This window comes from Ailuropoda melanoleuca, chromosome 1 (assembly GCF_002007445.2).
Source record: "Ailuropoda melanoleuca isolate Jingjing chromosome 1, ASM200744v2, whole genome shotgun sequence".
Taxonomy (NCBI): Eukaryota; Metazoa; Chordata; class Mammalia; order Carnivora; family Ursidae; genus Ailuropoda; species Ailuropoda melanoleuca.
Genome location: NC_048218.1, coordinates 70089845 through 70161605, shown reverse-complemented (window position 1 = coordinate 70161605; position 71761 = coordinate 70089845). Strand labels below are relative to the sequence as shown.

The following is a 71761-nucleotide window of genomic DNA, read 5'->3' as shown; positions in this document are numbered from 1 at the left end:
TTCCCTCTAAGTTTTTATAATCATCTATACTTACAGATGACTTATTTATGTTTCAAAAGCAAGCATTTATTGTTCTTGTTAGTACTGATCAATCACTTTTCAGTCCCTGTTTGGGTTGGGAAAAGGAAAGTTCTGAGACCACCACCCTCAGTATTCCATACACATTCGTTTCAAATAACCAACACCCTGCCAGTCATCTTTCTTCTTCTCTACTTATTACTTTTGTGATTTGTTTTATTCTTTGAGAATACCATATGGTAGAGGGAAGTAAAATTGAAAAAAGAGGCCAATAAAAAGACCAAAACCTCATGACTAAATTTTTAGTGATGCCTTTCAAGTATTCAAATGATATAAAAACCAATATTAAAAAACAAACAAACAAATGGTTTTCCACACTTTCAGTGACAAAATAAATAAGTCATGGAGATGTAAAGTACAACATAGGGAATACAATCAATAATACTGCAATACCACTGTATATGGCGATAGATGGTGACTATACTTATGATGAACACTGAGTAATGTACAGAATTGTTGAATCAATACGTTGTATATCTGAAACTAATGTTAACATCAATTGTACTTCAATAATGAATTTTAAAAAATGGTTCTGATTGCCTCCATTACCAGATCTATTTACTAAAAAGATAACACTTTTTATCATGACAAAGTAACACATGTTCATGGTAGAAACTTAAAAAAAATCATTCAATTTCCTCACTCAGAAATTACCATAAACATTTTATGACTTAAGAATTTTTTCTAGAAATTTTTCTAAAAATAACTCCTATATTTTTTATATGCTCTTTTTTCACTTACTATATAGTTACAATTACCATATGTCCTGCTTTGCCCAGGCAACATTCAGTTTATGCCTACCATCTGAGGAAGTATAATATGACCCTTTCTTTAACCCTAAAATGATGCGGAGTTTAGACAATTAGGTGTATGAAGATATAGTAAAAATTTACCACGTACATAACAGATTTATATAATTTTTAAATGGTTATAAAGTATTGAGCAAAGATTTTTAATTTCTATGTATTTTCAATGTTTTATAGTGTAATACACATACATTTTGTGCTTTCTCAATATGAATTAGTTTTTTTTTTCAAACCGTGCATCAGGATTCTTTATTGAGTCACAACCAGTATTTTTTTAAAAATGAAATGAAACAGAATAAACTGGAATGCATTACACATAGTAAAGGTGCGTACTGTTCTGTGAAATTTTTTTTTTTTTGGTAATTTATGCATACATGTATAACACGTAGGACTTAGTAAAAAATGTTTACCAAACATTGGAACAGACTCTGAAAAACTGAATTGCTAAATCAAAGAGTGTCATTTTCTTTTAAAGCTTTTGGGTCATATATTGCCATACTGCCCTCCAGAAAAGCTAAACCATTTTTCATGCCCACTGACAGTACAGGAGTAACTTATTTCTCCACATTCACACCCAAAGAGAAACTCATTCTTTTTAATCTTTGTTGATCTGTAAGGAAAGAAAGGGACCGTGATGCTGTGTGTTTATTATGTACTATGTATGTACATATGTACATATGTATGTATGTATGTAGGCTCCACACTGAGTGTGGAGCCCAACTCACAGCCCTGAGATCAAGACCTGAGCCGAGGGGCGCCTGGGTGGCACAGCGGTTAAGCGCCTGCCTTCGGCTCAGGGCGTGATCCTGGCGTTATGGGATCGAGCCCCACATCAGGCTCCTCCGCTATGAGCCTGCTTCTTCTTCTCCCACTCCCCCTGCTTGTGTTCCCTCTCTCACTGGCTGTCTCTATCTCTGTTGAATAAATAAATAAAATCTTTAAAAAAAAAAAAAAAAAAAAAAAGACCTGAGCCGAGATCAAGAGTCGGCTGCTAATCAACCTGAGCCACCCAGGCACCCCCATGACGCTGTTTTAATTTGCAATTTTTATTCTTAGGAGTTGACATATCAGTATTTTTCTCTTGTGAATACTATTTACAGTGTAAGAAAATTATTTCTTTTTAATTCTAAGAGATGCTGAACTTGGTTTTGCTTGTTACAGATACATTCTAATTTTAGAATACTCAAAATGCTTTATGTAAGTTTAAAATATATATTATTTTGTAGAAAGATGCTAATACAAGTGGTCTCAATCTTTTTTTACTATTTATGTTCATTTTACCTATAATCCTTGTGTGGCAGAGCAACATACTACAAAGAGTTTGAGAACGTTAAGATTTTAGGCCTGGCTCTAACAATAATTGACTCTCCATGTGAACTTCACAAGTGAATTACCTTTTTTACACTTTCGTTTACTATTCTATAAAATAATACAATGGAGAATACACCAATTATTTAAGTTATTAAAAATTATTATTTACTGAACACTTACAATATGACAGAATCAGTGTTAAGTGCTTTAAATTCTTTATCTCATTTAATACTCACAATACCTCTAAATATTTTTATAGATTCCAATTTGAAATGAAGCAACTGAAGCTCAGAGAAGTTACAAAATAGACAAGCGACATTCCTGGAGTACAAACTTCTATTTGTCTGACTCCATAGCCAATATCTTAATTGTTAGGCTATCAGTTACAGGATAATTTGTCTTAAGAATTTCTATCAATAAACAAGGACTTTCAGATCTGTAATTTGTTTAAAAGCTATAAACACCTATGGGAGTCAGCAACTCTACTAGTAGGAACGGAACTTTTGAACTTGTAACCAAATTGTTCCCCCTGCTGGCTAATTCATGGAACTACAATTTGAGTGGGGGCAAATCCCTTAATGAAAACTGACAATATAGGCTAATAATAAATTTCTGTTCTCAACAGATGATGTTTTTAAGAGAATAATGAAGAAACCAGCTCCAGAAACATATCTGAAACTGTTTTCAAGAGTTTTTGGAGTATATTTTTGGATAATAAGTTAGGAAGTCACTGAGGGTACAAGACCTATAACACAACTAGGGATTAGGCTATATGTAAAATTTTTTTTCTCTTGTACAACAATTAGGCTCAGACCATCACAGTTTGTTGAATAAGCTATATCCTGAAGATGACACACAGGAGTAGCAAGTTATATACCTTAGGAGCTACCCATGACAAAGATCCTGACAATTAACTAGCAAATATTCAGAATCTCAGTTCTAAAGTTTCTGAACTTCTTTACAGTACAGGCAATATCCACATTTCAAGGCTCTAAGTACACCACTAACTCTTCTCTTTTTCTTTTTTGTGAGGGTGTGTTTGTGTTTTTCTTGCATCTTTTTCCCTATATAAAGTCTTGGTTTTTCCTTTTTAAAATCGTTTAAAAAAACTATATAAACAATTTTAATTCTTGAAAAGACTATATTCACAAGGTTCAAAGAGTGTAAAAAGCAAGATGAAATATCTGCCTTTTCTTCTCACCTCCACAGATAACCACTATACTTGTAAAAACAGAAACGACGAATAGGTAGCAATGCCTGAACTGTGTATGTACTGTATGGGATACAAGAGCCTCTTCCAACACTGCTGAGAAAGCTCTTTTATCTCCTTGCCTATAGTATTACTGTTCTTTTTCTTTTCAGTGGGACCTAAAAAAGATCTTCACTCTACATCTGACCATCTTGGTTCATATGGTAAGTTTCAGCACTGTTTTAAAACAGAAAAAGCACAAGCAATTGGGAAATCAGCTCTTACTGCTACCCATTTTAAGATCCAAACACTCGATGATTCTAAAAACATTAATAAATATTTACTGAGCATCTACTCTATATCAGAGTGTAAAAAAGAAAAAAGTACAAGGAAAGGAACACTTATAATTACTTAAAAGATGGTAATATTTTCCCAAATTCTTGAAACCAAGGGGGGTGGTGTGTGTGCAGGGGGGAGGGAAGCTGTTTCCAATAAGCCCACACAAGTAAAATCTGAATTATAAAAATGTTACTCCCTAACCTCCCACCATCCACTTCCCCAAAAGGAAAACCAGTGGACAACCTTCAAATAATGGATTTATTTTAACAAAAATTATTAGCACATTGCTGAGAGCAGTAAAGGAAATCAACTACCTTGTTCTTCAGGTGAGAGGTCACTATCCTCATCTTCACTGCTTGCTTGTTCATGAACCCGATACTTTGGCTCTGAGCCTTCAGCAGCAGCTAATCTACACAACAATCATTTACAAAGAAATCAACACTGTGATATTCTTTTATTGAGTGTCTCATTCATTCAACTCTTGTGTCTCATAAAAACATTTGAAGATCATTAATATGCCAGCTATAATCTCATGAGGAAAATAAAAAGCAAGAAAGTGGGAATGGGTACAGAAACCAGTAAGCAATAAGAACAGTGCGGGTGATGGAAATCAATGAACAGCAAAGAAAGAGATTTTTGTTTATAAACCCACTTATTTTTAAATAATCTCTGGTATAGACCCAATGTGGGGCTCAAACTCACAACCCCAAGATCAAGAGCCACATGCTCTTCTGACTGAGCCAGCCAGATGTACCATCTTACTTTGATCTTTAAAACATTGGATATTTAAAACAAAACAACAAAAACACAAAAGCATAGGAGATTGACACAAGGAATCTGTGTACCAGGCTCCAGTACTCTCATCTTTCTGCTACCTGTATACTCTGATTTTAATCTAGAAACAAGACTACAAAAGTTGCTATGAAAAATCCAAATAAACTTAGTTGATGCTTTTTATTTACACTTGTGCAAGTATAGTGAAATGTCTTTAACTCTGCACAATTAAAAACAAGTGAAAATGTGTAAGTGGAAATGCTTCATAGTCATCAGTACTTACTTCTTAGCTAAGATATCTGGGGTCAGGGCTTCAGTGGCTTCTGAATCACTCAATGCATCTTCATCATCACCTACCATACTAGAACGACAAGCACATTATAATTAATACCCAAACTGTAATTTTTCAAACAGAAAAACTAGGTAGAGAACCATAATTCTATTGATTTAGTTATAATATCAACATATTTATAGCTCTGTTGTCTGAGGCTTAATTTTATTGTATTACTTTAAAGACTATATTAATTTATTTGACAGAGAGAGCGAGCACAAACAGCGTGAGTGGCAGGCAGAGGGAGAGGGAGACGCAGGTTCCCTGCGGAGCAGGCCTGATGTAAAGCTTGATCCCAGAACCCCAGGATCATGACCCAAGCCAAAGGCAGATGCTTAACCCACTGAGCTACCCAGGTGCCCCCAGGATTAATTTAAATTATTTCTATTCCATGCAAATATTTGAAAATACAACAGCAATCAATAAAACCCTCCAAATGATTTTTAAAAATCACTACAGCAACCATGAAGATAAATATTAAGAACTCGAATCATTCGTAAAAAATAAAAAAACTTCAATTATTCCATCCAGTGAGAGGTAACAAATATGTAGGAAAACAAAACCACTGTCTGGTTTTAGAATATGTATTTGTACATCAACCTGAAGACAGAAACATGCAGGCTAGGTAAAATACTGTAAATAGATCTTAAAGACCTAATTCAGGGCATTTAAAAGCTATTAGCTTTCCCAATCTATCCTCTAATAAAAAATTTTCTCCCCACTTAACTGCAAACATGGGCATATTTAATTCTCAAGCCACTGAAAGGTGTGTAAAAGCAGAAGTCACCTGTATTAAAAAAATACTAATTCATATCTTTCCTGGTTAGTTGAGGAGACAAGTTAAATATTGCTATAGCTTAGATGATGCTCTTTTTTCCATGGGAAGTTGAAATAAAGTCAGAGTAGAAAAAAATAATCTACCAATTTGTAGGACTTTCACAGACAACTCTAGGTTATGTTATAAAATTTACAGACAAATTATATGTGTGTATTTGTGTGTGTATATACGTACACACAAACATATAAAAGCATGAATAACTTCTGTATACTAACTGTCAAATTCTTAGATAACATGATCTCTCTATAAAAAGCATCCTCTTCTATTAAACAAAAGTCTTTTAAAAAAGGGCCATTACGGGGCGCCTGGGTGGCACAGCGGTTAAGCGTCTGCCTTCAGCTCAGGGCGTGATCCTGGCGTTATGGGATCGAGCCCCACATCAGGCTCCTCCGCTATGAGCCTGCTTCTTCCTCTCCCACTCCCCCTGCTTGTGTTCCCTCTCTCGCTGGCTGTCTCTATCTCTGTCNGTGTCAAATAAATAAATAAAATCTTTAAAAAAAAAAAAAAGGGGGGCCATGAATGAAACTGGTAAAACTGAGCACTAAATCGATAAAAGCTGAGCACATATACCTTGTACATACATATAGCCTCAAGCACTTAGGAACCAAATAACTTTGGCAACTCCCAGAGGAAGGATATGGGTAAGGTAAAGGGGAGATTCAGATTTATTATATTTTAAATATAAACAATCTAAAAATAATGCCTACAACTATTTTTTCAGGCATGTTCAATTTTAATTCTTTTAGGATAGATATTTCCAACCAACACAGATAAGGACGGGGTTTATCTACTACCATTACTGAAAAGGAAGAAAGCCCTGACTGTGGCTTCAGGCACAATAAAAGCTTTAAGATATATTTTAAGGTATATTCTTTTTTTTTTTTTTTAAAGATTTTATTTATTTATTCGACAGAGACAGAGACAGCCAGCGAGAGAGGGAACACAAGCAGGGGGAGTGGGAGAGGAAGAAGCAGGCTCATAGCAGAGGAGCCTGATGTGGGGCTCGATCCCATAATGCCGGGATCACGCCCTGAGCTGAAGGCAGATGCTTAACCGCTGTGCCACCCAGGCGCCCCTAAGGTATATTCTTTTAATTAGAAGAAAAATAAGGGTATAAACTTTTCATAAATGATAGGTCTATTTCTTCCCTTAAGCTTTATTAGTATTGAGTTTTAGCATCTGTACCTATTTCATTATTTCTGCCTTTGTCAAAATCTTCATGTTTATTCTCGTTTTTACTGTTTTTGCTATCAAGTTGTGAGTTATCTCAACTTGTTTTCCAAAGTTTTCATCCACTGATTCAAAATACAGACTTCTTAAGCTCTATTTTAACAGTAACCCCTGCATTTATGTCACCTTCCTTCATAGACAAAGTATTTCATTCCTGGAAATCTTTTTCAATACAAATTAGGGCATGATCTGAATTAGGTATTTCTACTACTTAGAATCTCTATCTTCTCATAATGCTTACTGGTACTATTTTTGTCTTCATATTAATTATTGCCACACACTATAATTTTGTAATTCATTTAAAAAATTCTGGAAGACTCAAAACTGCCAATAATCACAATGTAATTATCTGAACTATAATATTACATAAGTTTAAAAATAAGGACATGGGGGCACCTGGGTGGCACAGCAGTTAAGCATCTGCCTTCGGCTCAGGGCGTGATCCCGGGGTTATGGGATCAAGCCCCACATCGGGCTCCTCCGCTATGAGCCTGCTTCTTCCTCTCCCACTCCCCCTGCTTGCGTTCCCTCTCTCGCTGGCTGTCTCTATCTCTGTCGAATAAATAAATTAAAAAATCTTTAAAAAAAAAAAATAAGGACATGGAACAATAGTAATGACCACTTGTCTTTGAATGGGTTAAAAAAAGCTGTGAGGTTATCCTTTTCTGCAGGGATTGAGTAAGCCCGATTTCTACTTAGAAAGCAAACAAGCCCAACCTTCATCTTCCTTTTTATAAAGAGATTATTTTAAGGAAGGCAAAAGTCACTAATCTGTGTGTATCATCAGTGGCTAGGGACCACTGAGTTACAACAAATAAACATTTACTACTACAATTATAATATACAAAATGGATTCCCAATTTTTTCTTAAGAGAGGGGGAGGTGGTGAAGAGGGGCAGAGTGAGAGGGAGAATTTTAAGGAAGCTCCATGCCCAGTGTAGAGCCTGATCTGATGACCCTGAGATCATGACCTGAGCCTAAATCAAGAGTTGAACGCTTAACCAACTGAGCTACCCAGGTGCCCCTAGATTCTCAAGTTTTAAAGTTACATATTACTGGGATGCCTGGGTGGCTCAGTCAGTTAAGCATCTGCCTTCGGATCAGTCATGATCCTGGGGTTCTGGGACTGAGTGCTGCATCGGGCTCCTTGCTCAGCGAGGAGCCTGCTTCTCCCTCTACCTGCTGCTCCCCCTGCTTGTGCATGCACTCGCTCCCTCTTTCTCTCACTCTCATAAATAAATAAAATCTTAAAAAAATAAAATAAAGTTACATATTACTTATACTATTATTCAAAAATTTGCAGTTGGGTTACTGATTAGTGCTCCAGTAACAAATATAAAATCAAACAGAAACTTAAATCAGCTATTATCCAGAAGCTCATATTGAATGCAAAATGGAAGTAAAAAAGGAATAAGTCTACGAAACATTACCTATGGTAAGGAGTGCTAGGTTCATCTATTTTCATTAAACCATAGTCTTTGTCTGCTGGATGATATGTCGCCAGGATGTTCATTTCGTCCCACTTCTGGGATTTTTTACTAAAATTAAAAAGAAAAAAAAATTCCTCAGTGAATTAAAAGATAAAAAAGTGCACACGTAAAATTGACAAACATCCAAATCCCACGTTTCAGCTTCTGTTTGATTGCTAGCTTCTATTTTTACATATACTTTCTTGGAATAGAAACTGATGTAGGGTAAAAGCCATAAGTAAGTACAATAACATAAGCATTTTATAGAATACTTAGTGCCCACATATTAAAAACACACTATTCAGAATCTTCACCAGTCAAGACAGTATTATATTATGACATGCTTAGTCTTCATCTGGCCTATAGAAGTAATAATAGGAAAAAATTGAAATGTACACACTGCATGATCTCAGTCATTGAGGATTTTTTATCTACTATATATTGTTAATAGTTTAATAAAAACAATGAGATTTTCCCTGACCCCTGGCTTGGGGTGCCTCCGTTCCCCATGGCAGGATGGTGGACTTCCAATCTGGCCTGCTCGCCCCTGCCTGGTGGTGGAGAGGATGGGCCTGGGGGGCCAGAGCCCAGCTAGATTGACCCTCCCGGTGGGTGAGGAATCGGGCTGGGCATTGGGCCAGGCACTGAGGTGTGGGGGATTCCCCCATGCCCTCCTGCAATATAAGTTCTGTGGGGGGGTTGCCTACTGTGGACCTCAGACTGGAGTAGGGCTGATACCCCAAGGCGGCCTGGAGACCTCCTGGCTGGAGGGCAAGCAGGAAGGTGAGTGGGGAGGTGGGCTGGAGAGCAACTCTGAGGAGGCCTCCTTTACCCCTGCCCAGCCCAGCCCAGCATTGCCCCACTTGGGGCTGTGAAGCAGACAAGAAGCTGGAGCAAAACCCCAAGTAGTCCCAGGACATCAAAGCTCTGCAAAAAGACCTGGAACAATCTGTCAAGCTCCTAAAGCAGAAGAGGATCACCCTGGGATATACTCAGGCCAATGTGGGGCTCACCCTGGGGGTTTCTCTTTGGGAAGATGTTTAGCCAAACCACCATCTGCTGTTCTAAGGCTCTGCAGCTCAGTTTCAAGAACATGTGTAAGCTGTGGCCCCTGCTGCAGAAGCGGGTGGGGAAACCCGACAACAATGAAAATGTACAGGAGATATGCAAAGCAGAGACCCTTGTGCAGACCCGAAAGAGAAAGTGAACAAGTACCAATAAGTATCAGTACGATACTTATCGTACGTATGTACTTTCTTGGAATAGAAACTGATGTAGGGTAAAAGCCATAAGCAAGTACAATAAAATAAGCATTTTATAGAATAAAATATATGTATATACGAAAGTATATACATGTATCGTATGTATCAGTACAAGTACAGTAAGTATCGAGAACCAAGTGAGAGGCAACCTGGAGAACATGCACCTGCAGTGCCAGAAACCCACCCTGCAGGTGAGCCGCCACACTGCACAGCAGCTTCCGCTTGAGAACGATGCGGCCCGAGCGTGGTTCAACAATCGTTGGCAGAAGGGCAAATGATCAAGCAGTGTCTATTAGCAATGAGAGGATTCTGAGGATACTGGGTTCCCTTTCTCAGGGCACAGAATATCCTTTCCTCTGGCACCAGGACCCCATTTTAGTACCCCAGGCTCTGGGGGCCCTCACTTCACTACATTGTACTCCTCAGTCCCTCCTCTCTGAGGGTGAAGCCTTCCCCTCTGTGTCTGTCACCACTCTGGGCTCTCCCATGCATTCAAACTGAGATGCCAGCCCTTCCCAGGAATGGAGGCCAGGGGAAGGGGGAGAGCTAGGGAAAGAGAACCTGGGGTTTATACCAGGGTTTAGGGATTAAGATCTTCATTAAGAAAGGACTTGGGAATGCAAAGGGTATGGGGCAGGGAATGTGGGGTGAACTGGTTGAAGGGAAGGTGAAGTTCAAGGATGCTCTTGTTTTTAATCCCCACATCACTCACCACTTTCTTAAATAAAGAAGCCTGGGACACACAAAAAAATAAATAAAACAATGAATACTTCCTTGGCCTAATTTTTTTAGAGATATCAAAAACAATCAAAAGAATTAGAACATAAAACTACAGGGAATACCTCGCTAAATTTAAATACCATTAATATTTAGGTTGCAAATAAAATTATAGTTCTTTTTTTAATATAGAAAAATAAGAGCTTAAGAAATGGTATATTCAGGATACTTGAGATAAATCTACTTAAGAAATAAAAATAAGTGTTTTATGAACATCCATATTAATATCAACAAAATATTTACAAAACTTTTAAGGTACTAAATAATTAGATGACTTAATTACAAACTCTTTGGATCTACTCATTACAGAGGACATCAAAGACCTCTCTGCCACCCAACAATATTTTGTTACAATTTGTGCCTTGATTATATACTTGAAAATAAAGCTTCTGTAAAATATCAATGTAGATTTTACAGATTCAAATCTTTTCTGCACTTGTACACATTGGTGAGGTTTTACTATAGATATTTTTAATTTTCCTAAATCTACAAACACCCAGATTCTGAAATGTTCTTGAAAAATGACATACTTAAACTTTAATATCATATTCCTTTCTCCATGTCCTAAGTCACCTTAAAATTATATGTGCCTACTCATGGTAGGTGAGCCTCACTTTCATGTTCTCTTGCTTTCTTCTCCAGAGCACCCACAGTGTCCCTATTTTGGACTAGGCACTTTTTTCTTCACATTTTATTGTAGTTAAATATGTATAACATAAAATTCACCATTTTAAACATTTTTAAGTGTACAGTAGTCCTGCAGCATTAAGTACATTCACATTGTTGTGAAACCACCATCATCCATCTTTAGAACTTTTTCATCTTCCCCAATGGAAACTCTACCCACTGAACACTAACTCCCCATCCTCCCCCCTCTCCCAGCCCCAGGCAACCACCATTCCATTTTGTCTCTATGAAGTTAACTACTCTGGGCACCTCATATAAATAAACTCATGCAGTATTTGTGCTTTTGTGACTGGTTTATTTCACTTAATGTCTTCAAGGTTCATCTATGTTGTGGCATGTATAAAAATTTTCTACCTTTTTAAAGCTGATTAATATTCCACTACAGACTACGTACTTCTACTGCAACTTCAAGTTACTTATCCTTTGTTTAATCAAGAGGCGAAGGTTGGGGGCGCCTGGGTGGCACAGCGGTTAAGCGTCTGCCTTCGGCTCAGGGCGTGATCCCAGCGTTATGGGATCGAGCCCCACATCAGGCTCTTCTGCTATGAGCCTGCTTCTTCCTCTCCCACTCCCCCTGCTTGTGTTCCCTCTCTCGCTGGCTGTCTCTATCTCTGTCAAATAAATAAATAAAATCTAAAAAAAAAAAAAAAAGAGGCGAAGGTTGGTCCAGACATACTCCACGAGTGACTGAAACTACAACTATTTCTCCCCAAAAAGCCGTCAGAAGTTACCTAATGCCTCCTCACCATGAAACAGTAAAATCTTAAAAGCTTGTTAAGAAGCTAAAACTTACGACATATTGGTCATTAACTGAAGCACAGAAACAAGATTTCTTCTTTAAAGAGTTGCGCTTTTTTTCTTTTTTTAATTCAGCATAGAATGTACCTAAACTTTCAACTAAGTTTAATCTCACTAGTATTAAAAAAAAAAAACAAAAAACACTTGAGTGAACTAAACTGGAAAAATAGACCCTGCTTTATAATACTGGATTTCTTTATATATCTAGCTGCTATCTAAGTAATACGTAATTGGTCTTGGGGCAGGGAAAAAAAAACAGCTTAACTGGGAGATAGATGTTTAAGGTTCAAGTTCCAGTTACCCTTCACTAGTCCTGTGGCTACAGGAAATCCAACAAACACCCCCTTTTGGGCTGTATTTACTCCACATGGAAATTATAATAAAATGGGGAATTTTAACAGGGTTGTCGAAAGAATCAACTGAAAAAATGTCTGTGAAATCAAATTATAAAAGTACCACACAAACATAAAGAGTTTTTATGACTTTAAAATCTACAAGTTTGGGGTTAAAAATCCTGAAACCATATCTCACTTAGAACTGGGTAGAAAATGGGTGGAGAAAGGTTATTCTGAAGAAATGTTTAAAATTGCTTTTGAATTGAATGCCTTCTGCCTTGCCCTGCAAGACTCAACATTTACATGATTTTGAAAAATTTTTATCTGCCACAGAGTGAATTTTTCTAAAAAGCAAACAGTTTCGTATTTGACTAAGTCTACAGTTTTCAGACATTTTGTTAAATAGTTCTTATTTACAAATTTCTGTGAACTTAGAAAGCAAATGACTAGGTTTACTCATGCTATATAAGGAAACTCACAGCAGACATGATCAAGCAGCTCTGATTAGAAGAATCATGAGAGAAACATACACAAGCTTTAAAATAAATAAAGAGAATTAGATAAAGTTTGTAAAGAAAGCAATCCAATTAATAAGCAAAGGGAGACTCAGGATAACATAACTAAATGTTTCCTCCTGAGAGAACAAATGCCTCTGAAATTACAGCTGAGGTTAAGTGCCAGGCAGAAACAAAATCACAGGTAAAAGTTTCATAAAACGTGTATAAATAGACAGTCCTATTAATATTTCCTACTAAAGATACTGTAAAAGAAAGCTAACACATCTCTATATATAGAGTTCACAAAGCTGGCAAAAAAAGTGTGTAGGGATGTATACTTACATGATTACCATAAAAGTCAGGAAAGTGGTTATGTTGGGAGCCAAGAGAGGAAAGACGGTGACTGGAAAGAGTAGGAGATATTCCTGAGGTGATGGAAACATTCTTTTTCTTGACCAGGATGGTGGTTACAGGGGTGTTTTATAATATATATAATAATTTTATAATATAAATATAATAATTTATAATTTCTTAAACTTTAAAGTTACATTTAACACATCTTTCTATATTTGTAGTACATTACAACAAAATACTTTAAAATAAACACATATTAATGACCTTGTTAGGTACTTCCTAACTTCAAAATAAAACAAGTTATTTCCTAAAATGTTAACAATGCTGAAATAAAAATGGTAACTTATCATCATTACTGCTTAGGATAGAAGAATGACAGACCATTAGGAGTTTAAAAGGTTTCTCTAATGTGTGGAAACCCAAACACCCTATATATCTATTTTGTGAGATAACAGGAAAAAAAAGAACTGCAGGATACAAGCAGAAATAATATTTTTTAAAAATTAAGGATAGGGGCGCCTGGGTGGCACAGCGGTTAAGCGTCTGCCTTCGGCTCAGGGCGTGATCCTGGCGTTATGGGATCGAGCCCCACATCAGGCTCCTCTGCTATGAGCCTGCTTCTTCCTCTCCCACTCCTGCTGCTTGTGTTCCCTCTCTCGCTGGCTGTCTCTATCTCTGTCGAATAAATAAATAAAATCTTAAAAAAAAAAAATAAAAAAAAATAAAAATTAAGGATAAAATTTAATAATGATAATTCCAGCACCCTAACCCACTAATGGTTTCAATTTCTGCAAATTCTATTATATAAAATAATATAGTATATAAAATATATAAGCTATCAGTATATACAAGAATATATTTACTGTGTACATATATATATAACAGTAGCTACAGTATATAAAAATACATATACTGATACGGAAGCTATTACTATATATATTTTATTATAATAAGCCGGTTGGATTTTCTAGTCTTTAGGTTTTAAATAACTGCATAATACTCAATAATAAACTACTCAGCCAAGGTTAGATATTTATATTGAACCCAAGTTTCTCCTATTTATAATAAAGCAGAAATGAACACATTTGTGCATATTCTGTTCAATGATATTTTCAGGATAACTTGCTAGGATAGGCATATCTGGGTTAAAATTCATCAAGAGCTTTACAGTTCACTCCAAGCTGCCATACAGTTTCAAAAGAGAGAATATGTAATGACCCCAGTGATTACCAAAACTTTGCCAAGATTGGGTATTTCTGTATGTATTATCTCCACCTGAGCAGTACAAATCATTATTTAAAAGCTATTTTATGTTTCTTGCTCATTACCTTATAAATATGAAGAAATGCTTTGTTATTTTACTTTCCTTTTATGAATTATGTGTACATCCTTTGCCTTTCTATTAGAAACCTCTTACAAATCTAAGTTTTTTACATTTAAATATGAGCAAGTTCTTGTGTGTGTATACATATATATATACTTACAACGATGTAATGATGACTTGTAATGATGAAAAACAGAACTCACTCAAATTTAAATGTAAAGATTTAAACCATGTTATATGTATATATATATAAACCAAAGATACATATACAAGGTATAAACCACATTATATATAATCACATTATATGTAACCCAAATTCTTCCTGGTTTGTCTTTTAGTTTACTTTCCACTTTTAAAAGGACTACATATTCGAAGCTTTACTCCACTTCCTCAACACAAAACTAAGAGCAAAAGAAATTCTTAGAATTATTCAGCTCCAAAGAAGAGAACAGTATCTTGCAAAAACATCAATTTAAATAAAGGCATAAAACAATAGGTTACAAAGCATGCCAGGAATTCTTAGGCGGAAAGTAGTGAAGTAGAAAGAACTGTCAGCAGAGGACACTAAATATGGAAATTCGCATCCCTAAAGTTTTGGCAGAATTAACATTAGTTATAGCGTAACAAAATCCAAAAAGCAAAAGGGAGTTTAATTCCAAGCTGCTTGTATGACCTTCTGTAGTTCATTATTTCTACCTAGAAAAAATAGGGGCACCACCACTTATATCTCAGATCCACTGGGAGGATGAAAGCACCTGCTAGCTTCATTTTCCCCCTCCCTCTTGGAACACTGGTTTTTCCTACAGCCTAAATCTGGTCCAGAAAAAGTCACCCCTTCTCACTTTCACTTTGATAGCTCATATGATACCACCTAAAAGACCTACCCGTACTTCTTGTTGCTTGTGATTTGCTCATTTGCTAAGTTTTAGCCACGCTTGGGAGTAGGAAGCAGGATTTTGCTTCAAGGTGTTTAATTGCACACTTCAAGAAATGGTTCTTTCTTTAAATAAAGATTCCATTTACATAGGTTGACAAAGTATAAGACTTTGAAGCTTGACACAATTTCTGAACAATTAAAGTAAGAGTTGCCAATAAAAGCCATCAGTAATCAAAAAGTCACTTTGGGGAAACTTTACTCAGTGGGGCTCTATAGTCCATATTCCTTTACAGGCAGAAAAAGATGAAGCTGAAGCATGTTTACATAAAATTATATTAAAGAAAATTAATTCAAGTGCATGTGCCTACATTACCTAAGAGTACTACTCAATCTGAATGGAACACAGTGACTTCAGAGCATACTGTGTAAAACAATCTGAGATGTGTGAAAAATTAGATTCATATAGTTACTTTTACTTGAATAAGACTAACATTTGAGGGTGAGATACTGAGCTAACCTAACTTTACATTTATTAACTAATGTATTTTATTTACTTTTCTAAAGCAGGGGCATGGGACAGAAGAAGAGAGACAAGCAGACTCCCCACTGAGCAGGGAGCCTGATGCAGGGCTTGATCCCAGGACCCCGGGATCATGACCTGAGCCCAAGGCAGACACTTAACCGACTGAGCCACCCAGGCGCCCCTTACTAACTCATTTAATATAATTAAACTACACATGGATATAATGAATAACTCATGAAGTCACAGAGCTAATAAGTAGTAGACAGGATCCAAACCCAGGCAATCTAGCCCTAGATTAATCACTAACCTCTAACACTTCTCATAACATTAGTTTTAGTAACATTTCTTATTTTCACCAATTCAAAATGCACAGTCTCGTTTTAATCTCTCTGAAAACAGTATATCTTAAAATGGATGGCATCTTATAATTGACAGTATTTTCTTCTTTCTTGGCGGTACATAAAATCACCTACATCTCAGAATCAATGGTTTCTTGTTTTTGATGAAATGCACATAGCTACTCACTAGATCTGTTATTTTAGACCTTTACAAGTTGTACACTATATTCCAGGTACCCTGATAGAATGGGAATCCCAAAATCACAGGATATGACAGTGATGCTCTAACTGAATAGTGTGATACCACATACTGAGATTTATCTATGCCGATTATGTGGATTTACAGATTCTATCCAGTTGTAATTGAACTAACCCTCAGAAAATGGTATCTGACGCATGGTAACTAAAGGAACCATTCATTGAAGATAACAGTACCAACGCAAAGCATAAAGAGAATAAGAAAATAGCACTGAGGGGCGCCTGGGTGGCACAGCGGTTAAGCATCTGCCTTCGGCTCAGGGCGTGATCCCGGCGTTATGGGATCGAGCCCCACATCAGGCTCCTCTGCTATGAGCCTGCTTCTTCCTCTCCCACTCCCCCTGCTTGTTCCCCCTCTCACTGGCTGTCTCTATCTCTGTCAAATAAATAAATAAAATCTTTAAAAAAAAAAAAAAAGAAAAGAAAAGAAAAGAAAATAGCACTGAGACAAAAAAAAAAGTTTGACAAGAACTGTGTTAAAAAAAAAAACTAAGACCATTTGAAATATGGCATTATACGAATCTCACTTTAGGTGTATACTGAGCCCTAAAATATTATCTAATGATAGTAATATATGAGATAAATTATAAACAAACATACCTGAAGCATATTTGAATTTTTTCTCACTAAAAAGATGCATAATAAAAAAGTTCAGAGACACCTGAAACAAGACAACTCAACTTCTGGCCTTAAAAGAAAAAAATTCCTTGGTAACATCTCTTCATGTTGAATAAAACGTTAAACAATATCCTCACATATAATGAGGGGGTGAAGTGGTGTGTGCAGAAAAAGGAAACCACCACCGCATTTTACTTGATAAAGCCACCAATAAAAGATAGTTATTTGCGGATTCTGTATTTGCAAATTTGCCAACTTGATGAAAGTTATTTGTAACTCCAAAATCTTACGTGAGGGAGGTGCTTTCTCCATCTCTCACAGACACGCACAGAACAGCAACAATTCTGAGTTGCTCCATGCACATCTTCCCAGCTGTTAAACGAGGTGATGGATACTTTACCTTGTTTCAGCTCTCAAACTGTAAATAAGTGTCTCTTTTGTGTCCATTTAGTAACATATTTTTTACTTTTTTTGTTTTTTTGTTTTTTTAAATTGAATCCATTGTTTTAAATGGCTCCCAAGTGTAGTGCTGGAGTGCTGTCCAGTGTTCTAAGCATAAGGGGGAACCTTGCTGGAACTGAACTCTGTATTTCCCCTAGGAGCAATGGTTCAGTATTCACTAATTCAGAGTTTGTGGTGATTATGTAGAACAGAACTACCAAGAATAACAAGAATTGACTTAGATTTTGGGTCATTTCCACATTAATATGAGATTCTTTTGTCTTATACTGTTTCAACATTTAAGTTAAACTATTACACTACACTTAACCAGTTTCTGAATTTTAAGTGCATTAATAAAGTGTATTTAATTAAATAATATTTTTATTTTCAGTCCTTTTTATAGCAAAAGGGGAATACTGCTTGTAATTAAATGACAAACATTACAAAGAGAGTTCAACTATACTTTTATCGTTTCTGTTCAAAAGGCTCTCATAAAGTTGCTAATAATGTTTGCATAAGCTGTGACATAAACAATGTGTATTGTATTACCAACAGAATTTTCTTTGCTTTACAGTCATATAACATGGATAATGAAAAAGCCCATCTCCTTTTACTATTTGTTTACTACAAACATGATGAACCTCGATGAATTAGAGCTTGGTAGTTCCCTTTGAAGACTTAAGTGCTGTCTAACCCTCTAAACAAGTCAATGAAAAATCATCCACCTTGGAACCTTATAAACGGCCCCTTTTAAGTGAATCTGTCCTGGTAGCAGCCTAGGATAGTGGCTTTCAAGGCAGAAATACCTGGAAGTAAACCCCAGCCAATTACAGAAAGAGGTTAACCCACTGAGTAAGACCACAGGAAATTATGGCAGATCCAAGATGAGAATAAGCAGAAGATAAGGAAGCAGAGAAAGATCAGGGAAAACAATAAGCCACTTGGTAGCCAAACAAAAAGAAGCTCACACTAAGAATAACTAAATAACAGAAATAAATGCCAGTGAGAATGATACTCTTGCTGTTGAATACCCTGAAACTTCCTAAGAGCTTTCTACAGTTTGTTAACTATCTTGGTCTTCCTGCTATAGCTATGCTCCAGTAAGATACTGTTTTCTTAATTCAGTAACCTACAACCATCATTCCCCACCAATTCCCATTTGAAGCAGTTTACCCAAAATAGAGGTTGGAAAATTTCCTGTTACAGAATGTAAATCAAGCATCCAAAAGAGAGTGGGAGTGTAGAAGTTGTGAGACAAATTAAGGTCCTTTCCAATCCCAAAAGGCCATGATTCTAAACTGTCATCCTACTTAATGTTTTCTTCAAGGTAACACACATTTCTGTGAATTTACCACCACCAATTAGTAGTTCCTTTTATAGTCCTAAACTGATATCTAAACAGGTATGCTCTAGTTGTAATAAGTTTTTACAAACGCCTCATTTTAGCTCTATGACTTTACAGATTGTAATAACTTCTCTTAAGCTTTATTTCTAGAATACAGTCTTTATATTTTTAGTATCTTGTAACACCCAAGACCCCAGCACATCTAATCCAGTGGTATATTTTACATTATATGTATGGTACTACTTTCCTTTCATTGAGCATTGCACCTTGGGTATCTTCCTCTGTGCATAAACATCTTTCTCCTTCTTTTTAAAAGGATGGTATGTTGTTTCATTACACAAATGTACCATAAATAATATTTTACCAGTCCTTTTAATATACCTTGGGTTGTTTCCAATTATTTACTATTACACACAATGCTATGGGGCAACATCTTTATACATGTGTACCTGTGAATATGTACCACTAAAATATCGCTGGATCATTTTAAGTTGCTATTCTCTGAACTGCTGAGCTTAGTTATGTCTTTCAAGAGGAACAAAGACTAGAAAGCACTCCAAATTCTTGTTGCAGATGCAAAAAATAATTAGCAATAGATTTCCATTAAATATAGACCAAAGACTCGGAAAATTTTGGTTTCTCTTAGTGTAGAGATAATGACAAAGAGACTGAGTGTGGCATGATGCTTCTAACAATGTTCACCTAAAAAGGAATGGCTGTGGAAGCTCGATTAGAAAAATGGGAAAAGGGTCTTTTTTATGGAGAGCTCTCATATTGGCTTGAGACTGGATGTTAAAGGGATCCCAAGCCAAGAAAAGATTTTTATTATTGAAGAATTTTAGATATCTCAGATACGAGGTTAAGAAATAATAAAAGCTTAACAGGTGAATCTTTGAAACTTCTACTTGATTCTTTAACGTTCCCAATTTCCCAAAGTTCAAAGATCAGATGTTTGTTTTAAAAATGTTACATATGCGCGTATACTTTAAAAGAAGGAAAAAAACGATTAACGTCATAGCTCCTGCTTTCTTTAAAATCACTCTATCCGGCAGCCAGGCTGGAGGAGCGAGACCCGAGCGGTGCCGAAGCCGCATCCACGCAGCCGCCCCAGCCACCGGTCAGCGCTCGGGGTCGGGGTCGGGGCCGGGGACAGTAACGGCGGCGGCGGGGAAGGCGAGGCCGCCCGGGCAGGAAGGAAGAGCTTCCTAGGCCCACCCGCGGCCGTCGCTCCCGGCTCTCACCTCAGCTCTTCGTCGACACTCCTGCCGGGCTGCTCGGCCGAGGCCACCACAGAGGAAGTCGTAGAACTCTTGTTTTTCAGGATCCCCTTGATGGGCCGATGCGAGGCCGTCGAGGCCGCCATTGCCCGCCGCTCCGCCGGTCGGCTCAGCGTCGCTGCTTGGCGCTGGGTCCAGGAAGGAAAGGGCTGGGCGCGAGCACAGACTCGCCAGGCAGCCGCTGAGCCCGCCTGGGGCTAAAGCGGCCGCACGTGCTGTCGCGGAGACGGCTACGGGAGTCGTTGTCACGACACAACGACCCCGACGCCACGGCCGACGCCGCGCGGCTGGCGGCCCTTCGCGCGCCCCTCGCCGCCGACACTTAACTGCGGCCCGCGGAGAAAAGCCGGCCTAGCGCCCCAGCGCGGGAGCGACGCTGACGCTGAAGCCAAGCGGACCCGCCCTCTCGCGATATCTAGGGAGGGGCGGGGGCGGGGCGAGGAGGTTGGCTTTGTTCTCGCCCCGCCCCCTCCCGGCCCTTCGGTCCGCTCGCCCCTACCCAGGCTCGGGCAGGGTCCAGGAGCTGTTTCAGAGAACGTTCGGAGAGGTTCCTGGTTTGCCTCCGCATAGTTACAGATCTTTCCAGGCACGCTCACTCCCACCACCTCATGAGGTCCATGTTGTTATTTTTGTGTTTTATAGATCGGAAAACTGAGGCTCACGGTGACATCATTCCACAAAGATGTTGGCTGATTTTCAGAGAAATGATGTATCTGTCACCCCTTTCCTTCCATTTAACCGCATTAAAAGTTTTAGCTGTTATGAATTCATGGAATATCAGCATTAGAGTGGTCCTTAGAGACCTATTATGAAATCACAGAATACTGGCTTTTATGAAATCAGAATAACCAGCATTGAAATAGTCTAACTTATTTTACCATTGGAGTAGCTGAAGTACAGAGAAGGGTGACCTGACCACCACTGTCACACAACCATAGTGTGTGGTCATAGAACTTGAGACTTCTGACCTCTGCTGTCTCTAAGTCAGCTCTGTCCCCATTTTACCACATTCTCCCTGTGTTTGTAATCCCATGGAAGGTATTGCTGGCATAAATTTCTAGAATTGTGATTTATAATCTATCTCCTTAAAAAATCTAGGAAATTTACTTAAGGTAGCCAGTTGTCCAACACTGGATGAAATAGGCCAGAAATCTTGGGTGCTGTTTAAGTAGTTGTAAGAAGAATCCCAAAGGAGAAAAGCAAAAACCAAAAACCTCACACACAGACACACACACACACACCCTCCTCAAGTCCAAGTTCCTCTGTGCCTGGGTGTGAAGGGAAGATCTCAGAGAGGACTTTGATGAGAGGAGAGAGCTTGGGTGTCAGGCTAAGTGGGTGTCCAGGTTGGGAGTGCTGTGGATGTTGTGAGGAGATAGGGATTCCGTGAAGTACAGGAAAGGGCAGAAGTTTGAAGCCCTGGGAACAATCTCAGAACTATGCTGTATATAAGTCAAGCTACAGCTAGCAGAAGGAGTGGTGTCCACTCCAGCCACCCAGCCTCTCTCCATGCAGTGCCAGCACCGGGAGTTGTACAGATGGGAAAAGTTGAGGTCTCAGAGATTAAGCAAGTTGCTTCCTGTTATGGATGACTTGTATCTCCCCTAAAAATAAGATATGTTGAAGTACCTCAGAGTGTAAACTTATTTGGAAATAGGGTAAGTGCCGATCTAATTAGTTAATATGATGTCATACTGGATTAGGGTGGGCCCCTAACCCAATATGACTCTTGTCCCTGTAGGAAGCTGGCTGTGTGAAGACAAGGATGACACCCTGTGACAGAAGATTGGAGGGATGCATCTGTAAGCCAGGGAAAAGCAGGGGTTATCCAAAGCTGGGAGAAGGGTGGAACGGATTCTCCTTCAGAGCTCTCAAAAGGAACCAGCCCTGCTGACACCTTGATTTTGGGCTTCTAGTTTCAGAACTGTGAGACTCTAAATCTCTGATGAAAGGTGCCCAGTTTGTAGTACTTTGTTGTGGCAGCCCTGTACACCCGCTTCATTCCCACTCCTCACCCCGGTTCCCAACTCCTTCCTCACCAGGCTTTCTCCTGCCCCCCTTTCCTGATTCGGCCTCATCATCCTCATGACCAGCTAGAGCAGAGCGGACTAGTTCACCCAGAACTGTCATCTCCAGGAAACCAGCCCCTTGGGGATTCATAGACCACAGGTCTGGAAGGGATCTTGTCAATCCCACCAGTAGCCATCCAGCATCTTCTCCAGTAACCCCAATGGTCAGGAGCTTGCCACCCCCACAATGCAGTTTATTTTATCTTTGGACAGTTATGACTCAGAAAGTTCTTCCTCAGGTTGAGCTGACACCTGGTTCCCAGCAACATGGGTCCATTGGGGTAGGGAGTGGGGGGAGAGACTGTGGCAGGGGGTAAGGGCTGCACTCTACCTTAGCCCAATGGCAGCCAGCTCCCTCATCTCCTACCTCTGGGCCCCACATCCCATTCTGTCTCCCTTAATACAGGCTCTGCGCCGTAAGGAGCAACACAATTCATGTCCTTAGAACTCTGCTCCTCAGAAATGACTTCAGTGTTCTGGAAAACGATTCTGCTTTTATTGTCTGTACACCACCTCCCCACCAATCTTGCTGAGATCCTGGCATGGAACAGGGCCTCAGAAAGGAATGACTGCTGAATGAAGATAACGTAGGGGAAGTGAGCAGTAAGGGCAGAAAGGCAACAGCTTTGCAGTCAGGGTCCCCTGTGTTTCCCAGGGATTTCCCCAGGTGGGGCCCTCCACAGTCACTCTTGGCACCTCCCTTTCCTGGCCCCACCTCTGTTCCAAGCCACAGGTTCCCAGCTGCCCTCCTCCCTCACCACCATTGGATCTGACCTCACACCCTGACAGCCCTGCCCAGCCCCTGCGGCAGAGAGAAGGTTCTCATTAAAGGGGAAGCAGGATGGCCACCTCCCTTCCTGAGTCTTTTCCACTGCATTTTCTCACACCTGCATTGCCTCTCTTGCCCTGTCAGCCAGAGCCCAGGTCAGCAGTGGTAATCATGTTTTCAAGGGAATACACGAAACTTCCCATCATATTGTAAATTATTGGGCGGATTCGCTTTGTTCCTGCTTGGGCCCACAGTCACCTCCCTGAACCTGTGACTGGGCCCCTAATTAAGCAATGCCTAGCTTTGAGACCCTCTAATGAAAAGGCCTACCATAGTATGACCTATTGTGTTTTATTACAGTTAATAAAATAAGATACATTGGAACAGGAAGTAACGAGGAGTTCTCTGAAGAGCATTGAAAAAATGTTTCCCTCATCAAAATTCAAACTTTGCCTCGTGTATTATTTCTTCCACCCCCAACCCCACTAAAAGTGAGTGCAAAGAGGACTTTCTTAATATTTAAAAAAATAATAATAAGGGGCACCTGGGTGGCACAGCGGTTAGGCATCTGCCTTCAGCTCAGGGCGTGATCCCGGCATTATGGGATCAAGCCCCATATCAGGCTCCTCCGCTATGAGCCTGCTTCTTCCTCTCCCACTCCCCCTGCTTGTGTTTCCTCTCTCACTGGCTGTCTCTATCTCTGTAAAATAAATAAATAAAATCTTTAAAAATAATAATAATAATAATAAAGTGTTAGTTTGCAAGACTGTGAGTTTCAGTACAGCTTTTCCTTATATTTTAGAATAATTGAACCACTTGATTCCTCAATGTGGCCCAAAGAAGATTTCCAAATGCCTCTAAATATAGCTCTCCTTCTATGCCTTGCCGAGATCCACTTTTACAGGAAGTCATCTGGACAAAAGAGCCCAAACACTAAATTTGACTGTGTTGGTATTATTTCCTGACTGTTGAGGGTTTGGCTGCCAAGAGATGGATTGTGGATGTAATCTTCCATTGTGGATCCAATTTCTGGAGGTAGCTATTGAGCTCAAGGCAAATCGTATATTTAAAAATATATTCATGTTTAAGGATTATCTCACAATTATTCCTGCTTTCTTTTTGTAGACTTCCTATGGTTGCCTGATTCAATGCTACATACAGAGAGGAGGACAGGAGATACTTCGACTGTACACCTTTATGTGGCTCAGCGACCTAGTTCTCTGCTCATTGAACTTGGCTAACTGAGGCCGATGCCACTTGGTTTCTCACTGAGAACAGGATTTCAAACCTAGCAAGGGCTTCAGTGGCTGGCTCTACCCAGCCTGCCTAAGTCATCAACCAGGGTTCACTGAGCAGAGAAATGATAGTACCTGCCTTCCAACCTCTGGAACAGTACCCAAAGGTTGTGACTTAATGACCACTGGTCAGCAACAGCTCTTTCCCTGCTAAGAATAGCACATTGTTCATTTCCTTTTCAAGTAACCCCCCCACAAGACAAGAAAATCACAGATTTTGTAGTACATGTGGTAGAAATTCGTGGTAGCAGGGGCAAGATTATTTAAACCAAATACAAAAAGTATTCAAAAAAAGAGAAAGCCAAGGACAGAGATGAATCATTTTCTGCTTTAAAAAAATGACCTTGTTTTGCAACTTTGAGCTGTTGCCTTCAAAGATACCTCCCAAAAGGATTCCTTAACCTTACCACAAAAGCCCCCGGTGTGCCAAAATACTTCTCTGGGAAGACTCACAGAACATAGACAGACCTGTCAGGTATACAAAGGTTTTGCTAGTTTCTAAATGTTTCCTGATCCTTTAAAAACTAGTTAAATTGAGGGAATCTCAGAAAGCACTTACTTTTTTCAAAATCTTTCAGAAGAAAGAAAGAAGAAAGAAAGAAAGAAAGAAAGAAAGAAAGAAAGAAAGAAAGAAAGAAAAAGAAAGGAAAGAAAGAAAAAGAAAGAAAGAAAAAAGAAGGCAGGATAAGTAGTATGAAGAGCCTTGGAATGGTAAGTAGGAAATGTGAATTATTTTCTTGGCTAAGCCACAAATTTATCTTGTGCCTTCCAGAAATCACTCAGTTTTTTGTGACTGTAAATTTTCCATACATGTCAACTGGTCTGTTTTGTAAATTATTGCAAGCAGTAAGCAAGCAGTGTCATACACTGTAATTTCATTGGGCTAATGTTGCCAGACGCTTGTGTTTTAATATTCTATGAATTCAAAATGGAATCAGGAGTATAGATTTTGATTCAGAATACATGTGATGTTCGTATAAACACTTCCTGGAAAACCCGAAATGTACTTTGAAGTCTGTATAGACATTGTTTACACTAGGAAGACTTTTTCCTTTAATAACTATGTTTATGCTCACTTGCATTTGTTCTACTTTGAAATCTTCAAATATGTAATCTTCTTATTTGTATCTGATTGTTGTTACAGTCTCCAGACTGGTCTAGGGGCCAGTCCCCATTTTCCTTGCCGCCTGTTCACCTCCACGCTGCTCTCATGCTAAAACAAAAACTGGGTTACACCACGAGCCTGAATTTATAAATTCAATTCTGCTTTGCCAGCTGTAGCCTAGAGCACGGAGCAAATAGATCCTTCCCCACTTTTGTCATTTGCTCAAGGAGTCTTCAGTGACGGCTCGTTGCATAAGATAAAGTCCAAATTCCTTGGGCCTTCACACTCTGGCCCCATCTGTTTCACATGCCCTTCCTTTCTCCCTGTGTTCTTTGCACCAGTCACACTCCCCTTCTCAAGGTGCCAGAGCAGCCCATGTGCTTTCACTTTTTCATGCCTTTCCCAATCTGTGTGAAATGCCGTCCTCCTTTTTTGCCCTGGGATTACCCCAGCTCAAAGGTCACCTCCTTCCCCACGCCACTCTGGCGAAGTTAGTCTTTGCCTCCGCCGATATCCCCAGGAACGGTTTGCATTCCTCTCTCTCATAGGGTCATCATTTTCTAAGTGTCTGTCTCTCGCCTAGTGGCCTCTTGGGAGCAGGTGCATTTCTGCCTTCACTCACCTACAGCACAGCTTAATGAATGTGGTGTCTATCCACAAGAAGCCCTGGATGCGTGTTGATCAAAGTAGTGAATAAACCATTCTTCAATACCCCCATCCAAATGACGGTGCCCTTAAAAACACGGAAAACGACCTGATTATAGATCTTGTTCTGCGTGCCAGATTGTGGTATGAACAGCTGTCATTGGAAAGGAAATTATAGAAATGAGGGCTATTGAAGAGGGTGGAGGAGGCATTGAGGAGGACGTTGTACTGCCAACAGTCAAAAATCTTTAGTGAGGGCTTTTTCTATGCCAGGCCCTGTCCTAGGTACTACCTGTTGCTTGGTTTCATAAAATGAACTACAGCAGTAATTTCTCTCTTTTCATTTTAGGTTCAGAGCCCTTTCTAAAAAAAATAAGTCTTCATCACTAGACATACACTCGTGCACGCGTGCGCGTGCATACACGCATATCTACTTTTTTTTTAATGCGCATCTGCTTTTAATTAGGTCTCTCCAAGCTTTGGTTCTATGCTCTGTGAGAATAAAGTTGCTGTTTTCGTGAGGGTATATCTTCCTATATGTGTCATTCAGGGGTTGTATTACGTGGGCGTGTGCTCTGGGTAGGATTCCAGACCCTCTGTACTCTCCTGTGGCCAACGCAGGGGGAAGAAAACCCTCAGGGGGACACACGGAGCGGTCACAAGAGCATCTGGTGTCTAGCTCTCTCCCCCATGGAAAGGAAAGTCAGGAGAAGGCAAAACAAGGGACACTGCAGAGAGAAGCTCACGTTCGGGAAACCAGCAGCAGGGGCCACGTAGGTTGGTGGTTTTTGTGCAAACATTCTCATCTGTGAAACATAAAGCAGGAAATGGTGGAGGTTTCCAATAATCTTTCTTTATATCTCTTATCAAGAACATTCCAGGGCACAAAAGAATTTGCTTCTCGCTGTTTCTCATAGGGGTTTTCTAGCCAGCATCTTGAACGAAATTAAATTATAATGAGGCCAAAGCAAAAACTAGTTTTGACCCTAGGATTTTTTTTTTTTAACCATGGCACCTATATTATTGTATTGTAGGTAACTAACTAGAATGTTCTTTCTAACTGCCTGCCATGAATAGTTTACTTACTTAGAAACCCAACTCTGTCCAAAATAACCCCTTGGTTCACATTAATTTTGTCTCAGTTTTATGAAGATCTACTCTACACCTAATATTCTGATAATCTTAAATACACTGCTCAGCTGTAATTTGTCAAAAACAATTGTATTTGCCACATTTCAGAAGGGTTCAGAAGCATGTTTGATTCTGTGCTAGAAAGGATTGCAGTGTAGGGTTGTGGAGCTTTATGGGTGATCATAGCGGAAACGCACTTTGATCTTACTAGATCTCTTCGAATAGAAAACAATGAATTAAGGCTGCAGAATAATTCCATCTGACTTTTTTTTTTTAAGTAGTCTGCGCTCCCAGTGTGGCGCCCAAGGTGGAACTTGAACTCATGACCCTCAGATTAAGACTTGAGCTGAGATAGAGACCTGAGCTGAGATAGAGTTGGACATTAACTGACTGAACCAGCCAGGCGCCCTCTGCCCCCACAACTTTTTTAGAGTCAAAGCAAATGCATAAAAATGTTAACTGCTTTTGTTTCATGTTTCGTCTCTCTACATAGAGGGAAATAGAAATAGGGGCGCCTGGGTAGCGCAGTCGTTAAGCGTCTGCCTTCGGCTCAGGGCATGATCCCAGCATTCTGGGATCGAGCCCCACATCAGGCTCCTTCTGCTGGGAGCCTGCTTCTTCCTCTCCCACTCCCCCTGCTTGTGTTCCCTCTCTCATTGGCTGTCTTTATGTCAAATAAATGAATAAAAATCTGAAAGAAAGAAAGAAAGAAAGAAAGAAAGAAAGAAAGAAAGAAAGAAAGAAAGAAGAAAGAAAAAATTTAAATGGAGTGGGTAGGAGTAAAATCCTCTGGTTAATCAAGTTCACATACTTACTAAGTGTGAGATTACATTTGAAGGATTAGGACATAATGAAATTAAGTCAATGCTAAAATAACCCTAAGCAGAATTTAGCACAAATATTACCCTCCACCCTTCTTCAGGCATTGAACTCCGCTTTTAATTTTCCAGGCTCTGGGACCGGGCCAAGCTCTTCCCTCTTGGGAAGCCAACTAGGAGCCAACTAGGCTAGCAGCGCTTTTCTCTCCCAGCTCAGCCAGTTCTCAGAGAGTTCAAAGGGCATAGTGGCAGCTCTTTCACACCCAAGGCCAGCTCCACTCACTAGGTCTCCCAGTCTTGTCACCCTTAGTTTCCCTGGAAATGCAGCCTCTTTCCCCATTGTCATCTTCAAGCATCTCAGTGCTGCTTCTTCTCAACCCTGTCTGCTGGGCAATCCAGCCTCCATTCCTTACAAACAAACTGCTTATACTCTGGGTGATAATCAGAATATTTGATAGCCAAAATGGTGTGGGCTAGCCCCAACCAAGCAGAAAGGAAAATGGCCACCATGCAGATGTGGGTTCATATAATTCACGGAGGCTTCTGCTGTACCAAGTGCTACCTACCCCTTTAGTTTTTGGGCTCACTGGGGGGCTCCCTGGGGGCTCCCCCCAGGGTGGTCAGGTGATGGGGAACACTCTGGAGACTCAGAAGAGTGGCTTATCCTGGTCCTGTTGTGCTGGTACATACACTGAATATCAGCCCTCCTGGGACCCCAAATGACTTTCTAGAATGTTGCTTGCATTCCTTGCCTTGACAGAATTCTGGTTTTTCTTTTCTGTGCAGCTCTTATAAATCACAGCTAGATGTTCATAGCATGTCATGGAGCCCAGGGCCCAGAAGGGGTGGGGCTTTCCCTGGAGTCCCCAAGCTGCTTCCTTCCTCATCACTCCCCCACCTCACCCCACCTCTGCAGGTAAAAACTCCCTCCCGAGCTCCTATGTGTCCCTGTCCACTGCTCTCAGTCGCTGCCATCTCATAAGCTCTTGCCAATCTCCACGTTTCATCAAGAACTTTGGCTCATTTTTTTTCTCATATTTACTGTGAATTAACAAGTTGCTATTCTGATTTTATTTTTAAGTGCAAGTTAAATGACTTTCTAAATCACTTCCCTTGACAGTCACATTGAAACCTGGGCTCTTTGTCATGGTTTTCATGACCCTTGACCACCTACAAGCTTCATATTCCACTGCCCCTGCATACCCTGGCCCCCAGACGTTCCTGAACTATGTGAGTTCTCTTGTGTGACAGTCTTTCTTCTGCCGGGGATGCCACCTCTTCCCTCTTCTAGTTCGAGCTTGCTCTAGTTTGTTCTGAATGCAGCTCAGGATTTGCTCCTGAGTGAAACCTTCTTTGACTCTCTCAGGCCAGGGTCAAGTGACCCTCCTCTGTGCTCCCATAATGCCCCCTTCTAACCTCAATTACAGCCTCCTTATCCTATGTGGTCTTTGAACCCTACATAGCGATGATTGATTTTCTGGTTTATCTCTCCCTCTAGACTTGGGGCAACTCAAGTAGACTCAAGTCAATTCTCCTAAAAGCAGTGTGCCTAGCATACTGCCCCTTTTTCATATCTGTGGGGGGTATTCTGTGCTTTTTAACCCCCTTGATTTTTGGCATTTTTGTTTTGTTTTCTTTTGATGGAATTTGATTTTTGCAATTTATTTTGCTTTATCTTGATGGAATTGCTGGCCTTCCAGAGACATTAGATGTGGCTGTAGGGCACTCCCCTTCAAAAAGGTACTGTTGTGGTTACCCATGATGGAGGTTGAGCAGCAAAGCCTGAATGGGGTGGAGATGGAGCAATTAGCAGACATCTGGAAGCATTGCTGTGGATGAGATATTGAGATATGGAGACTCAGAAGACTGTTGTCGGTGGGTGGATCCCAAGTATAAATACTTGAAATAACTTGCTTTCTGTCACCCATAATATTTGGTAAAAGTTAGTATTTATAATTAACATTTTGAATCCAGCATATTTTGTGGTGATTTTGAGATCTTGATTCATAGTAAATAAAAGAATAATAACAGTTATAAGGGAAGTAGCAATACCATCATTCATAAAATGTTGCAAATCTGTTATGAGCTAATTTGAAATACAAAGTGTGAGCTGCTTTTGATCAAAGTATTTTTAAAAAGTCTTTAAAGTGCCAAAAATATAGGAACAAAGACTAGAACAGATAAAAGAAAAAGACGCTCGATAGAGGGTTGACTTTTGAGCCAGGCTTCACACCCAGTCATGGGTTAACTTCCTTCCTCTGTGCTAGAAGTGGGGGATACAAACATGAATGACAGAGTTCTTGCCCCATAGGCCGTCACCAAGTAGTAGGAGAGGTATGCCGGCCAACCAACTGCAAAGAGTCAAGGAGATCATTTAGGTCTAGTATTTAGAGTGGACACATTGGATTTATCTTTGGAAGCAGTAATTCTAAGAAGAAGAATAGCTGCCTTCCTGCCACAGCTAATCTGGGAGCCATTGGAGTTCTTAGGCATGATTCAAATACTGAGTCAAACCAGTCCTCAAAGCAGGTAACTGAAAACATTGCACAGTTTACCAATTTTTGTCCCTCGGGTGGAAAACTACCATACTATCTCTTGACTAGTATTGAATTTGGTGGCTTAATGTAGTGCTTTCTGGCATGTTCTGTGGATTCTGTTTTTTTAGAAAGTTGTTCTACCACCGGAATAGTTTGTTTTGTTATTCTGAAATAGTAATTATGCTTAATTTTAAATTGCTTTGTTTTGTGATTTTTTTTTTTGAGTTTTGTGTTTGACATGTAGGGTACCATCAATTCTGTATTAAAAATAATCTCTTAGGAAATCACCTATTGGTTGCTCTTTGGGATTTAAAAGAGATGCCTTTCTTTAAGATGGTGGTAGATGTGGTTGCTACAATATTATTAATTATAATGAATAATATCAGTGAATTATGAGGTTTCTTTGAGAGCTAAAAAAGATTCTGAAAGATAGGCTATTCTTTGGTAAATCTCTCATCTTCATAGTCTCCCTTTACCGTGGGTAATTATTTTACTGTCAGTGAGCAGTGAACTTACTTATGGGAAGATGCAGTCAGGGTTTTTGTTTGTTTGAAATTATTGAAATTGAAATTATTTGAAATTCCTTCTCCTTTCAATGACGGCTATACTTTTCTATTATAATTCAAAACAGATTTCAGAATGAGCAATATTTTCAAGGAGCAAGAAGAAAGATAGGATGAATGAATGAATTGGGTTGCATTTTCTGTGACATACAAATGGAAAATGAAAACTGGACACAGATAAAACATTCAGGCTTATTTAAAAATTAGTAATGTTTCTCAATCAATGTATTAATAATGCAATCAGGTTTTGCCCCTCAAGTCAAAAGAAGGCAGCCCAGTGTCATAGGAAGAGGAGAAGTGGGTATTAGGAGCTCCTATTTTTCATGGTTCCTGTTCTCTCCTTGTCTAGACAGACCCAGATGCTGGGAAGGTCTCATGAAATCAGTCAGCTTCTTGCTTCGTGGTAGAATTGCCCCTTAACTATGTGAAACAATATCCCTAATGCTAAAAATAACCCACGTCTGAGTCCAAGACTTCCATGTTGGTCATCTTGTGTACCTGGTAGCCCTGGGGAGTCCTCCTCTCACTCATCTCTAATGACATAGAGTGTCAACAAGCCCAGCCAAAGTGGCTTTCTTGATAACCATGCCTTGTGTATAACCTCGTATGTAGTGGTTATTGACTTGCCGAATGTCACCCTGACTTTGTACTTTGTGAGACAAAAAAACGGTGCTACCCTCTTCTCATAGGAGGTGTTTTGGTGTTTTATTTGTGGGGGAAGGAGCGAAATGAAGCAAAAATCCCAAATCATCCTATAATAAATTACTTCTGTGATAGAAAATAGGGTCCAAGTCATAACCTTAACTAGCCACATAGTTTTATTCAAGTCATTTCACTTTGCTGGGCTTCAGTTTCTCCATTTGTAAGATGAATGTGCAAATGTGTATATGAATGTTCTCACAGAGGTATATTGTGGGAGCAAAGCAGAAATTGCAAACTGGGAGCAATCTTAGCTGAATATGTTGAAGCATATGAATATGGGATATTTATATTAATTTGGGTTCTGCTTTCACTTCCATGACTGATTCTCTTTGAGTCCTGGCGTATTTATTCAGCCTCTGTATTCATCCATTCATTTGTTCACTCATCTGCTCATTCATTCAGTAAACTTTTATTGTCTAATACATCAGGCACTATCCTAACCTCTGAGGATACAAGGAATAAGAAGAAAAAAAAAAGCGGGGCTCCTGACTTCAGAAAGCCTACATTCCGGTGGGAAAGATGGACAATAAATACATAAGCAAATCAGTATATAAGATAATTGCAGATAGTAAAAAGAGGTTAAGAAAGAAAGAAAAGGGGTTATGGGATTGAAGGTCATGGAGCCAATCACTTGCAGGCAGATGCTTACAGAGACTCCACCTGACTGAGACTTGATGAATGAAATGCCAGACTTAAGCTTCTAAGCCTGCAAAAGTAGAGAGGTTATTCACATTAGTAATCCATAAGTGCAAAAATGACCCATTTAGACTGTTTCCCATGCACAGTAACACTTGGTACGAAATGAACAGAATGCCCTCAGGCAGAATAACACAGATATCAGCCTCAATGTTTTAGATTTCCATGGCATCCTCCAATAGGGTTGGTCCTGGCCATTACCAATGTTAAGCTTAAAAATAAAACTGCCAGTTATTTTACCAGCAAAAGTGGATTTATTTGGGAATGACAGAGAATCAAAATCCAGGACAAGCCATCCAGGGCAGAACCAGAGACAAGTCCTGAGAACAAAGGAGAGGAATACTCTTTGACAGAGAAGAGGAGGATGTTGCGGGGCGGGGGGCTGTTATAAATCAAAAGTCCATTGGAATAAAGTGGGAATTCTCAGTAGAGTACCTTTTCATTGGCTGGGTTGTGACAGTCTTTCATTGGCTGGGCTGTTGCCAGGGGAGGAGTAAAAACTTTCTTCCTTTTGCTGGAATAGTAAGGTAGTATCCATGTGCAAGATCTGGCTCTTCCTGTTGGGTCTGCAACTAAGCAGTAGGGCCTGAGAGCTACCCCTGCCGACCTCCCGACGCCATTCTAAATGAGGTTTTCCTGGTACTAATTTTCACGCCTACTGCTCCCTCATTTGGGAGGATGCAGGGAGTCCTCTGACTCTCCGGTGCTTGCTCTGCCTTCATCCAGTTCTGCTCCCAACAGGCTGCAGGCAAAGAACAAACCCCTGCTTAGTCATAGCTCAACTGTGCTGAGAAAAGAGTGACCACCTGCTGCTTCCTCCAGCTTTGCTCATGTTGGCCAAGGAGCTTCTGAGCTCACTTGTCATCTCCTGGGAATAGAGCTGACTCAGAGCATTGGCTTCCTGGTTGACCCAGGAGTGGTTGGCAACAGACGGCTTGGATGAGAAGCAGGTGGAGCTGATGGCTGCCTATGTAATATGGCTGGAATTTTTCTCCCCTGACCTGTCCTCAGTGCTTGAAATTTGACTGCCAGAAGTTAGTATCCAATCCCCTCAGTTTTGAAAGGTTTTCGTTTGCTTGTTTTTTGGTCTTCAGTTCTCTCAGTTTTTGAAGGAGGGACCACTCTTTAAATATTATAATTTAACATCTTAAAAGGGACTCGCGAAAAATTCTAAAAATAACAAGAGTCTGTTTCTAAGTGACTTACCCAATATTACCCCATCTCTGAAATGACAAATTCATAGACACTACTCTTAGAACATAACTCCTAGTCCTCTGACCTCCCCCCTGGGTTACTCTCATTACCTTGCTCGTCAGCCTCCCAGAGACCTCTCCTGCCATGACTGGTTTACAGTGTGTCTGACATAAGACAAGATAGCTGGAACTCAAGTTCCATGAGTCTATGTCTGCTATTTCCTACCATTCAGCCTAAGAAACAAAACATTATGTGGCACCTGGGTGCCTCAGTCTGTTAAGTGTCTGCCTTTGGCTCAGGTCATGATCCCAGTGTCCCAGGATCGATCCCTCCGTTGGGCTCCCTGCTCAGTGGGGAGCCTGCTTCTCCTCTCCCCCCACTTGCTGCTCGCCCTGCTTGTGCTGTCTGTGTGTGTGTGTCAAATAAATAAATAAAATCTTTAAAAAAAAAGAAATAAAACATTACTATGGTGGGCTAAAAATTCCCTCCCTACAAAAGATATCAGGTCTTAATTTCTAAAACCTGTAAATGTTAAATTTGGGAAAAGGGTCTTTGCAGATATGATTAAATTAAGGGTGAGAAGGGAAGATTATCCTGGACTGTCTAGATGGGTTCTAAATATCATCACAAGTACCCTTCTAAGGGGGAGTATCCTTCTAAAGGAAGTGGCAGAGGGAGATTTCACACACACACACACACACACACACACACACACACACACACACACACGAAGGCCCTGTGAAAACAGAGCTGGAAGAGATTTGAAGGTTGGAGTGGTGGGGCCACAAACCGAGGAATGCCAGCAGCCGCCAGAAGCTGGAAAAGGTAAGGAAGAGAATCTCCCCTGGAGCCTTCAGAAGGAGCATGGCCCTGCCTGCACCCTCATTCTGGCTCAGTGACCTTGATTTTGGATTTTAAGCCTACAGAACTGTGAGAAAATAAATGTTGGTTGTTTCAAGCCACCAAGTGTGTGATAATTTCTTACAGCAGCCACAGAAAATTAATACAATTACCAGTGCAATGAAAACCACTGGTGTTTCCCTACCTAACTGCAACCCACTCCTTCCACATCAGGAGGTAACTAAGACCTTGAATTTGGCATTTATAATTCTCTGAATTTCATTACACTTTTATTACATGTGTATGTATTCCGAAATAATGTCATTTTATGTATTCTGTATTGTTCCACATTTTGCTTTTATACTTCTGCATACTTTTGTTTATATATGTAAACATATGTATTATAAATTATATATGGTGAAACATGTAATTCTAGTTCACTGTTACTGTTGCATAGTATTCCCGAGTGTGTGTGTGTGTGTGTGTGTACCTCAATCTTAAAATCAATTCTTCTGCTGATGGTTACTTATTTAGGTTGTTTCTAGTTTCTCAGTCTTTCAGACAGCAGTGCAATGAAGATTTTTGCACATGTCTTCCTGTGCTCATGTGTGGAGTGTTTCTAGAAAGAATATTTACCAGAGAATAGAATTACTAGGTCAAAGACTATGTCATCCTCAATTTGCTAGATACTGCCAAATTGCTCTGGTAAAGTACCGACGTACACTTGGTGGGTTGGATTTTGACAGCAGTAGATCTCAGTAAGGGGGATGATGTGTACCAAAGGTGCAGGCATGGGAAACACAGGGAGTGGTAAGTAGTTGGTTCTGTTTGACAGAGCAGCAGTTCCCATCTGAGGCCTGAAAACAAATCTGCATTACTTGGGGGGACTTTTTGCAATCTTTGCCCTCTTTTGCCCACTCTCTCCCATTCCGGGATGTCTTCTCAAGAAAGAGATATATTCTCTCAGGTAATTGTGGCATGCCTTGGTTGAGACCAGTAGACTGGGTGCCTGAGAAGGAGCAAAGGGAGAAGGGGCAGGGAAACTGGGCTGGAAGGGCCACTGGGAGGGCTGAGATATCAGCCAGGAGAATGCAAGCAGGCAGCATCCAAAGTCTCCAGCAGAAGTGGGCACCGGCCCCTCTGCAGGTATCCAGAGGCATCAGGAGGACTTCAGCACCTTAGGGTAAGAGATTTGGAATAAAGGTTGGCATTTGACCTTTGATAACACTTCTCTCAAGTCCCCTTCGAACTGTGCTCACTGAGAGTCACTATAATTCAGCGGAATGTTGCTTCTCCTGCATCTCTGGGTGCATTGAACATGCTGAGGAGCTGGCTGAAGGTTGGCATTTTAGATTTTAATTTTAATTGGCAGTCCAGGAAGAATGTAATACATTCAGTGCATTTATAGAACGTCACAAGTTATATGAATAAAATGTGTGTATCCCCATGAAAGAATGTATACTCCAAATAATGTATAGTATGAAAAAAAGCCATATATATTGATTTAAAAAATAGAGTGAAGTGTGTACATGTATGCACATGTGTACCTTGATTAGGATTAGAAGAAGACACAAAACAATGCAAAGAGTTGACCATTTAAGTTTATGACTCATTTTCCCTATAGAGGTATAGGTCCTTTCTCCTTCTTAGCAAAAATTGCAGCTTATTAATCATGTACAAAACTATAAAACTATAAATGTTTGACCTGGAGGGTCCTTGGACATCCTCATCTAGTTCAGCTCTTTCAGTGACATGTGGGTGAGGAGACAAGCCTGCCAGGGGAGGAGGTCTGCTGGGTAAGCCGCTGACTTGCCTGGGGCTGGGAGAAGCACTAGATCCCACCCCACCACGGTACCTCTGCATTGCCAGCTCATTCAGATCACTTGCTTTGCTGAAAAACGTTACCTAACTCTTCATGAGTTTAATTTCATATTTGGTATTTAGTCAAGATACTGATTTTAGCATGAAAGTTGACCATATTTTATTTACCCCCAAGGATACAAACATAGTGATCCAAAGGGGCACCTGCACTCCAATGTTTATAGCAGCAATGTCCACAACAGCTAAACTGTGGAAAGAGCCCAGATGTCCACCTACAGATGAGTGGATAAAGAAGATGTGGTACACGTATATGATGGAATACTACTCAGCCATCAAAAAAGAGAAACCTTACCATCTGCAATGACGTGGATGGAACTAGAGGGTATTATCCTAAGCAAAATAAGTCAATCAGAGAAAGACAATTATTATATGGTTTCACTCATATCTGGAATTTAAGAAACAAAACACAAGATCATAGGGGAAAGGAGGGAAAAATAAAATAAGACAAAATCAGAGAGGGAGACAAACCATAAGACACTCTTAACTCTAGGAAACAAACTGAGGGTTGCTGGAGGGGAAGTGGGTGGGAGAATGGGGTGATTGGTGATGGGTATTAAGGAGGGTACTTGATGTAATGAGTACTGCATGTTGTATGCAACGGATGAATCACAAAACTCTACCTCTGAAACGAATACTATATGTTAATTAGTTGAATTTAAATAAAAGTTTTTAAAAAGTTGACCATATTTAACAAATATTTAGGGGTGCCTGGCTGGCTCAGTCGGTTAAGTGTCTGACTCTTGATCTCAGCTCAGGTCTTGATCTCAGGGTCGTGAGTTCAAGCCCTATGTTGGGCTGCATGCTGGGTGTGGAGCCTACTTGAAAAACAAAACAAAACATGGGGCACCTGGGTGGCTCAGTCAGTTAAGCAACAGGTCATGATCTCAGGGTTCTGAGACTGAGCCCCATGATGGGCTTTGCACTCAGTGGGCAGTCTGCTTTGGGATTCTCTCTCTCTCCCCTCTCCCTCTGCCCCCACCCCACCACCATGCACTCTTTCTCTTTAAAATAAAATAAATAAATCTTAAAAGAAACAAACAAGACCCCCCAAATATTTAAAAATTTTAGTTTGTCATAATTATCAAGGTGAAAGTGATTGCTTTTGGGGGGAAATCTTTCATAAAATTGCATAATGTTTAGACAACTGTGCAAATAAAAACTTTCTAGATTATTTGCTATCCTCCTTCATGTCTCCTAGAAGTGTACAGAGGACCTAGTTGGTAGTAAATAAAGATTGCTTTAGTAACACATCCTATATTCACACAACAAACCATCATCTCAAACGTATTGGGATTATGGTGGGATGGAGAACAGTCCAGAAAGGCCTGAAAGTCTGAGGTAGTTAGTAGAAGAAAAAGCCATTTCTTGCTTGGTGCTAGACTTGCCAGAGGGTCAGGTTGAATGAGAAGGAAGTCTTCGGGTCTGAAGTTTTAGGCCCTACACTACAAACACCTACAGCAAAAATTACAAAGGGGGAAATCACCTTGTAATTCGAGCACTTTAACACATTAATTGCTTTCATTTTCTCTGTTCACTTTTAGTCCCTGATTCTGTGCCTTCATTTCATGTGACTGTAAGTATAGCATAGATACAATGGTAACATTCTTTTTTTCACTCAACATTATGTGAACACTTTTGTCGTAGTGCTATTTTGGTTGCAAGGAACATTCACTCAGTCAAGTTAAGTTACCTCAAAAAACAAAAAAAGCAGGTGTGTGTGTGTGTGTGTGTGTGTGTGGCTAATCTTGCACAAATCCAGAGACAAGAGCCTAAGACAGCTAAGCTCCACGGGAACTGGAGCCAGGACCCAGCAAGCCGTCAGCTCCCGGAGCTGCTCTGTTAGGGGCCTTGCGTGGGGTCTCTGCTCATCTCTGCATTTCTGTTCCACGCTCTCGTAAACTTCAGTTGTGCATCACCAGCAATGGGCACCCAAGCGACATGACCTCAGGTTCCAGAGTTTTCAATCATCCTCTCTCCAGATCTCTTAAAGCCAAGTCCTGATTTGATTGACGTCATGTATCTTTTCTGTCCACTTAGGCCGCAAGAGTCGGACCTTCCTGCTCCGCCTGTGGATTGGCGGTCACCAGCTTCAGTGGACACGTCCTGGTCCAGCCGGACGTGGCTCCAGACGCCCGCTCTGCAGGCAGCCCGGGTTTGTGCAGGGACCCCGCCCCCCACGCCAAGCAAGGCGCCTGGGTGGGCAGGCACCGGCTCTCTCGTGGCTGCATTGTCTTCATAACCAGGAACTTTAATGAACGCACGCTACATCAAGTCCCACCATTTATGATCCCATTCCTCTGCTGTCAGTGTTAGCTTCAGTTTAGCTCCTTTGGGTTTGGAGGCTGCTGCAAGTAAAACTGTGATGAACATTTTTGTGCATGCTGCTTCCCTTTCATCTGGATTATATAAATTAATTTCAATCACATTGAAATTGCATTCTCTGAGCACCTTCAGGATATAACATATAACCTTACTTTTTTGTTTGTTAGTTTAAAAAGTACCTGTATCTGCTAGAAATTTGTACATAGCCAGTTATAGGCAAAATAAGAGATGTGATATCTGGGATTTGTTTCAAACCCTCTAGCAAAAGTATTGGGGGGGGGCCGCTGGAGGATAGCGAAACCAGATTGGTGAGATGTTGATGACTGTTAGAGCCGACCATAGATACATGGGGATTTATTCTCTACTACTGTCTCTAGTTTGCTGTTTTTCCCACTTCCCTTCTTTTCCTCTCCCTTTTGGGTTTTTTGTTCTTTTCCCTTGGTTTCCTCTTGCTACCTGGCACCCGCATGCTTCCCTCTGGATTCCCAAAAGTTTTTCTCTGGTTTAGTCACCCCTGATATCTGCTTCACAGGTCCCTTTTCCTTTACTGGGAAACTCCAGTCCATCCGTCTATGCATTCAGTCAGCAGCTCCTTCCCATACGCACTTTGAGGCTATGTGTCGGGCAAGACACTGTAAAAGGTACCAACTGTGGTCACCTTCACGGTCTTTGATGTTACCAGACAGCTATTAAGAGGAACGCAGTCACAACTTATTTTGTACCATGAGATAAGAGACAGGCCGGTAACTCTTGGGGGTAACAGTATTTGAGAAGAGGAGCCAAGTGCCGTCTGATCGGGTGGGCGGCATGAGAAAGCACAGGGCACATTGGCAGGCAGAGCTGGGGAGAGGGTCTTCTCCTTCAGTACCTACCTCCCCCTGACCGTCTTTTTGCCTGGTAGTTTTCAGACTTGAGGAATGTCGAACTGGAAGCTACAATCTGAGGTCATATTTATTTAGTAAAAGGAAAACTGTACCCCTTAAGATGCTTGGGATTTTGGTAACCTTTAATATAAAGCATTAAAGAGTCTCCAGCGCTCAAGGAAATTCATATCTTATGCTCATGCTGAAAAAGCAAAGCTCTATAATCAGATGGCTTCATGTTGTCTTCATTTCCCAAAGCGCTGGTAGATCACAACTGCGATGTGAACTAAGTGAAATTGAAGGAGGAGAAGTCTGAGGTCTTTCTGATTTTAAAAGTCATGATGTAAACAAAAACAAAAACAAACAACAAAACTCAAGGTGGTTCCCGATTCTCTGAAGTTGGGACACCCAGAGGTGTGACTGTGCGACCCTGTGGGCCCCTATGTCTTGCAAGGATTGAGACTTTCTCAGAGCTCCCCGCGGTCCCCTCCACGTGCTGCTACCGCGGCACTCCCCATCTTGGACTATACTCGCATCTGTACTGCTCCGTCTCCCTCGCTAGTCTGTGAGCCTCTGTGAAATGACAAGGGTTCAGTGCCTGGAATGCAGTTGGGCCTCAGTAAATACCAGTTGAATGTAAGACCCCCCAAAATTAATTTAAAAAAAAATCCCCATAGTCCTCTCCCTTATCAATTCTCTCCTGCACAGACCCTAAGATGGTCCCTGACTTTGAGGACCTCCTGATGAGAAAGTAAATACTTCAAAGAAACTGCCTGTCAGAGACTCAAAAATTACACATGATTCCCCCTAAAGGAGTGCCCACTGCAGGATGGGGACACCTGGATTCAGGCCACCCATCATAGGCCTTTGCTATCAGCTTTCCCCTTCCAGAAAAGGATTGTTACCTTTAATCTGTGCACTGCTTCATATCTTTCAACAGGACTGTTCAAGGATCTCCAAACAGAAGCTTGTAATTAAAACCCCACAATAATCAATTCAGAATCTACTGTGAGCACAGCAGGTCAGCAACAAGTTTATTAGACTGGTAAGGTCACAGACTGGTGCATGGCTAAGTGTTTGGGCCAACTTTCCTTGACTTTCTCTCCACGGGCTTCTGCTGTCAAATTTCCCTTCCGGTGTTTGCAACTGTTTGCTGTGGCTGGTTGGTCTCTATGAGGGGTGGGGGAAAGCAAAGCGAAAGAAGTAACACAGAGTGAACGCAGGTTTCCTTTAGAGCCTCTCACAGTGACTCCGGGCAATTCACCTGATCTGTGATAGTCATTTTCTCAATGTCAATGTCATTAGAAGTCAGGATATCTTTTAGATAGGTCACCGTTTCTGGAGGGAGATAAGGGTTTCTTCCCAAGATCCAAACATGATCCATGTGAAAAAGCCAGACGATTGTGGTGCAGGAGTACACGAGGGCGTAGTTCTCGTAGTCAGTGGCCAGGACCCAGTATGGAGCCGACGGCATCACTGAGAACCAGAGGAGGGCAGTGTTAAGAGGGACCAGGGCAAGAGGAACCTTCATCTCCAGGATCCTGGAAGCCAGGGTCCTAGTTCTTCTATATCAGTGCTTCTTAATTCTGGCTTCATGTGAGAATCTTACGGGAGCTTTGAAAACTCCTAGGCCACCCCCTGCAGGCCTGCCCAGATTCTGATGTGTAGGTGGTTGGGACCCTTGAAGGCTCCCCCGTGATTCCAATGTGCACCCAGAGCTCAGAGCCATCATTCTCGATCCTCCCTCCCTGGTAGCAGGTCGGTCTGCAGAAGGTGACGGTAGTGGGGGTTTTTGCCGGACCCCCTGGACTAACAGGCTGCACTTAGTACAAATGGAGACAAAACTTAGATAAGTGGAGTCAAGACTGTGAGGTCGGGAGCCTGGGTGACTCAGTTGGTTAAGTGTCTGCCTTCGGCTCAGGTCATGATCCCAGAGTCCTGGGATCGAGTCCTGCATTGGGCTCCCTGCTCAGTGCGGAGTCTGTTTCTTCCTCTGCCTGTAGCTCCCTCTGCTTCTGCTCTCTCTCTCTGACAAATAAATAAAATCTTCAGGAAAAAAAAATTAAAAAAATGAATGTGTGAGGCCAGAGGCCCCAGGCTTTTCCAAGTCTGTACTTCCCAGCTTCCTCTAGAATCTGCCTGGGGAAGGAATTAAGGACTAATGTTTGTTTTTCTTTCTCTGTGACCTTCAAAATGTCCTCTGTTCTTAAGAATATGGTAAATCAGGTGTTAACAGGTTATAAACTCTTCCTCACAAAGGGCCTATAAAGATTCATTGACTGACATCTGCATAGTATCAAAAACTCAGCATTCAAGGGTCCTTATGAAAAGAGAAGGAGGATTTACCTTCTCCATCTGAATCCAGAAACTTCCTCTACGAACTTACCTCCACAGCCAAGATCTAAGGCAAGGAAAAGTCATAGCCCATCTTGTTAAAGTTAAGTGGAAAATGAACCCAAATGGGAGAAAGCTGTGTGCTGATCCCATAAGAGCAAAAGATTTGCACACGTATGCCTTCATGTGTGGTTTGCTTTCCTGGGTTTCAAGCATCCCACCTCCTCCACTCAAAAATAATCCCTCTGTTTCCCAAGTCAAACCAGATCTCAACAATCGTGAATGACCATGGGAAGGTGGACGTGGAAGAAGGCAGTGTGTGAGAGGTTAGAGCTTGGCTGAGTGTCAAGGACCCAGCTGGTCATTAGAATAACACAAGAGGGCTAGTCCAGATGACCACCCAACAAGGTCCCTCCTCTCCCTGACTTTCTGTCTGTTTTTAAACATGAGAACAGAAGGACACTCGGAGGACATCTGGTGGACAGAAGCCTGTACGAGGCTATGGGGCCCACACTGAGTGCTGTTTCTGACTTACCTTTCTAGCACTGTTGGTGCCTGCCTGCCGGGCTCACCCATGAGAGCTTGTATTCATTCTGTATCTGCTCTCTGTGAATTTCCACTGCTTGGAATGTTCCCAGCTGGACCGAGAACTCTGCAGCCCTGAGTAGTCTGGGGGAAATATGTCTTCCAACCTCTTCTGGCAATGGCATCGTGCCCCACCTGTGCACAGCCAGGCGTTCACATGCTGTCTCCCTCCCACAGAGTCTAGCTCTCAAGACGCACTTACCCAGACATTTCCTCTTAGCAAAGAAAATTTCCATGTCTATTAGAAAACTCTGATAGCCTCCTACTGCTTACGGGAGGCACCTCAACCCATGAACATGGCTTTTGAGGCTCTGCTCAGTCTTGTCTCGTGCTCCACATATCTGCCCATCCTCTGGGCTTCTCTCTCCAGGTCTCCCTCACATCATTCCTGCACTTGGGACAGCTTTCGTCATTATGTCCCACACACCCTGGAAGATCCAGGGAAACATCTGACCCCTCCACCGGAATAAATCCCCTCGTCCTCTGCTTGCCCTGCCAGCAGCTCCTGCCTCTTTTAGCTCCTGTTGCAGGCTCCCTTCAGAAGGTTGTGCGCATAATATTTGGCCTTGCCTCCCTTCCCCATCCCTCAACTGAGAGGTTGGAGTCTTACGTTTTGGTCCCAGGTCTGCCTCTAATTAGTCCAGTGACCTTGCCTCCATCATCTAGATTTTCTGCACTTTGACTATCTTATTTGTGGAAATAAACGAGAGAAACTGACATGTACCAAGGCTTTACAGCTTACGGAGCACGTGACATCTCCTTTACCCTTACAATACCAGGCGCAGAGGTGAAGTTAGTTGCCCATGGTCACATGTGCAGGCAGAGCTATTTTTATCTCCCAGCATTTCTTTTTTTTTTTTTTTAATTTTTTTTTTTTTTTCGACAGAGANATAGAGACAGCCAGCGAGAAAGGGAACACAAGCAGGGGGAGTGGGAGAGGAAGAAGCAGGCTCATAGCGGAAGAGCCTGATGTGGGGCTTGATCCCATAATGCTGGGATCACGCCCTGAGCCAAAGGCGGACGCTTAACCGCTGTGCCACCCAGGCGCCCCTCCCAGCATTTCTATCTTGGTGTATAAAATAAGAGCTTCCTCTCTGCCCCCTCTAGGGGCTTGCGGGGGTGGTAGTGACTCCTCTTGCAGCTGTGACTTCAGTGTCTGCGACTTGGGTGGCAAGAGGGACCCTCGAGCACTTTGGGCATTAGGAAGTCTCACATTTCTGAGCTGACTTCTCCAGTATGTCTATATCAATAGTAAAGCTAATATTTGGTGCTTTCTCTGTTGCCTGTGTCCATTCCTCAGTGAGCCCAGAGCTCAGAGGGCAAATGCCCGTGATCAAATATCCCTCAGGGGAACCCCACAGTGTGGCGAGAAATTGGCAGACAGAGCCAGGGCTCAACCTTACCTTCTCTCTTGTCATCTCTTGCTTCCAAGCTTTTGCACATATCAATTGCTCTGCTAATAATACCAATACTAACTACTACTAACTATGGATTTTTCGGGCCTCCATTCCCTCTGGGAAACACGACGGGATTGGGTCTCCTTCTGCTCATGCCCTGTGTGCTGCCGTCTGAGCTTCCTCTATTGAAAGGTGGTAGTTTTACAGTAAATTGCCTGGGTACTTAGCAGTATCCACAGTGGGGTGTGAGCCCCGCAGGGACAAGGGCCAGTTCTGCCTGGTTTATCATCGCAGCTTCGGTGCCTAGCCCCGAGCTTGGCATGGACCAGGTGCTCAACAAATAATTATGTATCAAGTCACTACAGGGGACACTCATGTGACAGGAGTGCTCCAACCCAGGGCTCTAGCCTTTGGTTTACATATCTCCTACCCCTGAAACCTTCCGAGGGAAGTGAATACTTACACCAGAAAAACTTCACTCCCAGCTTGGCAGGCTCCGTAAGGTTGCCCTGGGTGGCTTCACCTTCAATTTGATTCACAGTTCCATCAGATCTGCAATGAGTTAACACAAACCAAACAAAAAAACCCTTAACTCACTGGAAGCCAAAAATCAATGAAAAGCAAGATTTGTGACACTAAGGACCAGGGGGCCAAGCCTGTGATTGCTGGTTAGGAAGGCTCTGTCCACTTTCCTTTGTCACTGTCTCAGACCAAGTGGAGGAAGACGGCCTTGGAGTGCTAAGAAGCAACAACTGAAATGCTCCAGGGCCGGATAACGTGTTAGGCCCTTGCCATTTAGGGCTGTTTTTTGAGTCCTGCAAGGCCATTTCCTGCTCTCAGACTCCAGAGGGAGGAAGTAAAAGAGAAGGGAAAAGCAAACAAACAAAACAACCCAATACAGGAAGAAGATTCGCTTCTTTAAAAATGAGAATGAGGAAAAAGACAAGGACTGCCGTGATTACTGAAAGTCTGGCGATCTGCAAGATTTCCCTGCTCTTGGGGGCCTCCGTGACATCATGTGACTTCATCTGTCCCGTAGAGGTGCTCATAACCCTGAGCTCTGAGAACCCTGTCCAGTCCTGCATGCCTCTGCTGAGTGTGGGGGATTTTGACATGGGCCCGGTAAAGCAGGCGGTGAAGAAACACTTGTGATTCCCAGAGACGTTAAATGTGCAGAAATGCACATCTTACACCAAATGCCACCTTACACTCACAATTGGCAGTGTCATTTCTTTCTCAGTGGTTTATAAAATGGTGATGTGTCTTAAAAGCGATGGGCTTAGATTGGATGAAGTACTGTGACGCTTTTGAAGGGAGCTGGCTCCATTTCCGGGGACCGCGCAATGCACCCCGGGGAGCTCGGGGAGAGGGAAAAGGCCTGGGGACGCGCTGCAGGAGGGGGCTCGCATAGCACAGGGCTCTTCCGAGGAAGCCTACGGGGGAGCCCTTTCATCATTCCTCAAGGGGCAGACACACTAAAGCTAGAGAAACAGCGTGTGTTAGAAAGTCAGTAGGCTACGGTTAGTGGTGACAGACATCCCAGAAACCAGACAATGAGCAGCAGGTAAGGAAGGATGGCAAATGTACTCCGATGCGGCTGGACGCAGCGTCTGTTCGTCATCAGGTAGCGCTGGAGACCATGCCCTGCGCTGTCACCTGGAGCTCAGCTGGGAAGACAGGAAGATGGTCCGTTTCCATTTGCCTCCAGTTGCTTAGCAACCAACCAGCCTCTTCTCAACAGACTTCTCCCCTTTCCTTCATCATTTATGTTTTGTCCAGAACAGTTTTCAAAACACTGGTCTCTGATCATCAACTCACAGTTTGTTCATAGAAAAAAACACACTGGTGTTTTCCAAGTGTAGCAGCAGATTCACAGAATAGGCTGTACTTATTAAATGATTACTCCACACCAGACACTGTTCCAAGTGATTTACACGTGTTACCTCATCCGATGCTCACAAAGCCTATGGAGGGAGGGTCTGTGATTATTGCCATTTTACAGAGGGGAAACTGAGGCTCAGAGAATGACCATAACTCACTGAAGATCACATTGTTAGTAACTGAACGAGCCAGGATTTGAAACCGGGCAGCCTAACTCCCAAGCCTGAGCCCTTCAGCTCCCAGCTGCTTTGGCCCTCAAGTTCTCTGGCCCTGCCGAGAGTAGTTTGCTCGGACTCCGTGCCGGGGCTCTGCCCATCCTGCAGTACTCCTGAAAGGAAGCCATACCACTCTCCGGCACTACCAAACCTTCCTCCACATGCCCTTGTACCTTAAACAGATGGGACCCTGCAGGCAGAGCAACCTAATACCCAGGATACAGTTCAAGAGGACTCCCGGCCAGCTCCAAAGGACAATCCGAAGACTCTCACGGGTTTGGGGATCTGTGTCATTGTCTGACTGTTGGTGACAGAATGGGACAAAATAGTTGAAATGAAGTCATTGCAACTTTAGATAGGTGCCAGCATCCCAAACCCTGTAGCCCTTCCTGGGCTCTAAAATGAGCTGTTTTTCTCTTTACAGGCCCTTACGATTCTTACTTTGTTTCTAGGAGTATGCTGGGCCAGGGAGTCCCCCCACTGAGTTCTGGCGCACAGGAAGCTTAGTGGATAATAGGACGGCCACACAAAGCCTCTCTGAGGCTGAGTAACTTCCAGGCTGGGTTGTGGTGGTGTTCCTGGAGTTGAACACCATTCTCAGATCCTGCAGGGAACAGGAGGGTCAACCCTTCATCCCCAGCCTTCCTTTCATATGTCCTCTATCCTCTTCCCCATCTCACTTCTCCCCAGGCTTGAATCTCCTTGTTGTTGCTTATAAGCTGTGTGGCACTTAGGCACATTACTTTACCTCTCTGTACCTCAGTTTCTTCATCTAGAAAAGTGGGGTTAATAATAGTACCTACATCAGGGTCGCTATGGGCATTAAATGAATATGTATGCTCATTTACATATACATACATATAGGTCCACACATGTATACACACACATACAGAAGAGTGCCCTGCACATAGGAAATGCTTAATATTTGTTACTATCATTTTTTGTTGCTTTTATCTTTGTTGATGGAAGGTGGTAAGGAGCTCTTTCTGAGGCTTTTTTAAAGTTTATGTTTGCTTTCTAAAGTAGGAATTATTGTATCAAATAGAAATCCGTTAGAAGCCCTCAGTAATAGAAAAGTATACTTCTACAGGCTATCCTGCTCACATAAGCTAGAGTGTGACTATGTCTCTAATAGTCAAAGCTGTCTGGAGATGGACTAGATTGTCACGGAAGGCGATGAGCAACCAGTTCCTGGAAGGATTCAAGCAGAGCTGATTGTCCTCTGTCAGTAGATAACCTAGAAAGGGCTCCTCTTGGTTTGGAGTTCAGATGAGAACGTCCCCCCTGTCGTTTGCTACCAGAGTATCTATTTTGCAGTGAGAGCAGGAACCCTGCACTTTGGATTCCTGTTGAGTCCCTAGTGCCTTTCACAGGGAGTACACATACAACAGGTCCCCAGTGCGCACAGGGAGGACACAACACAGTAAGATGTTCAGCAAGTGGTCTTGCAAATGAATGAGTGGCTTCTAGTCCCCACCATTCCACCCGCCAACAGCTTCCATCTCAGGACCCGCTGTGAGCAGTCAGTGTAGACCCAGCCACATCTGCATCCCCCCTGAACTAGACTGCAAGGACACCCCGTCACCCCAGGACAGCTCTCTGCAGGCTGGCTCCAGGACTGTGCTGCTTTTGAAACCACAGCCACTCACCTCAACTCCTGGTTTATCACTTTGATGTTTCCGTTTTCCATTAGCGAGTAGTTGGCTTGGATGCAACTTCCCGTCTCAAAGCTCACTGGGATCTTCTCAATTTCGTACCATCGTCCAAGATACTGCAGAGATAACAATAATAACAAATAAGTAGAGAAAACTCTGTGGCTCTCTGGGGACTTGCAAAGTCTTCCCTATTGTTGTATTTTAGAGCAGAGCCCTTTCCTGGGGAAACCAAGCAAAATGGGCTGCATTGTTCCCGACAGCAACTGAGCAAGATATTGATTCAAAGGAGAGTAAGTGAATTGGACGTGCAGGCATTGGGCGAATGCCACATTTTATTCCTAAAGTGCTCTTCATTTAGATACGCTGTCAGCGGCCCCTCCAGCCAAAATCTATGTGAAATTCTTGACTCTGTAAAAGAGAGGGAGCAGTCCAGATGATGTAAGGTGCCATCTCAAGTATTTGATGATGCTATGATGCATCTTTGAATTGTGTTCAAAGTCAGATATGTTCACTGTGGGGACCTGGGACTCAGAGTTGGTTGAATTCTCCTCATACGACCCCGGACAGGGAGCCGGTCACAAAGGCTTTTGGCAAGTGATCAGAAGTTAGAAGACTGATATCATTCTTCCACTGGGGGCTTGGTCTCAGTTCGTAACTTCGTGTACAGAGTGAATGTTAAAGGACGTGTGCAACGGTCTGGGTGAGGGTGAGGGGAGACAGGGATTTTCATGCTTCCATGCATTGCCTTGCATGGAGACTACTCCAGTTTACAAACTTCATGGGAGGGTTATTTGGCAATTACCTAGCAAAGCTGAAAACACATAGAGTGCTTATATGAGGTCATTTGTTATAATATTATTTCTAAGAACAAAAGACAGGAAACTAGAGTCTAAGTGAGCATTAGTAGGGGACCTGGGTCCCTCAGTGATGGCATATCCATACAATGGAATGTTATATACCCTCTTTTAAAGGAGTCATATGCAATTATCTCCAAGATACATTTAATGGAAAAAGAGCTGGGTGAAAAACAGAGCATGTGGGAAAATGGGGGGAAAGGTTATTATATTCATTTTCTATTGCTGCTATAAAAAATTACCACAAGCTTACAAGACAAATTTATGGCCTCCAAGTTGTGTTCATCACAGTTCTGTACATCAGGTGAGCTTGGTTAAAAGCAAGGTGTTGGCAGAGCCTCTAGAGGACTCTGTCTTCTTGCCTTGTCCAAGTTCTAGAGGCCACCCACATTCCTTGGTTGGTGAACCCCTCCCTCCATCTTCAGAGACAGCAAAAGTGGGTGAGATCCTTCTCACCTTACATCTCTCTGACTCTTGTTCTGTTATCACACCTCTCTGACCACATCTGGGGAAGGGTCTCTGCTTTCAATGATTAGACTGGGCCCACTGGATAATCCAGGCCACTCTTGCCATCTCCAAGTCTATAACTTTAATCACATCGGCAAAATCCCCCTTTTCCCATGGAAAGTAGCATATTCAGAGGTTCCAGGGATCAGGGTGTGGACATTGTTCTGCCTACTGCAGTTATATATCTATTTCTGTATGTATACATTATCTCCCAAAAGATACACAATGAACTGTTTTTACTGGTTGCTGCTAGGGAAGGAAACTGGGGTAGTAGGGAAACAGGGGTAGGAGAAAAACTTTTCATCGAATGTTCTTTGGTACTTTAGAATTTTGAACCATGTGAATATATTTACTTAGTCAAAATATTAATTCAAAGTATTTTAGAAATTTTAAAATGTATTACTCAACAAAGGAAAATCAGAGATGCACTCATTTCAAAAAAGTCAGAATTTGAACTGAGAGTGTCCTGCAAACAGGGGGCAGTATTGCTCCAATCACATGGCTCTTTGCTCGAATATATTCCCCCCCGCCCCGTTTATGACATAAGTTTTCCACTATTTATTATAGCACATCTTCCAATTAAAAGCACTGAAATTAACATTCATTTAAAGCACCAAAAAATAAGGTTAAAGATCATTTGGTTTCCCAGGCATCCTCAAATAAAGCTCCACTTTATACAGAACATATAAAATAGTTCTATTATTGGGCTCCTGGGTGGTTCAATCGATTAAATGCCTGCCTTCGGCTCAGGTCATAATCCCAGGTTCCTGGGATGCAGCCCCCGCATCGGGCTCCCATCTCCACAGGGCGTCTGCTTCTCTCTCTGCCCTTCCTCCAGCTCCTTCTCTCAATCTCTCTTTTTCTCTCTCAAATAATAAATAAAATCTTTAAAAAATTAAAAAAATAAAATAGTTCTATTATTGTTAAGGAGATTTCAGTGCTCCACAATTAAAACCTAAGAAGCATAATTTTCCAGAAAAGAGGAAACTCAGAGGTGGAAGATTGCTTTTCATGTCATGCTCTCTTATAATTTCATAATATTTTTGTGAAAGCCCTTTCATGGTTTTGGGTCTGTTTCTCTATCCACACAATGAGAATGCAATGTTTAAAAAGAAGCCTGGAGGGGCGCCTGGGTGGCTCAGTTGATTGGGCTTCCGACTCTTCATTTTGGCTCTGATTATGATCTTGGGGTTTGTGGGATTGAGACCCGAGTCAGGTTTCACACTGATTGTGCAGCCTGCTTGGGATCCTCTCTCTCCCTCATCCTCTGCCCCTCCATGTTTGTGTGCACGTGCGCTCTCCCTCTCTCTCTCTCTAAAAAAAAAAAGAAAAAAGAAAAGAAAAGAAAAAAGAATCCTGGAAAGGAAGAAGTAAAACTATCTCCATTTGCAGATAACATGATTTTGTAATAGAAAATCCTAAGGAATCCACACACACAAAAACCATTAGAACTAATAAACGAAATCAGCAAGGTTAAGGGATACAAGATCAACATACAGAAATCAAATGGGTTTCTATACTTACAATGAACATGAAATTTTCATTTACAATAACATCAAAAGAATAAAATACTTATGAATAAATTTAACTAAATAAACACAAAACTTATACTCTGAAAAATAAAAAACATTGAAAGAAATTTAAGAAGACCTAAGAGTAAGTGGAAAGATAACAATTGTTCATGGATTGGAAGGCTTAAAATTGTTAAGATGACTACATTCTCCAGATTGACCTAGATTCAGTCCAGTCTTCATAAAAACAAAACAAAACAAAATAAAAAACCAACTCTGCTTCTTTGCAGAAATCGACAAACAGATCCTACAATTCATGTGGAAATACAAAGGGCCCACAGTAGCCAGAAGAACAAAGTTGGAGGCCTCATATATTCTAATTTCAAAACTTACTACAAAGCTATAGTAATCAATACTGTAAAGCATTGGCATAAGGATAGACACACAGAACAATGGAATAGAATTGAGAGTCCAAAAATAAACTATTACATATATAGCCAACTGATTTTCAACAAGGATGCCAAGACTATTTGATGGGGGAAGGAATAGTCTTCTCAACATATAGTTCTGGGACAACTGAATAGCCACTGGCAAAATAATAAAGGTGGACTTCTATATCACGCTATACACAAAGTTTAACTTAAAATCGACCACACACTTAAATGTAAGGATTAAAACTATAAATCTCTTATAAGAAAATTTAGAAATAAATCTTTATAACCTTGCATTAGGCAACGATTTTTTAGATACCAAAAGCACAAGCAACAAACGAAAACGATAGATGAATTAGACCTCGTTAATATCAAAAACTTTCGTGCTTCAAAGAATGCATCAATAAAGTGAAAAGACAACCCACAGGCTGGGGGAGATATTTGCAAATCCTGTATCTGATAAGAGACTTGTATCTAAAACATATAAATAACTCTCAAAGCTCAATAATTAAAAGATAAATAACCCAAGTAAAAGATGGGCAAAGGACTCAGACCCTTTTCCAAAGAAGCTATACAAATGGACAATACACACGTGAAAAGATGCTCAACGTCATTAACCATCAGGGAAATGCAAATCAAAACGACGATGAGATACCACTTCGTGCCCACTAAAATTTTAAGGACTCTAATCCAAAAAATGATAGTAACAAGCGTGGGCAAAGATATGGAGAAATTGGTGTGAGACACTGCTGATGGGAATGTAAAATGGCGATGCAGCTCTTTTGGAAAACAGTCTGGCCAATTTCTCAAAAGGTTAACGTGGAGTTACCATATGACCTAGCAATTCTACTTCTAGGTCTATGCCCAGGAGAACTGAAAATATATGTCCAAAAAAAAAAACTCCCACAAAAACAAACACACAAAAACCTTGTACATGAATGCTTATAACAGCATTATTCCTAATAGTTTAAAAGGATAAACAACCCAAACAATGAACAGATAAATAACATGTGGCATCATCCATGCAGTAGAATATTATTTGCCAACGAAAAGGAATGAAGTACAGATACATAGTACAATATGGCTAAGCCTTGAAAATATTATGCTGAGTAAAAGAAATCAGTCACAAAAGACCACATACCATATGATTCCACTTCTATGAAATGTCCAGAATAGGCAAATTCATAGAGACCGAGAGTTGGTTGCCTGGGGCAGGGAGGGGTGGGGGGAAATGGAGAGTGATTGTTTATGGGTAGGGATGATGAAAATATCCTAAAATTGATTGTGGTGATGGTTTCATAACTCTGTGATTATACAAAAAAAAAAAATTGAAAGTGAACTTTAAACAGGTGAATGATATGGTATATGAATTATATTTCAATAAAACTTTTGTAAACATCCCGTTTTATTCCTCAAAGGACTTTTGTAAATATAGATCAATTATAATTTTCAAAGTGTCTTGGGATTTTTATCCCCAAATTGAACTATAATTCAAATTCCCTGTACTTTTTCTGGAAGGTCTGTGGCTTAGCAGGGTTACCTGAATAAAGGGACTAGCCCGTAATAGTAACGGAGTAAGTCAATGTGAACTGTTCTCCCTGCCTCCCCTGGGTAACTCTCCATTGATGGTGCTCCTTCCCCACGGCCACAGGCTCTGAGCTCTCTTCCCTCACCCCTCTTCCTACTCCATCCCCTAAGAGGTCCCATCCCCACACTCATTCGCACTGAGGAGTGAGTGACTGATAATGATTTTAATATCACCCATCACAAGTACTGCCTCTTAAAAAAGATCCATATTTCCCACTAAGGAGAAAATGTCTTAAGAGAGAGATTCTAGGCACGAGTTCGCGGCAATGGAAGCCTTTCATGTTATCCAATAGCTGCCTCTTTCCGCTGTTCCCTGCGTGGATAGATGCACACGTATACACGGTAAGGCTGGGCCTGATCCCAGGAAGAAAAACCACATATGGGGCATCTGATTATATTGATATCTTTTTAGTGCAGGGAACAAGAAAGCCTCTGGGGAGAGTTCTGTCTTCTAGGCCCTGTGTGAGGAGCCCGTGGGTGTCCTACACCGTGGCGAAGCCTAGTTTTGAATCCCACTCTGCATTTATTAGCAGGGTGACCTGGAGAGGGGATGGGCCGTCTGACATTGGGCTTCTGCACCCGTAGAATGCGGATAATAGCCCTGGAGCTGCTGCGGCCCACGGACTGCCCATGTCCTCTCAGCCTCGCTGGGCTCCCCTCCGCCACCGTGGACGGCTCCCACCCACGCCGCCAGCTACCCCAGCTGAGCGCACGCCTCCCCCGCTGCTGGAAGGCTTTGCCCGCACCACGGGAATGCCCACAGCCCGCTCACATCCCTCCGTGGGACAATCTGAGGAGCCTTCCACACGGTTCCTCAGAGGATCCCCAGCAGGACAGAGCCCCGTTGTTAACAGTGTTGCCGTTGAGGAACATCCTTTATATCCATTCTGCTTCTCTGTCTGCTTCCCCACGTGCCCACGGGGCTTCCTGGGAGCACCTCCCCCAAACCCTCTGCTCCCCAGTTCTTGCCTCAGAGTCTGCTTTGGGGGATCCCCCAATAGGGTAGGTACCTACCCACCCCAAGGCCTGCTGTGGCACTCAAGGCAGAGACTAACGCTGGAGCCTGGAGGATGTTTATTCAAATGGGAGGCAAAACAAATAGGAGGTTAGCCTTTTACCACACCTTATTCACATCAAAATTCTCCTGCACTGGAGGAGCTGGGCATTTTCCGAGATGGAAGTCTTGTCCGTCCGCAGCACTGAAGAGGCCGGCCAGCGCAGAAAGCAGCAGCAGCACGCTCACCATCTTGGGGCTTGGATGGAGCCTGGAGTCAGGAGAAACAAAGCAGCTCGAGTCGTTCTGAGCCTCCCGAGGACACGCAGTCACCAGGGGAAAATTTCTGGGGACCTCTCTGGGGACCTTCCGCTGAGCCCCCTTGGAACAGTCACCCTGCAGGGCCACCTGAGTCACCATCATCAATGGCACTGGGAGGCCTTCTGCCCCCGGGAGCCTCCGCAGACCTTTTGTACGTCCACGAGAGCACACTCTGCCTGGTGTGGGAGCTCGTTGGATTTAGTTTGCAACTGCTCCCTCCCAATTACGCATTTTTCCAGGATGAGCACCCCCAGAACCTGGCAGTGTCAGGCACGGTCCAGACATGTTGGTGAAGAGAACCAGTGTGGGGCAGGGGTAGGCAAAGGGGGAGGTCGAGGCTGTCGAGTGAATCATGCAAGAGAAAAAAGATGAACATAAACTGTGCACAACGTTCAGTGTCTCAGGGGATTCATAAGAGAAAGGCCTCCCTGACCCACACCCCGCACCCCTGCCCCTCCTGGCTGGGCTGTTCACCAGCCCAGGAGTAAGCCTGAGACCTGACCGCGCAGCCACGGGCTGGGAACCCCAGAGTCGCCCCGACCGGGTTCGAATGCGGGCTTTGCACAGACTAAGTATAACTGTGTCCAGTTCACACTTTAGCTTCCCGGTCTATTAAGTGGGAATGATAATCATACCAACCTCATGAAGTTTTGGAAGAATTAAGTTAGATGCTGTAGAGAGAGCATTTAGGGTGGTGTCCGACAGAGAACATGCTTCATAAACGCTAGTTATTGTTAAAATGAAAAACAGAAGAAAATCATTGTTCCTGAATTCCTCTTTGGACTTCTGTTGGGGTTGTTTTTCATAGATGTGCATTTATTTTTATTCTTATTTATTTCTTAGTTGCATAGTCAGGGACATGGATGTGCATTTAACTAGAGGAGGCCCAGTAGCTGGCAACAGGCGTTTCGGCCCAAGTTCCCTTCCTTGCTTCGTGCCCTGTTCTCCTCTGTGCGACCCCCCCCACCCCGCCCCACTCCTTGCCTGGAGCCGCACAGGAGCTATTTCCAGCTCTTTGCCTTTCTCCCTGCAATGAACAGCACTGAATCAATGCAGGCAAAATGTTCTCAGATCTGAGCATTTAAAAGGATGTGTCATAACAGGAATAATTATAACCACTTTATTATGGTTAAACCTCCAAATAACCTTTAATAATCAATAGCTTTTCTTCTGGAGGTTTCGTTGCTCCGTTTTCAAAGGAACAGTTACATAATGAGGAAAGCTGCCAGCCAGGGATGGTGGTGGCGGCGTGGTCGCTGAGCCTCCCTTGAGCAAGCCAAGTCTGTGGTAGGACCCCACCTTCTCTGAGAATCCATCTCCTATCAGCTCCTACCACCACATAAACAACACCTGTCTTTCAACCTTTTGGGAGATGATGGAATCGCCTGAACTGACAAAAATTTGTATCCATCTCCAAGAAATTCTTAGAACCATGGGGCTCTACTCTTGACCCTCGCTAGGCTCCAAGCTCAGTGTCTTGCTCGGAAGATCCAGCCTCAAAAGATGGTTGCACATTACACACATTCTACAGGGCCCCCCAGACTGGCAGGACTTGAGAGGTCCTTTACCCCCCCCAACCCCCCAGGTGTATAGATGGGAAGCTGAGTGCCAGAAGGGGCAGAGAGCTGGGACTCAGGGGCCAAGAGCTGGGACTCAGGGGCCATCTCCAGCCGTCCATCCTGCAGCGACCCTGGGACATGTTTCCTTCTGCACACCACCTTTGGTGACTTTCAGTAAACACCTGCCTCTGTAACCTTGATGAGCCTCATTTCACCGTGTGACAGTTACACCAAAAGTCAGTTCCCTGTCTTACTCTGACAAGTATCTTATTCCAAAATGTTCTATTGTGGGCTGGAACATGTGCTTTAGTTCTGTAGGAGGATTTCAGAGCAAGGCTAATTCTTACCCTTGCTCGCATCTCTTCCAGAGATGCCTCTCCTCTTGGAGTAGTTTTATTCCTATGCTTAAAACTTTTTGTGTGAGAAAGGGTTGATGGCATCCATAGTTTCTTTTCCAGGCCCCGCCCATTCTAGTTCACTCCACACTTGCTGAACACCTTCGGAAGGGAAGGACTCGGGAGACAACTTGAGCAAAGTAAAGCCATTTTGGTTTTAGGCTGACCCTTAACCTAAGAGACAGCAAGTCATAAAAAGAGTCACAAGATCTGACTCACGGAAGACCGCAAGACCCCACTCCCTCTGGCAGTAAAAGCCACAAAGGTCAGACATTCTTAAAATTGCTCCCTGCGGTAATTTCCCCATCCTAAAACAATGGAAAAACTCACCACCCAATGTAAATGATCAACCCAAAGTTATGGAGTGAGCCCCTCCCTACATGGTTAGCTAATTAAAAAAAAACTTATAAAACCCTTTACTAGAGGCAAAGGGGTGTCCTTTTCCTCAACTGGGAGGAGGGACCACTACTTTGTGAGGTAGCCCTTTTCTTCTATACTTAACACATCTTTGTCCCTTTCTCTTAATGGCTTGCTCTTGAATTCTTTCCCATGCAATGCCAAAAGCCCTCTTGGCGATGGGCCTGAGGCCCTCCCTCTGGGGCCTCAGCCCCATCCCGCATCAGAGGTAAATCACATTATTAACATATACCTGTGGACTTGGGTATGTGTGACCTATATTTTTGCATCATCTTCTAATACTAATGAGAAGATTGCCTTAATGAAGGGAGTTTACATATTTTAAAAATAAATACAATTTAAGTGCTATTTTAAGGCGCGCCTGGGTGGCTCAGTCGTTGGGCGTCTGCCTTCCACTCAGTCATGATCCCGGGGTCCTGGGATCAAGCCCTGCAACGGGGTCCCTGCTCGGCTGGGAAGTCTGCTTCTCCCTCTCCCACTCCCTCTGCTTGTGTTCCCTCTCTAGCTGCCTCTCTCTCTGTCAAATAAGTGAATAAAATCTTTAAAAAAATAAAAGCTATTTTAACTAAATATTAAATTATTTACTAATACTTCTAAGGTTGTAGTGCACCCACCCTGAGCCAGCACTGACTCTGTGAACTGATAACTCGCACTCATGGAAGTTCCCCATGGAGAAGCCCTGGCCTCAGTATGTTAGATGCGCCCCACACTGTATCGCCAGGATACCCTATCTGTCGGTCCTGCATTGACATCCTCTTTGTACTCCATGGTATTAATATAACCAGGTTACTCCCTGCGAAGCCCTGAAACCAAAACTTTAACTTCCACCAGGTCTCCTAGGAGCCTGTTTTCTTTCTCACCTGCGAATTAGTGAGGACATAGTCCCTTATTTCAAAGAGCTGCAGATCATTAGGGACTAGATTTTTAGATGTCACATGATAAAGCAAAATACATTTCCACAAGTAAATGGGTCTAAAAAACCCATTTAGCCGTTGAATCTAAAAAGAAAGCATGTCTTCTCAGGAAAATAGTTTGTACCATATTGTTAAATGCATTTTCTGGTCACAGGATGAATTCCAGTTCACGTTTCAGTTAATTTTACTGTGGCGCCCATGTGGGTGACAACTCCCTGAGAACTCATCTAGGACAATACTGGTGTAGGGAGAATTTCCTTATTGTCTCTATAGCCTAGAAGAGCAGAAGACTTGGAGATGAGTCAACAGGGGGTTGGCACCCCAGTCTTCTCTTAGACTTGTTATTTGGGACAGTTTCATCATCTGAAAATGGCATGAATAGTATCTACCTTGCAAGGGTGCTTGAGGAAAAATGAACCCAAATTTGCAAAGCAGCTGCCACAAACCCTCCATCGTGTTAGTCACTATTTTTAGCTGAAAAGGGGGCAATTAAAAGCCAAGACTCTCTAGTTTAAGCATCATTCATCGTAATTGAAAATAAAACCACAGGACTTACCTTTTTTGTCAAGATGAAGGCAGTTTCCACATGCAAACTCATCCAATTTAGGGTGCCTTCTCTTGTTGACTGGCTTCTCCCAAGCTATTTTATAAGCTTCATTGGGTCATTGATGTTTAATTTTAATGCATGCCACACCCCCTCTCGTTCAGGAAGGCTGGCCTAAAAGCTTAGCTCTGTACCAAACACAAAGATGGGATGTTTTGTCCATCTCCCTCCCCCAATTTCCTTCACAGCTGCTCCCAGCAAAAGAAACAATGAGATACTGTGTGTGTGTGTATGTGAGAGAGAGGGAAAGACAAAGTGCATTTCATTCAAAACATCTTTTTTTTTTGCTGCGTGGGTTTTCTAATTTAATTTCCCAGTCAGAATGCACTTTTAAGTTCCAGTAAGATGAGTTGCAACATGTTTTCAAGCATCTGGTATTTATTTTTCATATTTGTGTAAATGAAAAATCAACAATCTCATTTCCTGACATGGAGCACGAACTCTACCCCATGTGGTCCCTGGCCTGGAACGAGGCTCAGGCAACGGGGTGAAGGTTAAGAGTTAGAAATGGCTTTTTGTGTGAGCCTGGGCAAGCCACCCACTTCTCTGAATCTTAGTCTCCCCACTGTAAAGCAGAGACTGTCATTTCTGTCTCCGCCAGAGCTGGGTGTACAGGAGAGATAGCAGCTGGGAAAGAGCTGGGGCTAAGAGCTGAGAATGCCAAAGGTACCTTGCACAGCCCCTCGCTCCAGACCATTCACGCCCCTCCCAGCTGCATAGTCTCGGGGGCCTCCTCCTGCCTGGGCTGGAAGTGGATTTAAGGTGCTCATCCCACAGAGGTTGGGCTGGGCCTCATCTCTCTCAGTGGAATGAGCAGCTTTGAATTTTAGGACTTGGATTCTGTGCCTTTGTGATAAGGCAGGGGGTGTTTTTAGGGGCATGCAGATAAGACAGTAACTTTGTAGGACGCTTCAATTCCCTAATAAAATGCATTCTCTAATTTCTAAGCAATAGAGAGAAATTTACAGCACTAGACCTTATAAACATGAAAACAACAACAACAACAAAAGTGAATCACTGACATAAGCAGACCCTGAGAGCTCGCTCTTTGGGATGTTCTTTACCTTTTCAGGGACAGGGCAAGTTCTGATTTCCATTCAGGCCCTGACTTGCTGGGTCCCTCAGAACTCTGCTGGCTCTCACCCTCCCTCCTCCCATGTCCTTGCTCAAACGTCACTTTCTTTAAAAGGCCTTCTTGACCTTTGAAAAATAGTACTCTTCTCGCTACCGTTTTGCCTGCTTTATTATATCCTTGCTATAGCTTTACCTGAAATTACACCCCTGATTTGATGTATTTTTTGCTTCTTGGGTTTCCCCACTAAGGTAGAAGCAACGCAAGCGCAGACACCTTGTCTCATTGACCCCTTGCTGTACCCCCAGTGCAAGAACACATGGCAAGCTCTCAATACACAAATTGAACGGAAGGGATCTACTTATTCAAAGCATTTACTGAGGGGCTCCTGGCTGGCTCGGCTGGTAGAGCACGCGACTCTTGATCTCAGGATTGCAGTTCAAGCCCCACATGGGGCGTGGAACCTACTTAAAATAAATTAAAAAAAAGAATTTACTGAGTGTTCTAAGATCTGCAAAAGGAACTAGAGGTAAGAGACTTTTATTAGAATTCCTTTTCTGGGAAACTACTAACCTATAAATTTCTGTCTTCTTTACCTGCATTGTATTTGTTACCAGGAATTGCCTGTCATTAAGGAAATACACCATTAATCTCTCGTTAACCTCATAAAAAGAATATTTTCCTTTAAATAGCCACACAGTTTTCCCAAAGCAATGTTGCTAAAGTTTCCAAATGTGTAAGTTGGAGATCGATATATTTTATCTTTTTTTTTTTTTTAAGCTTTTATTTATCGGGCGCCTGGGTGGCTCAGTCGGTTAAGCATCTCTGTCTTCCACTCAGGTCATGATCCCAGGGTCCTGGGATCAAGCCCCGAGTCAGGTTCCCTGCTCAGTGGGGAGCCTACTTCTCCCTCTCCCTCTGCTGCTCCCCCTGCTTGTGCTCTCTCTCTGTCAAATAAATAAATAAAATCTTTAAAAAATTTAAAAAATAAAAGATTTATTTATTTATTTGAGGGAGAGAGAGAGCGCAGGGGGTAGTGGTAGGGGGAGAAGGAAAGACAGTCCCAAGTAGACCCTGCACAGAGTCCAATGAGGGGCTCGATCTCACAATCCTGAGATCAGAAACTGAGCCCAAACCAAAAGTCGTCCCATAACCGACTGTGTCACCCAGGTACCCCAATATATTTTATCTTTTATTCCTCAACTTGAATCGAGAACTGCGGAGCTGACCTTACTGCTCTAGGAGTCACAGCCTGAGAAAAATCACATTATCTTTCTGAATCTCAGTTTATTTTTTCTGTAAATGTTGGCAAATGATATAATTTAGGGAAACTCTCTTTGCATGTTTCTGGAATGTAGAGCCAAGCATGTGTTTTTATGCATTATAAAACAAATCAGACATATGTTCTAAATAAATCTCTATTTTTAAATTTCAAAATAGCACACATTTATTGTAAACAATTCAAATAGTACCAAAATGTAGAACTCAGAAACTGTAAGTGCCTCATAATCCCACCCCTCAGCGATGACCATTGTTATTTGCGTTTATTCTTCTGGAAATTCCTCCACAGCTCCTAACAGAGTAACAAGAGCAGCCACAACAGGCAGGGTCCTGCAACTTGCTTGTTCTCGTGTAACGACGTGGCTCGTTGTCGATCCCGACACATAGATCTCCGTCATTCTTTCACCGGCTGCCAAACGTGGCTTTTACCGGACAGCGTATTTCTTCAAGGCCACGGCCTGTGGTTTCGCAGGGAAGTAGCTCCTCGGCGGGGTGATTTCAGCAGACTGGCTTCAGGGCTTTCACTGTAAGACCCTTAGGGTGTTTCCGTGGACTTTTTGTGGCAAGAAATAGAAAACTAGTCTATTTTTTTTTTAAGTGTTTCCCTGGTGAAAATGTCTTCATTAATAAGTGGTTCTCTCAAATACCAGAGTCATCCTGCCTGCCCTCCTGAAGTGATTTTTCTTTTGTCAGTTAAAGGGAAAATACGCCTGTACTTTTCATGTGAAAACCCTGCCTGAGGGTTTCCAATAACACATATTCACGCCCCGAGACTCAGCTCATGAGTTCCCCTCTCTGGGCATCTTCCTGACGCTTGCCCACTCCGCTCGGCCGTCCTTGCTGTCTGCACACTGGGCTTGTGCTGGGGGGCACCACAGCGCGGTAGGCGGGCGACGCCGCAGGCCTACCGTCTCCTTCTGGAGATCGTCAGATCCTTCAGGGTAGGGTTGTGTTTCTATCCCTGGTTAACTGCATAACGCCAGGTACATAATAAATGTTTACTAAATAGGATTGGATGGTTGAATGAATAATAGAATGTTCCATTCTCATTATTCGTGGGGATGAGTGTGTACTTCATGATTTATTCAGATGCCCTCTTTCCTCTCCTTCCTGTTCCTTTAGAGCCATTTCATTTATCACTAGGAGCTGGAACCACATGAGAGTTGAATGGTGCCAAGCATCTGGTGAACAACAAGAAAGCAATCAAACAGTTAAAGTGGCGGGGGGGTGGGGGGTGGCCCTGGCTGCCTCAGTCAGGAGAGCATGCGGCTCTTGATCTTGGGGTCATGAGTTCAAGGCCCACATTGGGCCCAGAGATTATTTAAAACAAAACAAATAAAACACAACTGGCGAAGCTGCAACTTGCCATGGCCCCGGGGAAGAACACTGAACCAGGAGGCGGGAGACCTGGGTTCTGGTCCCACCTCTGTTACTAATTCATTTACCCATTCACTCACTCTTTTGACAATAAATGTGCAGCACTCAGTTCTAAGTCCTGCAGATGTAGTGGTGAGGAAGAAAGACAAGGTCCTAACTCTTGTCTTCCAGAGGAGAGTCCGGCACGCAGACAGTAAAAGGTGATGTGATGGGGAGCGTCTGGGTGGCCGCTTCAGTTTTGTGGTCAGGAAGGGCCTCTCTGAGAACTGACATTTCAGCTGAGAGGAAATGAGGAAAAGGAGCCAGTCCCTCAAGGACCATGGGGATGAGCGTTCCAGGAAGAAGAGCCAGTGCAAAGGTCTTAAAGTGGAAACAGACTTTGTGTTGTCAAGGGACAGAAAGAGCCATGTGGCCGGAGTAGAGAGAGGGAGGAGGAACGGGACTGAAAATGAGTTTGAAGTGGTGGGTGGAAGCCATATAATATCCTGCTTTGAGGAATTTGGATTTTATTTCAAGTACAATGGGAAGCTCGTGAAGGGTTTTGAGCAAGAGTATGAGGAGATCGTTTGGGCTCTCCTTCCAAGAATGGACTGCTGGATAGTTACAGAGGCATCAGCTGGGAGCACTGCAGGCCTTCCGGCAGCGTGGGCTTGGGCTAAGATGATTGTAATGAAAATGGGGAGAAGCAGATGAATTTGGAATATGCTTGTAGATAAAGTGGACAAGACTTGCGGACAGATTGAATATGGGAGATGAGGAAAGAGAGAAATCAAGACCGAATCCTAGATTTATGGTTGAACAACTGGGTGAATGCTCGTGCTAATGACTAAAAGCAGGAAGACTGAGGAAGGAGCAGATCGGGCAGGAAACTCGAGTTCTTCATGGATAAATTATGTCTGAGTTGCATATTAGACATCTGAGTGGAAATGTTAAGAAGGCAGTTGGATATCCAAGTTAAGCTTTGGGAGAAAGTCACAGATTTGGGAATCGTAAGCACATAGATGGTCTCCAAAGCCATGGGATTGGATGGGGTTACCAAAGGTAGTAGTAGAGGAGAGGAGAGGAGAAGGAGCCAATAAAGAAGACAGAAGGAAAAGGAGACAGAAGGAAAAGAGGACAGCAGGGGACCACAGAGCCAAGACAGAAAACATTTCAAGAAGGAGGAAATAGTCAACTTTTGCTGAAAGGTCAAAGAAGGTGAGAACAAAGAAGTGGCCTCTGGAGTTAGCAACATGGAAGTCATTGGTGACCTTGACAACAGCAGTCTCTGTGGATGGGGGGACAGAAGCCCAATTTGAGGGCATTGAAGAGGAGACACAGAGACAGCAACTCTCTTGTAAAGTTGAAGGAAAATAGAGAAATTAGTAGCTGAAAGGAGATGTAGGGGTTCAGGGAGATGCTAAGAGCATGCACATGGGAATGATCAGTCGAGGAGAAGTATTGACTATGGGAGGAGAGTGGAGACTACAGGAGCAACCCTGAGGAGAGAGGTCACGGGACCCAGAGCACGGGGGGAAAGGCTGGGTTTTGATAAGAGCAAGGGTTCCGGAAGGCAGCACGTAGGCAAACAGGCACAAGAAGGTATGTGGTTTTGGTAGAAAGAAGATGCAGGATTTTCCCTTTGTGTGACTGTGGCTGAGTCACTTATCTTGCCGAGATATGTTGGAGAAACTAATCAGGTCTGCTTCAAGCATGATGAATGTGCTTCTTTAAACACGGTCACTCCGCTAATCACACCTGCCTTAACATCTGCTATATTCAGTAAGGGGCCTAGTGGGGAAGGCACAGTGCTCAACCTAGAACTAATTATAATAATAGCTCCTAACTATTGAACACGATACATCAGGTCCTATATCGAGGCTTTCCATAAATTCACCACACCCTACAAGGCAGGCTTTAGTACCATTCCCATGAGAGAGATTAAGAAATCGAGGTGGGGGCGCCTTGGTAGCTCAGTCAGTTAAGCCTCTACCTTCGGCTCAGGTCATGATCGCAGTGTCCTGGGATTAAGCCCAAGTGGAGTGAGGCTCCCTGCTCAGCAGGGAGTCTGCTTCTCCCTCTGCCTGCTGCTCCCCCTTCTTGGGCTCTCTCTCCGACCAATAAATAAAAAAAATCTTAAAAAAAAAAAAAAAAAGGAAACCGAGGTGGGAAAAGGTGGTCAAGCAACTTTTCTAAAATGATGCAGTGAGAATTTAAACCCTGAAGTGTGACTCTAAACCCCTACTTTTGACTATTGTGTTCTATTGCCTCTTCAGAGAAAGGGGTGAAAGGGCTCAGCTAGGACGGTGGGGGGTTTCTCAGGTTAAATACCTTCCAGACTTCTCCCCAGAAAGAAATGACAATAATTGCTCACTTATTCCTAAAAAGTGCCGAGGGAGGCAGGAGGGCTGAGTTTTCTGTAGCAGGCTCAGAGATGAATGTTCTAGGCTCCTTGACAAAGGCCACATGGAGGCAGAGGGATTGAGCACGCCCATTTAAATCCATAATCCATCACTATTGTCTGTGCGGCTGGGACATCTGCTGCCAGTTAGCAGTGCATTAGATAAATCCTCAAATTATTACGGCCTTAGGTTTTTCCAGATGTTTGCTGGGAAACAATCTTTGCCCGGTTTTGCAATCCTCTATAAAATAAGGTCAGTTCTTATGCAAACTTATCGGGCAGCAGGGCCTCATCCATACCTTCCAACTTGCATAAAATTCAGGATTTTTCCATGCAGAGCAGTAAGATTTCGTTTTCTTTTTCTTCATTTTCTTAATTAATAAGTAAATTGGTGAAAAGAGCCCAGGTCCTGGAGTCGAGAGACAGGGTCTCTGGTCTGGCTGTCTCACTTCATAGCTGGGTGACCTTGGAGAGTTTCCCAAGCTGTCAGTGAGGGCTTTGGCTATCAGGGGGTTACAGTATAGAATGGGTAGAACTCCATGGGAAACTGACACAATTGTATTTCAGTGTAATTGAATTCCTTTGTGGTCTTGTGTCTTTTATTGTATCATTCATGGACATTTTTGCCAAACTACCAAAGGGATCCACAGCACAGAAAGGGTAGGAACCAGTCAGAGGCTCTCTGGGGTTCCTGTTTAATTTGACATGAAGTTCCATTCACATACCTTCCGGGGAACTAATTTTCTTGTAACAAAGTCCAGCTGAGCGTGGAAGAGTGAAAGGCAGTTTCCCAATGCTGATCAGAAGGGTCAATAAATAAAGACTTACCATATTTGGGCTGGGGCCCCACCCAGCAGACAGAGAAACCCAGGCTCTTGGCTCTCACATGCTGTCACCTTTAAGCCAACAGCAACCACATAAGGTGGATATAATTATATAATTATGTCATGGAGAAGAGAACCGGCTCCCAGAAGTTAAATTGCCCAGTACGGTGCAGCGAGGGGCTGAACTGGGATTCACACCCACTTCCACATTCGCCTTCCCGTGAATGGGAGCTATCGACCAGTCTCTTGGCTCAAGGTAGTCTCCCTCCCTCTCAGATTGGGACACACCCCAGTCTGAAGAGACAGGACTTCTCTGTCTTCATCCAAGCCTCTAAGAAGACTGCCAAGCTTGATTTATTGATTTACTATTTACTTTGTCAAAAGCAGTGTTGCACTATATCTGGAGTTTTGTGTTTGATTGAAAGCCTTCTTTTGAGTTTCTGAAACTACTATTTACCAGTAGGTCCAGAGCTATGAGAAGTGTACTATTGGATTTGAGAACCACAGCACAGTCCTTTAAGAATGGCAAATGGTTTTGCATGGGCCGTATCTCCTGGAGGGGGCTGTATACAGATCTATTACAGACTCAACGATGTATCAACGCATCCCTTGGTCTTGTGTGCTTTGCCTAGGGTCTAAGAGCCAGTGTTTTAGAAGTATGGGCGGACTGAGCAATAATATTATAGAACACTCTGTGCTTTTGTTTTCCAAAGGTCTTGTGTTAGTGCTTCTTCCTTAACCCACTGGTCCTTAACTCGGGAGTATATGTGCAGTGGTTTTGACAAGCTGATGCCTGGACCTCACCTCTGAAGATTCCTACTTAATCCATCTGTGTGAGGGTCTGGACATCAGTGATTGTTAAAAGTTCTGCCAATGATTTCAGGGTACAGCCGAGGTAAGAACCATTGAACCATGGTCTTCCTTGCCTTGAGCCATCCTGCTTGGCTCTCCTTACCTAGAAAGCCTCGCCAACACTTGCTTGTCCTCCAGGAAGTCTTCTCTGAAACCCGGCGGGGCTCTGAGGCCCTCTTCCGTGCTCCCAGGACTGCTTGCGCCAGCTTACTGTCCCCCATCTTATAGCATCCCAGGCTTTGGTTTGTCTGCCTTCCCTACAAGGCTGTATGTGGATGTGGCCTCATGCCTTAGAAGCCCCAGCTTCCAGCACAGTGCCCGGCACAAGGTGGGAGCTTGGCACATGTTTGTTGAATAAATGAGGGGATGAACACATTTGTGGGAGGCAAAGAATCAGAAACGTGGTTAGACTCAGGTCTAGTTCCCCAAGGGCCCAGAAAACGTCTCAGGGGAGCTCAGTATGAGTGTATTTGGGGGAGGCTGAACATGCACCTGACATTTTGAAAAAGGTGTCCTGCATGTTGTCATAATGTCGACCACAGTGAGTATCACAATCCCCGGGGCTGCAGCCCCAGCCACCACTGTGCCCCCATCACTCCGCCCAGCCTCTGCTCGGCTCATGAGTCAGGCTGCCTCTTTGTCCCTCGCAGAGATGTTGGTTCTGTCTCAGAGGAACAAAGGGAACATTCTGGCTATAAGAGAATGGCTTTCAGGGTTTTCCTGGTGCAGCTCTGGAGAGAAGACACTTTTATTTCTACCTGTTCTGTGGGGACCAGGAGAGTCAGGGCCACGTCCATGGCCTTCAGTTGTGAGATTTGGAATCAGACAGCAGAGGCAAAGCCTCCTTGGAGTGCGCACTCTGAGGTTTCCAGGTGGGAGAGTCCTACCGTTAGTGAAAATAGACAGGGACGACGACGACGAGGAGGAAAGTGGCTTCTCTTAGGAACCTACCCGATGGCACTCGGACACCATTGCCGGGACTCTGCATTAACTCTACTCCTTACAGCAACCCGAGAAGCAGATATCGTCTTGATATTCTCTCCTTTGAGCCACTCTTCAGCACCCACATATCTTCGGGCCCCTCATTCTCTCCAGCCAGTCTCCTAAATTTCTGTCTCATCCCTTCTCTCCCCAGTGGCGATGCCTTAGTGCAGGCCACCAGCTGATTTGCCATGAGAAGCCTCAAGCGTCACTAAGCTCACACTTCATGTCCAAACTTTAGTGAGAACTGTGTTCGGAACTGGGTCTTGATTAAAGGGATTTCTCTGTTGAGTCAGTGATCCTGAGACTCAAGGGGCCCATCTAAAGAAAGACTCTGGGGTCCCTAAGTGATGAACACATACACTTTGCCTTTTTCTCTGTAATTTAGCTTGAGATGATCTCCTGTTGTCATAGTAACTACTCTAGGCTGAGAATTTCACTTCCTGGAGACTCACCCTAAAATTCAAAAGAACCCCACTGATGGACTAAAGATTTAGGCACCACTCTAACTCACCCTTTGCCCCTGTTTTTTCCCAGGAACCAGGGCCCAGGGCTGTGGAATTTTCCAGAGGTTGGTGCCTCCATTTGAGGGGAAGTGGCTGGATTTCCTGGGACCCTCCCACTTCAGGAGGATCATTTGAAAAGATGTCATGGTCTACTTAGGGAATAATTACAAGTTCTGGAGCCAGGATGTGCTTGGGTAGGGCTGGCTTCAACTGAAGTCCTGAGGGACTGGGTTTGAAACGGGGAAGAAGGAAAAGTAAAAAAAAAAAAAAAAAAAAAAAATCCAACCAAAAAACAAACAATGGTACAAAGGAAGCACTGTCCCCATGCACAGATGGAGTGGAGGGGTCAGCCCAGCCCAGGTCGTTGTACCAGGCCTCCCACGGCATCCGTGTTGGGCTGGGAGGAAGAACATCTCTGGTCCAGGAGATAAATGGCTACATTAAGACATCCTGTGGAACAGAGGGATACACACAAGACTTTAGGCTTGAAAACCAGATACGTGGAGGGTAATTTTCAGTTCTACATTAGGAATCCTGCAGTGTAGACTGCCAAATAGAATAATTCAAGTGGCAAAGTGAACATTCCAACTTGAAATATACGGCTTCACTGCCACCCGTTCTGATTAACAAACCAGATAACCAGATGACTGCCAAATCTCAGCAGGATCTATGGACATAGGCGCGGGTTTGAATATCAGGAAGCTGCCTTTGGTCCTGCAGCTGCTTCTTGCATATGTGGTCTTATGTGCACCTAGAGAGTTGGTTAATCTGCATGCTCCTTAAGGCCCTTCCTTTCCCCCAGGGACCTGGAGCTCAATGGTGTGAAGGATGAATCATGCTACAGATGGTCACTGGGTGGACAGAAGAGGGAAGGGAGAATTCGTGTGACTGAACATATCCACTGTGTTACCAGACCCTGCTTGAGGGAGTTTGTAGACTTCTTCCAATGATGCCATGTACGACCAAGGTTTATTCTAGTTTGTCTTATTTCAATTTTGGCATCTTGACAGGCCATTATTATTTATACCCAGGGACTAAATCTGTGAGAATCTCTATAACAGCTCAGTTACAGAATTCTCTTTTTGTAAGTTTTAATTTTAATTCTCATTAGTTAACATACAGTGTTATATTAGTTTCAGGTGTGCAATATAGTGAGTCAACAGTTCCATACAACACCTGGTGCTCATCACAAGTGTCCTCCTTAATCCCCATGACCTATTTCACCCGTCCCCCCACCCCCTCCCCTCTGGTAACCCTGAATCAGTTTGTTCTCTATAGTTAAGTGTCTGTTTCTTGATTTTCCCCACTTTCTTTTCCCCATTTGCTTGTTTGTTTTGTTTGTTTCTTTTATTTTACTTTATTTTTTAAAATATTTTATTTATTTGAGAGAGAGAGAGAGCATGAACAGGGGGAGGGGCAGAGGGAGAGGACCAAGCAGACTCCCCACTGAGTGTGGAGCATAACGAGGGCTCCATCCCAAGACCCAAGATCATGACCTGAGCTGAAGTCAGATGTTAACCAATTGAGCCAACCAGGAACCCCTCTTTTTTTTTTTTTTAAGATTTTATTTCTTTATTTGACAGAGAGAGAGAGACAGCCAGCAAGAGAAGGAACAGAAGCAGGGGGAGTGGGAGAGGGAGAAGCAGGCTCCCAGCAGAGGAGCCCAATGCAGGGTTCAATTCCAGAATGCCGGGATCACGCTCTGAGCTGAAGGCAGACACTTAACAACTGAGCCACCCAGGCGCCCCCCCCTTTTTAAAGATTTTTATTTATTTATTTGAGAGAGAGAGAGAGAGCATGATTGGGAAGGGCAGAGGGAGAGGGAGAGAATCTCAAGCAGACTCCACACTGAGTGCAGAGCCCCACGTGGGGCTCCATCTCACAACCCTGAGATCATGACCTAAGCTGAAACCAAGAGCTGGTCACTTAACCAACTGTGGCACCATGGTGCCCCTGTTTTGTTTCTTAAATTCCACATAGGAGTAAAATCGCAGTATTTGTCTTTCTCTGACTGACTTATCTGGCTTGGCATTATACTCTCTAGCTCTATCCCTATCATTGCAAATGGCAAGATTTCATTCTTGTTTATGGCTGAATAATATTCCACTGTGTATATATAACACATCTGCTTTATTCATTCATCAATCGATGGACACTTGGGCTGCTTCCATATCTTGGCTAATAATGCTGCTATAACCATTGGGGTATGTGTATCCCTTTGAATTCGTGTTTTTGTATTCTTTGGCTAAATACGCAGTAGCGTGATCATTGGATCATAGGGTAGTTCTAGTTTGAACTTCTTGAGGAAACTCCATGTTGTTTTCCACACTGACTGTACCAGCTTTCATTCCCACCAATAGTACAAGAGGTTCCTTTTTCTCCACATCATTGCCAACACCTGTTGTTTCTTGTTTCTTTTCATGTTAGGGCTTCTGGGAAAGAGCACAGGTCTGTGAATCAAGACAGGAGGGTTCTAAACCCAGCTTTGTCATGAACTTGCAGCTGACCTTGGTAGGGCACTTTTTCTGCCTAGATCAAGATTTCATCCTCTTTCTTACTACTTTAATATTCTGTGACTGTGATTTTGTCATGGGAAAAAGACAGGACCCTCGGCAGGTTAGGGAAATGAAAGTGAAGTTAGGGGAAGGTTATATTAGTTTGGGAACCATTAAAAATCCTTGGAACCCTACATAACGTGCCTGCATCTTTAAATGTTTGAAGTCCACTGGCTGCTTTCTATCCCCCAAACCGTCAGCTCTCACCAGGGCCTGTGGCCCCCCTTGGAAATACCAAGAATCACTGGGTCCCCATTTCTTTTCTATATGCGTTCACCATGGGGGAGGAAATCCAGAAGGACAGGCTAGGGAGCAAGGAAGGAGGACATTTGGAGAGAACAGTAGGGACTCTGCTCCTGTTTTGAAATCATTTGCTGCAGACCCTCCAGCCCCAACACCAGGATAAGACTAGAGCCATGGGTAAATAGCATCTGTTCTTCTCTTCAGAAGACATTTTTTTATCTGAAAAGAAATGCAAAACACTGGTTCTGTTTTTCTGCACGATGGTATTCTGATGGGAGCAATACCAGTTGTGCAACCAAGAGTGTGATTATTAAACCTATTTTATGGGCACAAAGGAGCTTTGTAAGGAAGCCAAGAGGCACGGACTCCCCAAGGCAGGATTTGGAGATTTTGCAAGTTCCAAACAGTTTTCCTGATGAACCGTAGTAACCCACCACAAGACAGAAGATGGAGTCAAACTCCAAGTGCATCTTGTCCTCACAGTTTGTTTTGACACCAGAAGAATTTCATCTCTGTGTCTTTCTTATGGTCTTACCCCCATGAGCTTGATCAGCACTCAGTCTAATGGACCCCTGGTGAATGTAAAGGTCTGTCTCTCCAGCACAAAATAACTGGTCAAGAATGGATGGGAACATTCCATGATTCCATAGGTTAGTTTATTTGCAGGATCCAAATTGTCTTGTTGGTTCTTCTCCCAAATTGCAGAAGTGGTTATGTGAGAGGAAGGATTTATTAGTGACACATGATTAAGGGTTGTGGCTGAGAGCTTGGGCCCTTGGACTCTAGGAGAAAGGCAGCTTTTTAATGGTAAGCCTCTAGTAGTCAGATGAGAACCAGCCTGGGAATTTTAGTGAGAGCCCTTAGCCAATCTGGAGAAGGTAGAGGGAAGTACCTGGATGATTTTAGCCAGGCTTTTTATTGGGTGGTGGGGGGAAAGGTCATTTTCTCATCTACTGCAAACCAAACCTGGAATTCAGGCATATACATATAATGGTTCCATGATTTTCCCCTTACACAAGGGCTGGACCTTCCCTGTTCACATGCTTCTCAAGCAGCAAGGGTCCCTTTCCTGACTCTCCCTCTATCTCTGCTCCTCGTGCACTTCCTAAAGTGCTCATTTTATCCACTTTTGCCTGGAGACAAATGATGGAAGAGGGCAGTGAGCTTATCCCCGCACTAGCCTTCACCCCTCAGGAGGATCTTGGACCTTGTTCAACTGAACCAGCTGAAGACGGTGATAAAATCAGGAAGAAACCTGAGAGAGGAGAAGCAGAGGAAGACCAGGACTGTGACTTGGGGACAGAAGTGCCTCTTGTTGACTCACCTCTACCAAGAATTAGGGCAGGAGGAAACTTATAAAACTTAGCTCTCCAAGGTCTAGAATGATCTTAATCTCCCATATCCACTTTACTGGGGCCACCTCTAGTACTTCGTTTAGGGAGACCTGGGTGAAGAAACTTTGATCCCTTTTTTTTCACAGATTTTAACCAGCCGTGAAAATAGGGTTGAATTATAAAGCTTGGTCCCAATTATGCCCCAAATACTCAGTTCTGTTTTTATTCTTTTACTTTGTACTGCTTATTAGATCCAGGACACAGTGATAATTGCATTTTTCATGTCCTCATGTCTTGACATCTTTAATTCTTAGCCATGAAATTCTGCAGATACCACACGTAATAAATGGAAAGTTAACTCCTTTTGTTTTAATTTCTTGTTGCATTTTTTTGGTACATAAATACAGTATATAATCTTTTAGTTTATATAAGGCATAAAGATCAAAGAAAGTCCAACTCAAATTGATAACCAACAACATTTGGGGGATGATACACTTCCTCACGGTGCTATGCCTAGAAAAAGGACCAGTACCGTATGTTGATATATAATAGTATCTCACCCATGATATTATACCTTAGAAATACCATCTACGTCAAGTTGCTCATGTGGGGTTGTAAGATGTTGCACATATATATATATTTAAAGTAGGCTCCACGCCCAGCATAGAGCCTAACACGGGACTGGAAAC

At 42.6% G+C, this 71761-nt stretch overlaps 2 protein-coding genes, 1 long non-coding RNA gene and 1 pseudogene across 4 annotated transcripts in view; 2 read left to right on the top strand and 2 right to left on the bottom strand.

Annotated features, from left to right (window-relative positions):
• The window catches only part of PPP1R2 (protein phosphatase 1 regulatory inhibitor subunit 2), a 24573-nt gene extending 4094 nt beyond the window's left edge, over positions 1–20479 (bottom strand). The window contains exons 1-4 of one of the 2 annotated variants that reach the window (XM_034660777.1): positions 20041–20479; positions 8327–8434; positions 4781–4858; positions 4035–4132 (exon numbers count right to left, since the gene is read on the bottom strand). In XM_034660777.1, coding sequence (XP_034516668.1) covers positions 4035–4132; positions 4781–4858; positions 8327–8434; positions 20041–20162 — 406 coding nt within the window. In that variant the 5' untranslated portion in view covers positions 20163–20479. The remainder of the gene's footprint in view (positions 1–4034; positions 4133–4780; positions 4859–8326; positions 8435–20040) is intronic. The other variant, XM_002921452.4, reaches the window with a different exon arrangement.
• Positions 8874–10128, top strand: LOC100468344 (annotated as a pseudogene).
• A 602-nt stretch (positions 20480–21081) lies between the features above and the next one.
• Positions 21082–23394, top strand: LOC109489980. Its single transcript, XR_002143155.2, has 3 exons — positions 21082–21114; positions 21818–21878; positions 23275–23394. It is a non-coding gene; the product is annotated as an uncharacterized LOC109489980 (long non-coding RNA).
• A 17107-nt stretch (positions 23395–40501) lies between these two features.
• On the bottom strand, positions 40502–57769 carry APOD (apolipoprotein D). Its single transcript, XM_011227733.3, has 5 exons — positions 57620–57769; positions 53587–53728; positions 47568–47689; positions 44286–44374; positions 40502–40982 (listed from the first exon to the last, which is right to left on the bottom strand). Exons 2-5 carry the CDS (start codon positions 53707–53709, stop codon positions 40747–40749), a joined length of 570 nt encoding a protein of 189 aa, XP_011226035.1. The 5' UTR covers positions 53710–53728; positions 57620–57769; the 3' UTR covers positions 40502–40746.
• Positions 57770–71761: the final 13992 nt, after the last annotated feature.

Coding starts and splice junctions, on each gene's coding strand:
- APOD (XM_011227733.3), bottom strand. CDS start 53,709: ATGGTGAGCGTGCTGCTGCTGCTTTCTGCGCTGGCCGGCCTCTTCAGT. Junction 47,690..53,586: donor AGAATTTTGATGTGAATAAG/GTGTGGTAAAAG, acceptor TTATCTCTGCAG/TATCTTGGACGATGGTACGA. Junction 44,375..47,567: donor GTGATAAACCAGGAGTTGAG/GTGAGTGGCTGT, acceptor AACTCATTGCAG/ATCTGATGGAACTGTGAATC.